The 72,089-nt window shown below is 37.8% G+C and overlaps 1 protein-coding gene and 2 pseudogenes across 1 annotated transcript; 1 reads left to right on the top strand and 2 right to left on the bottom strand.

Moving 5' to 3' along the window:
- Positions 1-28,551: 28,551 nt before the first annotated feature.
- On the bottom strand, positions 28,552-28,728 carry LOC125776972 (small nucleolar RNA U3; annotated as a pseudogene).
- Positions 28,729-29,550: 822 nt separating this feature from the next.
- Positions 29,551-29,679, bottom strand: LOC125776981 (small nucleolar RNA U3; annotated as a pseudogene).
- Positions 29,680-32,740: 3,061 nt separating this feature from the next.
- LOC125776763 (putative nuclease HARBI1) lies at positions 32,741-34,847 on the top strand. The gene is made up of 3 exons (XM_049450330.1): positions 32,741-34,178; positions 34,236-34,380; positions 34,428-34,847. Exons 1-3 carry the CDS (start codon positions 34,060-34,062, stop codon positions 34,488-34,490), a joined length of 327 nt encoding a protein of 108 aa, XP_049306287.1. The 5' UTR covers positions 32,741-34,059; the 3' UTR covers positions 34,491-34,847.
- The last annotated feature ends 37,242 nt before the right edge of the window (positions 34,848-72,089 follow it).

The raw sequence follows: 72,089 nt of genomic DNA, 5'->3' as shown, positions 1-72,089 counted from the left end.
AGCATACGCATCTGATGAGTAATAAGATGAAGGACCGGTTCGATCAAGCGGCAAATTCAAAAGGTTTCGAAGAAGGTGATCTGGTCCTGTTGTACAATCCACTTCGAAAGAAAGGTTTGTCCCCGAAACTGCAGACAGCCTGGGAAGGACCCTATATGGTGATGAAACAACTTAATGACGTGGTATACCGCATACAAAGAAATGGGAAAGCACGATGTAAAATGAAAGTAGTACATTTGGAGAGGCTCGCCCCATTTGGTTCAAGAGGATTTGTGCCTAATCGGGACGATTAGGCTTTAGTGGAGGGCAGTGTTACAAAAAGTAGTATTAAGTTGTATTTGTATTACTATATGCATCCCTGATTATGAACAATAGCTGTGGGTATATGGAATAGCATTTGTCTTGTTGTAGACATCTGGCGCCACGGCTGTCTGCTTGTCGAAACAATAGACATCTGGCGCCGCACTGTCTGCTTGTCTAGTTAAACAATTGCTGAGTCTGGCGCCGCGACTGTCTGCTTGCGTCTGGCGCCGTATAGCCGTATGTTCTGGTAATTTCCAGACGCGATATTCTAGAAGGACACGTCGGCATCAGCGAGAAGTGCGTGGCTATATAAGCCGTGGCAGCGCCAACGTAATCAATCAGTGCTAAGAGTAAACTGCTATAGTGTAGACGAGTTGTGAAATAAAGAGTTGTTGAATTAAATTAAACAGTGTTGATTTTATTTGTCAATCCAGAGATACGAACCTAACAAAGTAAACTAGCAAGAGTAAATTCGTAACAATATGTATATGTATACTCACAATTTAATTTTTTCTTGTAAATTTTTATTTTATTATTATTATTTTTTTCACTTAACTTTAAGATTTTGTCACCTTATATAATTGTAAATTATATATGTATATACATATATAAAAAAAAATATATATATATATATTTTTTTAATCCACTTCACTTGCACCGTTTTTTATATGACCAATGGTGCCGTTCGGGACGTCTCGGAGGACCACGTAATAATTGTAGGGTTTCGCGGCTCTCACCTTGTACTGATACTTTAAAGTTAAAAAAAATGTCTCAAAAAAATAAGTGCGGTTGAATGCTCGCGATTCGATCTTCCCGAGTGTGTTTCGATATTAAAAAAGAGGCTGGTGCTTTGTCCGTCGGTCTCTCTTGTTCTTTTTTGTATGGAGTCTTCATGTATGTTGAGTTCGCTAAGTGGAGGTATTTGTGTGCGCGTGATGTGGAATGTAATGATGAAGATGGTGTATAATGAAGATGTAGTGTGGAATGAAGATTTGGTGTGGAATAATGATGTGGTGAATGTAATGTGGGTGGTGTGGGAGTGTAATATTGTGAGGGGGGTCTGAGACTCAGTTAGCCAGCCAGTGATATGTTCAATATCTATTAGTTTGTCATAAATATGTAACATCACACTTACGACCCATATGGCCCGTTTTACTGTAAACGAAATAGCTAGATTAATAGCTACAGTAACAACAAATTGAAGAACTGAGATAGCTCAGTTGAGTAACAAAATCAAAACCAGTTGTCAGTTTCTCTAGATCAGCTCTCTCCTTTTCATACCGTCGGCAGAAAAAGAAGATGTGCAGCGCATTTTCTCCGCTGCTGTCACAGAAGGAACAATTCGTCCCGTCGTCATGTCCATATTTATAGAGATATTCTCTAAAACACCCGTGTCCCGTCAAAAACTGCGTCAGGTAGAAATCTGTTTCTCCGTGTTTCCTTTCTACCCATTCTTGTACCTTTCTAATTAGCGTATGTGTCCATCTCCCCGTCGTAGCTGAATCCCATCGTTTTTGCCACTCATTGAGGCTTGTTTGCCTCTCATCCTTCCGTTCTTCAGCCGTTAGTTGCCTGCCAAGTCTCGTAGATCTTTCGTATACTCGTTTGAGTTCCATGACCATTAACTCTGGTGGCATGATGCCCGCTAATATTCAAACCGCTTCGTAGGATACCGTACGAAATGCACATGTCACTCTAATGGCACTAAGCCGCATTGCTACTTTCGCTTTCTTAGCATACGTTTTTTGCTGTAATGCTGGTCCCCATATGGGCGCCGCGTACATCAGAATTGATTGGCTCACCTTGGCCAATAGCGCACGCCTATTTTGGCTTGGTCCACCAATGTTGGCCATTATTCTCGCTAGTGCGGCCGTGGCACGTGCTGCTTTCTCACATGCCTTTTCAATGTGCGTCTTGTAGTTGAGTCTATTGTATATCAGCGACTTCTGTGTCATGATACTATGACCGTCTATGTTTAGTTTGATGTCTTCGGGTTTTTTTCTACTTGTGATCAGCACAGCTTCGGTTTTTTGTCCAGCGAGTTGGAGGTTTGTTGCCGTGAGCCAGTCTTTAATCGTCATCGCCGCATGATTGCAGAGGTTTTCAAGTTGGTCAAGTTCTTTTGCCACTACGGTAATAGCAATATCATCCGCATACCCGATGATCTGCACCTGTTTCGGCAGAGGGAGACGCAACACCCCGTCATACAGTACGTTCTACAACAATGGGCCAATCACAGAACCTTGCGGAACTCCGCCCGTTACCACATACTTCTTTTGCCCGTCATCCGTATCGTACAGCAACAGCCGGTCCGACAGGTAGCTGGATACAATCTTAATCAAATATGCCGGTGTTTCGCAACGTTCTAGTGCTCTGATAATATGGGGCCAGTATGCCGAGTTAAACGCGTTTTTGACGTCAAAGGTGACTACTGCGCAGTATTCCTTTGTGCCATCTGGTACCCTCTATTGCCTTGTTGGCTATGTCCGTAAGCTTCTCGATCGCATCAGTGGTTGATCTCTGCTTGCGGAATCCATACTGGTTGTCGGACAAACTTTTCTTATCTTGTTTTTCTAAATGCAGCTCTATTCGTGCACAGATTATCCTCTCCAGAATCTTGCCAGTCGTATCCAGCATGCAGAGTGGTCGATATGAGCTGGGCTCTCCGGCTGGTTTATTAGGCTTCTGCAACAAGACCAGCCTCTGCTTTTTCCAAGATTTTGGGAATACTCCTTTTTGTAAACACTGCGTGAACAGTTCCGTGATAGGTCTCGTATTGTGCTTAATGGCAATCTTTAGGGCTTTATTTGGAATGTGGTATTTTCTGTTTCAGCAGGTTCCTGTATGTTAACCGTTCGGTTCTCCAGGGGCTGCGCGGGGAATAGAGTCTCCACAACTAGTTTCAGTAGCGCTGGGCACGTTGGTGCTTGCCCTTTGCCACCTCTTATTTTTACCATTACCAGCTTGTACGCATCACCCCATGGGTTTTCGTCGATTTTTGCGCAGAGTTCATTTTCATGCTTTACTAATGTGCCTCATTAGGATCTCCGCTTGCAGATCTATGTTTTCCTGAAATGTTAGGTTACCGTCTAACAGGAGCTTAAAAATTTCTACGTCAAGAGTTTCTATTTTCCACCCTTTCTTTTTTACCGTCTTATCGGGCATACTCCTTCGGTTTATCGCTGAGTGTTCAATTTCGAACATAATTGCATAATGGTCACTATGTGTGTAAAGGTCGCACACCTGCCAATTTGTTGTCCGCGCCAGTGAGCTGCTAGCGAAGGTTATATCAATAACGGAGCCCCGGCCGTTTTTCTCGAAGGTGTTCTGATTTCCGGTGTTCAGTAACATAATGTCAAGCGACGAGAATGCCTTTAGTAGGGCATCTCCACGCCTATTTGTACAGATGCTACCTCACTCCATCGCCCAAGCATTGAAATCGCCTGCGACCACATTCCTCGTAGTTGATGAAATTTCTGTAACCAGCTCGTCCAGGATTTTATCAAAATCACTCTGCGATATGCTTGGTGGTACGTAACAACTGTAAAAATTTATCCCAGAGATTTTCGCTCGAGTGTAGAAGGATTTCTCCAATAGCGGTTCGTCTTGAAACATTTTGCCTCCACATGTCCATATGGCAGCTTTGTTCGTATTGTCAGATATCCATGAAGCGTCGCTTATATTTTTATATTGTTCACTTAGTATAGCTATATCGACCTTTTCCTCATAAACCGTCTGCTTGAGAAGCTCTTGTGCAGCCTCACAGTGATTGAGGTTGAGTTGCATGGCTCTCATTTTTTGGTGGTTTTACATGCTTCTTGATATAACGGACACTTTTTACTACCAATTTGGTGATCGGTGTTTTCCCTGCCCTTTTTCTTACATGCACTACACGACGGGTTCTTATCGCATGACTTCGCAAAGTGTCCAGTTTCTCCACACTTGACACAGCACTGGCTCCTATCATCTGGATTGTGGCATGTTTTCGCCAGATGGCCGTACTCAAGACATCTAAAACACCTCCTGAGATTTTGCTTCGCTCTTATTATGCATACTACCCAGCCTATTTTGATTTTGTGTGCGTCCTGAAGTATTCTTGCTTCCAACGCGGGTAGGCTTACCACTGCAGTTTGGCTTCCTAAGTACGCTGGCCTGATGCTTTTAATCGAGTTTCCATCAAAATTACTCAATTCCTTTATTTGTAGTCGTATAGCCTCGGCAATGTCCTCTTTAGTCGTGATTTCATAACGTATTTCTCACATGACCTCGTGAGTTAAAGCTTTTATCTGCGCCTTTTCTCCTAGTACTCTGCTTATTTCGGTCTTGAAGGTACCTCTGCTTTTCATTTGTGCCTCTTTCAACTCGAGCAGGTTTTGTCCTTTAGCCGTCTTTCTGATCTTTGTTACATTTTCCGCTAGTTTCTGCAGGGTATCATTTTTCCTCACAGTCCTTAGAATGTCGCTATATGACATGTCACCTGTTTTTTCAATGATTATTGCATCAGGTCGAGGAGGCGGCTTATGTGGTGCCTTCTTCGGATACGAAATTGATATTGAAATCTCCTGCTAAGATTAGTGGCAACGTATGATAGTTTCTCCTAGTTCTTCAGAACCTACGCGACCATAAATCATAAGTCTTCTGTATATAAACTTTATGATATTATTAACTGTGTTATTGGGCGAAATGTAAACAACTACCATTATGATGTTGTTTCCATCGTCCAAAACACAGTGAGCAGCACATATATCAACAATTGATGACTGACCAATATCAACTTCACGAATATGTCGTAATAGAATGTCCATGTTCGAAGTTACTATATTCGAGGTATCATTCGATTTCTGATAAATTGCCACTCCTGCTGATCTAACATTTTTACGCTTGAATTTCGCAATACAATCAAAATTCGGGATGTCAATATTTTCATCGTCATTTGACCAGGTTTCTGATAAAAACAGGATATTGCTTGAATCAATTGCGGGATCGCTCAAGTCCGATACGTGTTTTCTGAGACTTTGGCAATTAAAAGTAACCATAGACAACTTTTTTCTGTCATTCATAAAATCGAGAATTTTTCTACCTATTGTTGACAATGTGTTCAACGATAATCGGCGAAATTCATCTTGTAAAGATATGATAGATGTATCATTTTTTCGCCCATGATAAAATCTATTATCATTGTCTTTTGGTACTATGTAGAGTCCGTCAATACTGGTAACTCGTGATAGAGCAACATTTTCACTTTCGCTCAGTGATTGGACTTAAATAGAAACTTTTGCGTATGAGCTGATTCAAGGAAAAAGTGAGTTTTGCAGTTCCTGGTATGTATCAGAGAACTTCAAAACTCACTTTTTCCTTGAATCAGCTCATACGCAAAAGTTTCTACATTTCGTGAAGTGAGCAAACGTGAGCAAAGCATTTCGGACCGAAGGCTCACATTGTACGCGAACGCTGTGTTTCGCTCAGTGATTGGAATTGAATAGAACATTTCGTGAAGTGAGCAAACGTGAGCAAAGCATTTCGGACGTTCGCCTCGCCTGATCACACTTTTCGTTACGCGTTCGTCAGCTTACTCCCCAAGCCAAGCGCTTCAGCTAAAATCAGCTAAAGAGAAAGAAAGAAAAATGTGCGCGCGCACTGCTGACGCTTGCCTATATCCCCCACCAATTACCGTTCGCCTCGCCTGATCACACTTTTCGTTACGCGTTCGTCAGCTTACTCCCCAAGCCAAGCGCGCGAGTTACGTTTTCTGCGACGGCACAGAAAATGTTTTATTTTGAATAAAAAACCTTTCACCGTACTGTGCGGTTTACCGTCAGGTTCTTTATTAAATTATTATTTCATTCTTAAACTATGCTTAGCGTAATTTACTTAGGGCCGTTGTGCTGATTCGACATTTCATTATTACTGTCAACGACCCGGCATAACTTAAGTAATCAATTTAGAAGCTAGCCAGTCAAAAACGCTACTCCCTTCCTTCCTTTTCCTTCCTTATCGGCAAAATGTGTGCACAGTCAAAAACGTGGTAAAAACGCAGAAATCAGCCATCTTTGCTTTGTTTTCATTTGAACATTGTTGCCATTGCTTAATGCGCATATATAACGGGTGATTTTTTTGAGGTTAGGATTTTCATGCATTAGTATTTGACAGATCACGTGGGATTTTAGACATGGTGTCAAAGAGAAAGATGCTCAGTATGCTTTGACATTTCATCATGAATAGACTTACTAACGAGCAACGCTTGCAAATCATTGAATTTTATTACCAAAATCAGTGTTCGGTTCGAAATGTGTTTATCGACAAATTTTGTTCAGCGATGAGGCTCATTTCTGGTTGAATGGCTACGTAAATAAGCAAAATTGCCGCATTTGGGGTGAAGAGCAACCAGAAGCCGTTCAAGAACTGCCCATGCATCCCGAAAAATGCACTGTTTGGTGTGGTTTGTACGCTGGTGGAATCATTGGACCGTATTTTTTCAAAGATGCTGTTGGACGCAACGTTACGGTGAATGGCGATCGCTATCGTTCGATGCTAACAAACTTTTTGTTGCCAAAAATGGAAGAACTGAACTTGGTTGACATGTGGTTTCAACAAGATGGCGCTACATGCCACACAGCTCGCGATTCTATGGCCATTTTGAGGGAAAACTTCGGACAACAATTCATCTCAAGAAATGGACCCGTAAGTTGGCCACCAAGATCATGCGATTTAACGCCTTTAGACTATTTTTTGTGGGGCTACGTCAAGTCTAAAGTCTACAGAAATAAGCCAGCAACTATTCCAGCTTTGGAAGACAACATTTCCGAAGAAATTTGGGCTATTCCGGCCGAAATGCTCGAAAAAGTTGCCCAAAATTGGACTTTCCGAATGGACCACCTAAGACGCAGCCGCGGTCAACATTTAAATGAAATTATCTTCAAAAAGTAAATGTCATGAACCAATCTAACGTTTCAAATAAAGAACCGATGAGATTTTGCAAATTTTATGCGTTTTTTTTTTTTAAAAAAGTTATCAAGCTCTTAAAAAATCACCCTTTAGTTTTGAGCACATCTTCATTTTCAATTACAATTTTTTACAATATAAAATATCAAAAATGAAAACAAACTATTAAAAATAGTTTATATATTTATAAATAATAGCATTCGACTCTGATTTTGAGTTATTTTAAGAAAATTTCAAACATATTGAACAAATTGAATTATAAAAGTTGATAATTACTGCAGTATATCGATATTGGCAACCCTGCGTTGTGAGAGAGCAATCAGCTGAGACGTTTGCGACGGCAAAAATCCAAATGTCGCAGATTCTCACGTCAACGTCACGTCAGAGAGAAGGGAGTAGCGTTTTTCACTGTTCAGTTACATTGCGCGCCCATAAGATAGGTCGTCCCAGCTGACACGACCCACGATTCTGCGTTGTTCACTAACCAGCCTATTAATACTTAGGTAATACGATACCAAGAATGTTTATTCGTTTATACATATAAATGTGTGTTTGTATATACACGATCATGGTACCGTATTTGGTTATGCTATTTTGCAACTTTTGTATATATGATTTATAGTTGCAAAATAGACATATTTGCAATTATTATTATTCTTATTTCTTTTTTTTTAAATATGCTTCTTCTTATATTAGGCAATATTTTGGGAGTGGTGGAGTCATCTGATGACGTAATTCGCGTGAAGAAGTTTCACTTCAATAAAGTATTTGCCAGAGTTCTGTGGTAAATCTAATGCCAACTAGAGAGAGCTGCAAAAAATTCGATGAGCCTATATATTGAAGGAAGTAGGAGGTATTTCGGTGCACTAACTATCTTCCGAAATAATATTGTAGGTAATGGCAATGATATTTAAACTAATCATGGCACAGTTTTGTATTTAGAAGCAAATTTTGCAAGGTTAGATTTTGCTTACGACGACAGACGACCAATTCACGTAATTGATCAAGAGATGAGTATTGTGAGACTAGGATCGACATCCTTAATTGATTATTATGATGAAGTCAATCAGAAATTGACATAACCAATAAATAAACTATAATGACGCACGGCAACAATTCAGATATTACAAAACAATTAAATATTAAGGAGCGAGAAAGCGTTTTAAGAACTTTTATAACTGGTTTAAATTACCTCCTAAACCAAATACTATTTATGTGAACACCTACCGATTTGCCAAATGCTCTTGCTAAAGCACAACAACTTCATTCAAATCAAATGCGATAACAATTTACTTTGCAAGAAAACCAAATAAGTATATCCCAATTTTCAGAATAACTTGCGGTACCCCCAATCAAATAATAATTCATACCAAATGTATTTCAATCTTCTAGAACCCATGGAAGTGGATCAATCGATCCAATTAATAAATAAACACAGCCCTGTGCAAAGAAATCAACTACATATTCGTATAATATTAGGAGTAACAGGTATAATTGGCAGACCAATTATCAACCAACAAATATACCAAAAAGGTCAATTGAAGTGCTGGGTTTGGGACCCGCTACGTAAAAAATCATACTAATGAAAAGGAACAACATACCTCGGACGAGTGACCCCCCTTTGATGACGACCATGGCAAACAAAATAAGGACTACGAATTGAGGGCATGCCCCTTAATTGGGAAGACGCCACTGCCCAGCTGGTTGATGTCCTCGTGAAAATAAGGGCTGACATCACCGCCGTCCAAGAAATGTGATGGACGGGACAAGCACGGAGACGAGTAGGTCCTTGTGGCATTTACTACAGTGGCCATATAAAGGAGCGCAAGTTTGGTGTGGAATTCGTGTTGGGAAAGAGACTCCGACGCCGAGTACTCTCATTCACTCCTGTGAATGAACATCTAGCCACAATCCGCATCAAAGCGAGGTTCTTCAACATATCGCTGATTTGCGCCCACGCCCCGACGGAAAAGAAGGACGATGTGACCAAAGATGCCTTCTATGAGCGCTTGGAGTGCACTTATGAGAGCTGCGCTCGCCACGATGTCAAAATCGTCCATGCCGACTTTAATGGTTATGTTGGTCTAGTATTACACTAGATTCCAACACAAGAAAATGCATCAAGCTTCCTGGCTGTCTCCAGATTGAAAAGCTACTAACCAGATCGATCATGTTGTGATAGACGGAAGACACGTCTCCAGTTTCTAGACGTGCGTACACTCCGACGTCCTATCATCGACTCGGACCATCCTCTTGTTGCAGCCAAGATTCGCACACGCAACGCACGCAAACGCAAGGAAAGTTCGACGTCGAGAAGCTGCAATCACAACAGACAGCCGAACGATTTTCTACTCGGCTTGCACTCCTGCTCTCTGAGAGCACTCGTCAACATCTTCGTATAAGGGAAATGTGGGACGACATTTTAAACTCCTTACGTACAGCTGCAACCGAAACCATTGGTTTGCTGAAAATTCAAAAGAATAGCTGGTATGACGTGGAGTGCCGTGTCGCAGCGGAGAGAAAACAGGCTGCCTACCTCGCAATGTTACGATCGACCACAACACGTGCGGGATGGGATAGACACCGAGAGTTGAAGAGGGAAGCGAGACGCATTTGCAGACAAAAAAGAAGGAGGCCGAAATGCGGCGGCTTACAGGAGGTTTCAAACGTGATCTAGTCACCGATGCCCAGAGCATATTTAAATTATGGAGGGAACACTTCTCCAGCCTGCTGAATGGCAGTGAACGCACAACGCCAGGTGAAGGCGAACCCGATTCTCCAAACGATGACGATGGAGCAGTCGTTCCATTGCCCAACCATGAAAAAGTTCGAATAGCAATTAACCGCCTGGAAAACAACAAAGAGGCGGGAGCCGATGAATTGCCGGCCGAACTATTCAAACACGGCGGCGAAGTACTGATAAGGACCATGCATCATATGGTCGGACGAAAACATGCCCAACGATTGGAATTTAAGTATGCTCTGCCCAATCCACTAAAAGGGAGTCCCCACTATCTGCGCCAACTACCGTGGAATAAGCCTACTAAACATTGCGTATAAGGTTTTATCGAGCGTATTGTGTGAAAGATTAAAGCCCACTGTCAACAAACTGATTAGACCTTATAAGTGTGCTTTCGGCAACATGAAAAGGAGCTGCCTTTATGCCGCGATGACTGAATTCGCAAAACTAATACGGCCGTGTAAACTCACGTTGAGCAACACCAAAAGCTCCTTCCAGATCGGGAAGGACCTCTCCGAGCCGTTCGATACTAAACGAGGTTTCAGGCAAGCCGACTCCATATCGCGCGACTTCTTCAACCTGCTGCTGGAGAAAATAATTCGATCTGCAGAACTTAATCGAGCAGGTACAATCTGCTGTCGTATGCCGATGATATTGATATGCTCGGCCTCTACGCCCGCGTCGATAGTTCTGCTTTCTCCAGACTGGACAAGGAAGCAACGCAAATGGATCTGGCAGTGAACGAGGGCAAGACGAAATGTCTCCTGTCATCAAACAAACAGTCGTCGCACTCGCGACTTGGCTCTCACGTCGCTGTTGACAGTCATAACGTTTAAGTCGTAGATAATTTTGTCCATTTAGGAACCAGTATTAACACCACCAATAATGTTAGCATTGAAATCTAACGCAGGATAACTCTTTCCAACAGGTGCTACTTCGGACTGAGTAGGCAACTGAGAAGCAAAGTACTCTTTCCCCCCCTTTAAAAAACGCGCGTTGAAAAAATTGGTCAGTTGCATAAAATAAGTACTGCTTTATTTATTAGTTTTTTTAATTAAATACTGAAATCCTGCTTAATTATTTTATACAGGTGGTATATAGATGGTAAGGGGGCTCTATCGTAGCCGGTGTGAAAATTGGACAATGGCCGTGGCACCGCCCACTTTCTGGTGAAATCCCATATCTCGGGACCCGACTGACCGATTTCGACAAAATTTGAAACGTAACATTATTTTCATTTTCCTCTGTCACTCTGTGAAAACGAGCAATATCGGACTACAGCCACGCCTACTTCCCATCTAACACAATTTAAAATTCCATTTAATTCTTTCACTTTCCAGTACACAAATAAAGAATTAATTAATATAACGGAATACAATTTTGCGGTAATAATTTCCTTAAAGTAAGCTACCTTTTGACTAATAATTGTCAATAATTATTAATAATTGTACATAATTGAAATTGAAATTCACACAGAATCCTTTTCTGATAATAGTATTTCTTTGTGTCAAAAATGGATTGAATCGGGTAAATACTTTCCTAAGCCCCCATATACCTAATATAAAGATTTTAGAACTTCTAGCTCACTTTATGTTGGATATATCCGCCAATATTTGAGTCAGTCTCAATGAAAATTGCAGAACATATTTTATTCATAACAGTGCATCTTTGCGCCTAAAATAGATACAATTGACCCCTCCAACACAACCCCCCACCTATATAACTATTACCATGATTTTCGGATATCCACTTGATCTTGCTCCATATGATTGCTGATTGTTTGTAAGGTACCTAAATGAAACCGTGGGAATAGTTTTTTGAGTAGTGGCATATTAGTAGTATGTGGGATGAGCAAAAACAAATCAAATCTGGTCGGCACTACCCCCTTCTCAAATGTATTCAATATAAAATGTTCGGTTGTACACTTCCTTACTTGTTTTATTTTAATATATTGCATGCATTTTTATGCATTTTCACTCATAAAATTACTTTAAATAATTTTATCCGGTTTTTGAGACCAAATGCTCCTATGTGCGCTGGTGGGGGAAAGTAAAAACCTTATTGAGCTGGAAATATTTCATTCATTGAGTGCATGCGTATATATAAGTACTTGTATATGTATACGTGTCTCAAATAAACATATGTGCGTTGCAATATGTATACAAGTATATTCATGTTCAATTTATTCGAATATAGATAAATAAATAGTTAGTTATTAATTACTCAATATCGCATAAATAGCATCTAACTATTTAAGACTACATGTTCAACAAATTAATTTTCTCATTTCGGATTTTCACCGTTATTTTGAATGTTTCGCAACTTGGATTATAAGTATATGGCCGAAAGACATCTAATTTGGTGGAAGTTTATGGTGAGCATGCACCATTGTATAAACCTACAAGTAACAAATCCTATCATTTTCACCCATACATACACAGGCGAAAGCTTGTAGAATGAAAGAAATTACATTAAGAATGCAATAGAACGAGGGAAGACTCAGGGCAAAAGCCCAGGCCGTTCGTTTGGACTTCCTAAATATTCTACTTCTAAAACGGCCAAATGTCTTAGAAAAGGAACGAGTGTGTTGCCGTGTTATGGTATCCAATTTATTATTTTAATTACATTATAGTTAAATTTTCAAATACATTTCGATTACTAAAATTCATAAAGATTAAATTTACCTAGTTTTTACTAAAATTGTATTTATTGTATCAAAATATTGGTAAATCTTTTCTATTTTATTAAAAATATTTGAAGAATCTATCTATTTTTGTTTAAATTATTACAAATAGTTTTGTTTAGTATTGTATATTTTATATGTGACCTCTTGGGGAACCTAACACCCAAAAAAATATTGCTAACGCGCCTATACTGCAACCTCTTTACTATTTTTAAGTCCTTTTATTTATATCTCTGTGCCGAAAAATCAACTATTTAGATCAAGTGATCTCAGCTGTTGACTACCATATGATTCCTTTGTTACTTGTATGTTCCTACAATGGCATGCACCACCTGAGCTTGCGGGAGTTATGTTACTCAACGTTCTTCCGTTAAATAAAAACACCTTATCGCTTTGAAGGTTACACCAATAATGATTTTTATTTCTAAACCAATTTTACACGAAGTCGAACAAGTAAAAGAAATTTGATGAGTCAAAAAAAAAAAAAAATACAGTAAAAATTAAAACAATAATAATTGTACAAAAGTTGGTAAACAGGAAGTAAGTATTAATTACAATTGTTGCAATGTTTTAAATAAGAAAATAAATTTAATGATTTGTTGTTATTATTTATTGGTGTCTTCTGGGATTTGGTGGGGGTTGATGTGACGATATAACTCCTCCCCCCTTAGAGTAGAGCGATGACTACAACGAAGTTGGTGGAGACAGAGCGGCTTCAGTGGGCTTCGGATAATACCGAATTCTGGGGTTTTTCCATAACAGAGTTACACTAGTGATAGTTAAGGTGATGAGTATCAATGTTGTTACCGTTATTATGTTTCTTCTTTGAATTGCATCCTTTCTTATATCGGTATTCTGCTTGAGACGATTGTCTCATGTTTCTAATTGACACAATCGTAATTAAGTGATTCTGTTAGTCAGGAGTCTCATTTTGGTATTCTGGCAGATACAATATAGTACTATACAGTACACTACTATACTTTATCTGCCAGAATACCAGAATGAGACTCCTGACTAACAAAATCACTAAATTATAATTGTGACAATTAGAGACATGAGACAATCGTCTCAAGCAGAATACCGATATTAATCTCATAATATCATTTTTGTTGATGAAACTGTAATCTTTGATCTTCTCTAGGCTTAAAGTCTCTGTTAGTGTTGTTATTTGCACTTTCTCTAGATTTGGTGGTGGTACGAAGATTGTGTCCCAATGGACTGAAGGGTTGTCTTTATATATTGTTCCCGCTATCGTGACGGAACAATTCGTGTAGTGGAGAAGGGAGGTTCCTTCAATTGTGAAGTTTTGCCCACAATCAGAGGTTATCGGTAATCCCTTTACGCTGATAACCATTATATAATTATCTTCCGGTTGAAATATATTCGATGTGGGCCCCACATCGTTCACAGGACATATTGGTGTTTTATTATTCAAGATTCTACCGATACAAGTTGAATTATTGGTGCTTTCGAAGTCATTTGACCTCTTGCAGTAATATACGTTCTCAATTTTTGGGCAAATCTCTGTTAAGTATTGGAGCTCGTGATTATTGTAACTTACGTATGGTTTTGTTTTAATTACTTTCGTATTATTCATAAGAAGAGGAATGAGATGGAAAAGCGAATTCGTACTTTTAGCCAAATTTGGAAGTTTTATATTAAAAATTAGGTTGCTATTATTATAATATGCTTGGAGTTCCAGAAGTTCGTAAAGGTGTCCGTCCGAAACTAAGTCAATATTCTGGGACTTAAAATGGTGTCTTATTTCATTCAATTCATCTGGATGAAAAATACTCTTTGATACTATACCAAATTTTGCGAGCATTACAGCTTGTGTTATGTCAGAGATATGGTTCAATAATAAATCTATACGAGTATTATAATCAAGCTGATTCATGTATTGGATTTCTATTTAATAGCGCATTGTCTTCTTTTAGAATATGATTAGTTGTTTTTGCTGAGAGTTTTTCTAAAAATTTTGTAATGCTTTCCTGATTGTTATTCTTATGCTCTGTCAAATTTTTAAATCTCTGTATCATTTGTATATTCAAACTTTTTTGATTTTCCTCTATTATTTTTGAATTTAATGTTGTGTCCTGGAGTTCTTGTATTTGTTTATTTATAGTCATAGCGTCATTTGCGTCCATATTCCCAGTTACATATTTTATTACAGAGCCTAAGCCGTTGAATAGTTCTCGTTTTGTACGTTTATATGGATTTAATGTCTGTAGTTTGTTTTCGAGTCCCTTAAGTTTCAGCTTACAAATTTTAGCAGCATCTTTTAGAAGGCTATTTTTTTCAAATTTGTTTACGATAGTAATTAATTTTGAAGTTTGCGAATTATAATTGTCCAAGTCTATTATATGAATGAAATTGAAATAACTTTCGATTGTTCTCACGTGTCCAATCTTCAGGGCTATCATATTCTGGTCTTCGTAAAAATTTTGTATTTCCAAGACTTGTCCATAAGCAAAGGCTATGCTAAAGGTAAATAATTGTTTATTATTTTCGTGGTCTCAGTTTAATTTTTGATTTGTGTAATTTTTTGTCTTTAGTAGTTTGTAAACTAACGTCATTATCTTTTAATACTTTATGTTTTGAGAATCGTGCAGTTATTTTGTTTCTCCTACATTCTTTTCTATATATATCCTCTTCTTTGTTCCTACACTCTGGAGGTTTCCTAGATTTATTAAGACGAGTAATATTTTTTAATTTAGCTTTCCTAACTTTTTCTTTAACAATGGGGTATAGTTTTTCTTTAAATTCATTTAGCTTAACTAAAAATTCGTGTTTGTTGTCGTATTTTATGTCTCTTGAGAAGTTATACGGCCTTCCAAAGAATAACTCATATGGTGTAAATTTTGTAGATGAATGGATTGAATTATTGTAAGTTATAAACGTCTCATCTAATATCTCTTCGTGATCTAATTCCATTTTCTTGGATTTTCTGGTTGTCATTATAATTCTGTTAGGGTTGAATGGAGTCTTTCTACTGGAAAGTTGCTACTGGATTGTTGAAATGATGTGTAGTGAAGTATAATTTCATATTGTTTACAAAAATCTTTAAAAATGTTAGATGTAAATTCGGTACCCTGATCACAAATAATTTTCTTAGGTATTCCCACAAGGTTCATAAATGTTGCACACAAACGCTTGTTCTTGATGGTAATGTATAGCCTGTCGCATATTTAGAAAATTTGTCGATGATGGTCAAAATACATTTACTATTTACAGTATATATGTCAATGTGCAGAATTTGAAGAGATTCGTTTGGTGTTTCTGTAACTTGGAATTCTAATTTTGGTGGGTGTCTGTCGTATTTGAGTGTATTGCAAATTTTACAATTATTTAAAGTTTTATTTAATATAGATTGCATAAGGGGAAAATAATATTGTCTCTTTAAGTATTCATAAATTTCGGTAATTCCTCTATGGTTCTTATTTTCATGACAGGTACGAATTAGTTCAACTTGCTTATCATTGTCAGTTACATCTGATAGGATTTTAGTGCATCGGACAATACGAAATTGTTTTCCATTTGAAAAGTATTTTGAGTATATCAGTTGAATAGTTCTGAAGGTTGGTTCATCGGAGAAAATGGCAGTTAGTTTACCTGAGGGTATACATTTTTTGAAAATCTGAACTATTGTGTCTTGAGAAAATTCTTTTTCTCTTATAGTTCTAAGTTGTTTGTTTCTTAAGATGGTTTCAACAGTCATACTGGGCTTTTTGTCAGATCTTTCTAATAAAAGTTGCAAGTTGAATTCATTTAAAGGTTTTTCTGAAATTGATATGCCATCATTCACATTTTCTTTACATGAATGTATTGTAGACAGTTCTTCCGAATCACACAAATTTATATCAGCGGTTTTACCCTGCTCAATGCATCTGCGTTACTGTTCAATTTTCCTTTTTTGTATACGATCTCATACTCTTCCAACTTCAGGCGCCATCTCACCAATTTCGAATTGGGCTCCTTGAGACTCATTAGCCATGTAGGTGGTCTGTGGTCAGTAATTATTTTAAATTTACGACCAAAGAGATATGGGCGGAAATATTTGGTTGCCCACACTATGGCTATGTGACCTTGAGAAAGGACTGCTCCAAGCGCAATGTTACTTGCGTCTGTTGTGAGTAAATATGGCTTTGTGAAATCAGGGTATTGCAGTATTTGATCGTTCATTAAAATGTTCTTGCATGTTTCGAAAGCTTCTAGATATCTGGCGTTTAGTGTTATGCTTCTGCCCTTTTTAAGCATTCTGTCATTGGTTTTGCAAGTCTTGCCAGGTTCGGGATAAACTTCCTATAATAACTAAGTAGGCCAATGAACGATTTTATTTCACGATTAGTTCGTGGTATTGGAAATTTCTGGATGGCTTCTATTTTTGTCGGATCCGGTTTTATGCCTTCCGTCGTGACTACGTGTCCTAAAAAAGCAATTTCTTTTCGCATAAACTCTGATTTGTCCATCTGGACCTTAAAATTTGAACATCTTAACTTTAGAAAAACTTTTTCTAGACTCTCAATATGTTCCTGGAGGGACGTCGAAAAGATAATAATGTCATCTAAATACACTACACAGATTTTTCCAACTAAATCATTTAGGACATTATTCATAACCCTCTGGAAAGTTGAGGGTGCGTTTTTTAAGCCAAAAGGCATTCTTACATATTCGAAGTGACCCCCTTCCACAGTAAAGGCTGTTTTTGATATGTCCCGTGGATCCATTTCAATTTGATGGAAGCCACTAAGTCCAAAGCCGAAAAGTAAAGGCATTTGCCCAGTTTATCCAAGATCTCAGATATGTTCGGGAGTGGGCACCTGTCCGAGACGGTTTTCTCGTTCAACTTCCTATAGTCAATGACCAGTCTCCATTTCGTCTTCCCCGATGCGTCCTTCTTTTCTGAAACAATCGTCGTCCTAATTCTGTGTTTTATTTCATTTGCAAACGTCAACTTTTCATCCTCTCTATAAAAGATATCACTATATTTAGTACATAGTTTCAAAAGTTTATGGTTTTCTTCGCCATTCAGATGTTCCATTCGGAGTAAGTCAGATAAATTTGCAATTCTTTCACTGTTTGATTTGCATTGCATATTAAAGTTATTAAGTTCGACGAAGTTTTCTGAATCATACGGACTTGTTTTCAGGGGTTGCTCTAGGAAAATTGTTTGGTCATTCCCAGTGGGATTAACTATTTCTATTGTACTAAACCAGTCTTTCGCAAAGTATATGCCTGGAGAAATAATTAAGCCGTTGTCCAAAGTTATTGTATTTATCATAATATCTCCTTCCTTAGACTCAACTGGCAGTTTTACGATTTGTTTCGAATTTGCCTCTATTGTGAATTTATCAGAGGAAAAATTTGGTTTCATTTTAAGAGGTATTGTAATATTATTTGTAGTTAGTATTTTATTTTCAAGATCAATTTTAGCTTTAATTTTTGTCAGAAAATCTAAGCCTAATAGTCCGTCAAAATAATCATGGAATTTAAAAACTAAGAATGTAAGAGTTCCTGTTTTCCTAATTTCTCGGAAAATAGGTAATGTCACTTGCTTGTCAATTATATATTTATGTAAGATGGTAGATATAGTTATTGGAATACATTTCTTGATATCTAAGGGATTTATAAATTCCGGGTTTATAAATGAAGAAGAAGCTCCGGTATCTATTAGGAATTTTAATTGTCTGCCAAATGGAGAGCTTATACTGATATAGGGTAAAATACTACCATGTTTATTGCAGTCTATATATCCTGTTTGTTTCTTGAGGCTAGCTGTAAAAAATTCTGATTATCATCAATATTGTAATTTTCATATTGGTCCAGGTTTATCTTGTTAGCGTGGTCAAGACATGGGACAGAGCTTTCATTTCGAAGACTTCTAAATTCGTTAATATTATTCATTTCATTCCTATTTATTATCCTACTAAATTGAGTGCTTGGGCTAGTTTTAAATTTGTTTGTGCCCTTTTCAAATTTTGAAAATCCACTACCGGTATCCATAGGTTCTGGTGGGGGCTGTGATTGCCTCCAATTTGTTTGTCTCGAAAAATTATCGAAGCGTTGGCTGGGTTTAAAATGTGAAAAATTCTCGCGGTGTACTTGGAAATTTTGGGGTAACAAATTACGGTTCTGATTGTTTGAATTTGGCTCAAAATTATTGTTATTAACATAGGGAGGATGGAGTCATGTGTAGAAGTTCACGCAAGTGAGGAAAGTTCTCTGATTGTCATTCACTTGGGAGTGGCCAGAAACGATTCTTTTACATGTGACTCAAGCAGCTCACGACTTCCGGTCTTTGACCAAGTATCCTCTGGGTAACCTAAGAACATCCGAGCTAACGTGAGAAGGCGAAACATCCCCTGCATAGGGTTGTGCGCTGGGTTTGGGACCCGCCACGTAAAAAAACACCCCCAATGAAAATCAACTATAAGCCTCGGATGCGAAACCCCCGTTTCGATGACGACCATGGCAAACGAAATAAGGACTACGATTTGAGGGCATGCACCTGGAATGTCCGGTCCCTTAATTGGGAAGGTGCCGCTGCCCAGCTGGTTGATGTCCTCGTGAAAATAAAGGCTGACATCACCGCCGTCCAAGAAATGCGATGGACGGGACAAGGACAGAGACAAGTAGGTCCTTGTGACATCTACTACAGTGGCCATATAAAGGAGCGCAAGTTTGGTGTTGGATTCGTGGTGGGAGAGAGACTCCGTCGCCGAGTACTACCATTCACTCCGGAGAATGAACGTCTAGCCACAATCCGCATCAAAGCGAGGTTCTTCAACATATCGCTGATTTGCGCCCACGCCCCGACGGAAGAGAAGGACGATGTGACCAAAGATGCCTTTTATGAGTGCTTGGAGCGCACTTATGAGAGATGCCCCCGCCACGATGTCAAAATCGTGCTTGGCGACTTCAACGCCAGGGTGGGCAAAGAAGGTAACTTTGGCACTACGGTCGGTAAATTCAGCCTCCACGAGGAAACATCCCCAAATGGGTTGAGGCTGATCGACTTCGCCGGGGCCCGAAATATGGTTATCTGTAGTACTAGATTCCAGTATAAGAAGATACATCAAGCTACCTGGCTGTCTCCGGATCGAAAAACTACCAACCAGATCGATCATGTTGTGATAGACGGAAGACACGTTTCCAGTGTTTTAGATGTGCGTGCGCTCCGAGGTCCTAACATCGACTCGGACCACTATATTGTTGCAGCCAAAATTCGCACCCGCCTCTGTGCAGCAAAAAACGCACGCCAACAAACACAAGGAAGGTTCGACGTCGAGAAGCTGCAATCACAACAGACAGCCGAACGATTTTCTACTCGGCTTGCACTCCTGCTCTATGAGAGCACTCGTCAACAACTCGGTATAAGGGAACTGTGGGACGGCATTCCAAACTCCTTACGTACAGCTGCAACCGAAACCATTGGTTTTCGGAAAGTGCAAAAGAACAGCTGGTACGACGAGGAGTGCCGTGTCGCAGCGGAGAGAAAACAGGCTGCTTAACTCGCAACGTTACGATCGACCACAACACGTGCGGGATGGGATAGATACCGAGAGTTGAAGAGGGAAGCGAGACGCATTTGCAGACAGAAGAAGAAAGAGGCCGAAATGCGTGAGTACGAACAGCTCGATAAGCTGGCCGACAGGGGTAATGCTCGAAAATTCTACGAAAAGGTGCGGCGGCTTACAGAAGGTTTCAAGACCGGAGCATACTCCTGTAGAACCCCCCAAGGTGATCTAGTTACCGATGCCCAGAGCATACTTAAATTATGGAGGGAACACTTCTCCAACCTGCTGTATGGCAGTGATAGCACAACACCGGGAGAAGCCGAACCCGATACCCCAATCGATGACGATGGAGCAGACGTTCCATTGCCCGACCATGAAGAATTTCGAATAGCAATTGCCCGACTGAAAAACAACAAAGCGGCAGGGGCCGATGGATTGCCGGCCGAGCTATTCAAATACGGCGGCGAAGAGCTGATAAGGTGCATGCATCAGCTTCTTTGCAAAATATGGTCGGACGAAAGTATGCCCAACGATTGGAATTTAAGTGTGCTATGCCCAATCCATAAAAAAGGAGACCCCACAATCTGCGCCAACTACCGTGGGATTAGCCTCCTCAACATCGCATATAAGGTTCTGTCGAGCGTATTGTGTGAAAGATTAAAGCCCACCGTCAACAAACTGATTGGACCTTATCAGTGTGGCTTCAGACCTGGTAAATCAACAACCGACCAGATATTCACCATGCGCCAAATCTTGGAAAAGACCCGTGAAAGGAGAATCGACACTCACCACCTATTCGTCGATTTCAAAGCTGCTTTCGACAGCACGAAAAGGAGCTGCCTTTATGCCGCGATGTCTGAATTTGGTATCCCCGCAAAATTAATACGGCTGTGTAAACTGACGTTGAGCAACACGAAAAGCTCCGTCAGGATCGGGAAGGACCTCTCCGAGCCGTTCGATACCAAACGAGGTTTCAGACAAGGCGACTCCCTATCGTACGACTTCTTCAATCTGCTGCTGGAGAAAATTATTCGAGCTGCAGAACTTAATCGAACAGGTACAATCTTTTATAAGAGTGTACAGCTGCTGGCGTATGCCGATGATATTGATATCATCGGTCTCAACACCCGCGCCGTTAGTTCTGCTTTCTCCAGACTGAACAAGGAAGCAACGCAAATGGGTCTGGCAGTGAACGAGGGCAAGACGAAATATCTCCTGTCATCAAACAAACAGTCGTCGCACTCGCGACTTGGCACTCACGTCACTGTTGACAGTCATAACTTTGAAGTTGTAGATAATTTCGTCTATTTAGGAACCAGTATTAATACCACCAACAGTGTCAGCCTGGAAATCCAACGCAGGATTACTCTTGCCAACAGGTGCTACTTCGGACTGAGTAGGCAATTGAAAAGTAAAGTCCTCTCTCGACGAACAAAAGCCAAACTCTACAAGTCGCTCATAATTCCCGTCCTGCTATATGGTGCAGAGGCTTGGACGATGACAACAACCGATGAGTCGACGTTGCGAGTTTTCGAGAGAAAAGTTCTGCGAAAGATTTATGGTCCTTTGCGCGTTGGCCACGGCGAATATCGCATTCGATGGAACGATGAGCTGTACGAGATATACGACGACATTAACATAGTTCAGCGAATTAAGAGACAGCGGCTACGCTGGCTAGGTCATGTTGTCCGGATGGATGAAAACACTCCGGCTCTGAAAGTATTCGACGCAGTACCCGCCGCGGGAAGCAGAGGAAGAGGAAGACCTCCACTCCGTTGGAAGGACCAAGTGGAAAAGGACCTGGCTTCGCTTGGAATATCCAATTGGCGCCACGTAGCGAAGAGAAGAAACGACTGGCGCGCTATTGTTGACTCGGCTATCATCGCGTAAGCGGTGTCTACGCCAGTAAAGAAGAAGAAGAAGAACATAGTAAGGTCTGGTTGAAAAATTATAATATCTTTTAGGTTGGTAATAATTTTCTTGTCTTGGTGCATTATTTTCAAAATTTGCAAAAAATACAAATTTTGTGGATATTTAGGATATGGATTATATTGGTAACTTGGTCTAAATTGAGGATATTTTGGTTTATTCAAATTGGACGTAATATAATGAATATTCTGTATAATATAATGAATATTCTGTATATCGAAACTTACAGCGCTACAGGATGGAATTTTATATTCACCGACGGGTCTAGGACATCAGACTATACTTCCTTGGCTGTAACAAACAAAGATGGGGATGCAATATGTCAGTGGCTTCTTTATCCCATGTGCACAATTTTTACTGCTGAAGCTTTAGCAATTGAGTTGGCGGTGGAGTACGCGAAAAAGAATAAAGGAAAATATATGATTTGCTCGGACTGCAAATCATGCATCACTGCAATCAAATCCCCTTCTGACACGAATAAAATAATTTCCTTCTTTAGAACTCATTAATCACAGCACCAAACAAAATTAAGCTAATGTGGATCCCTGGTCATGTCGGACTCCCAGGAATCGAACGAGCTGCCACCGCTGCCAAAAATGTGTTAAAGTCTCCTGCACTAACTCTTAACCGTCTGACCAAATCCGATCTGCACAACGCAATAAAAAACGAAAGACTTAAACTCGATTTAACTGATTGGGCAATCCAAGGTCATCACTACTGCAAACTAAACCCAAAGAGAGTTACACCTTCTTATCCAGCAAGTTTGCCAGCAAATGTTCTGAAACCATACATTCGTCTTAGGCTGGGGCATACAATATTTACTCATTCTTATCTTTTAACTAGAGGTAATCCATCCTGCTGCCCTCTGTGTGGTGGGAGCAACACAGTACAACACATGATTGCCCAATGTCCGAACATCACGGAGTCCAACCGCAACATTAACTTAACAAGAGCGTTATCTACACCTAGCCATGACAACATTATGCACGTATATAACTTCTTAAAACGCAATAATATTCTTAATCAAATTTAGCTTATTTAGGCATCCTCCTTAGAACAGTATAGCATAACAGTATATATCTAATGTAATTAAAATTTTTGTTTTCCGATATTACCGAGCTAAAAGTTAACATTTTAGAACTAAAAGGACGACTGAAAGCCCAGTAGCTAGTGTCGCTTTTTAATTTATGCTGTAATTTATTATTGTATAAATTGTTATAAATAAATGAAAAAAATAAATAAATAAATTTTCAATCGGTTTGCCGTATTGTTTTAAACAATGAAGAACTCTAATTAGGGATGTTTCTGTCCTTTTATCTGAATAATGGGATATCAAGTTTCCTCTGATCTCATCCCAATTGAGGGATGTCCCATACATGTTTAAGACTTCGTTGGCTTGACCATCTATTTTATTTCTTATGGCCCTCAAAAGGATTAGTCCATGAGGAGTGTTATCTGCTCCACTAATGTGAAGGAGTATTTCTTCCACATTACTAATGAATTTGTGGAGCAATCTTGGATTACCATCAAATTTGGGTAGGTCCTTGATTGCATCTGGAATTCTAAGTGAGTTAAAAATGTCGATATTATTCATGTTGTTACTATTAGTTGTCGTTTGAGTCCCTGATATACTTGGAACTTCTGTATTTGAAAGCATATTAAACTTTAGTGTACTGTTTTCGGATATAACGGGTAGGCTTCTTGACTTATAAATCTTAAAACTTTTAGGATATGGAAAATATCTAGATTTACTACTCATCGAAAATAATACTTTGTTTTATTTACGTAAGATAATTTGGTTCCGATTGATAGGTATTTGGAATCAAATAATGCCTACACAAAAATAATATTGTTACAAAAGTAGTATTAAGTTGTATTTGTATTGCTATATGCATCCCTTATTATGAACAATAGCTGTAGGTATATGGAATAGCATTTGTCTTGTTGTAGACATCTGGCGCCGCGACTGTCTGCTTGTCGAAACAATAGACATCTGGCGCCGCAGCCGTCTGCTTATCTACTTAAACAATTGCTGAGTCTGGCGCCATGGTTGTCTGCTTGTCTAAGCAATAGCTGTATTTGGCGCCGTATAGCATTATGTTCTGGTAATTTCCAGACGCAATATTCTAGAAGGACACGTCGGCATCAGCGAGAAGTGCGTGGCTATATAAGCCGTGGCAGCGCCAACGTAATCAACCAGTGCTAAGAGTAAACTGATATAGTGTAGACGAGTTGTAAAATAAAGAGATTTTATTGAAGTGAATTAAACGGATTTTAGTTTTATTTGTCAATCCAGAGATACGAACCCAGTAAAGTAAAACTAGCAAGGAGTAAATTCGCAACAATATATAATTAATTTTTATTTAACTTTTCCACTTTCCTTCTTTCTTTCTTTTTCCTTTTTAATTTTATTGATTTTGGCAATGTATCTTATATTTTCTTTTAAATTGTAAAGATTATATCGTCACCTGAAATGCAAAATAACGTAACAACATTTTCGGAAATTTACAGAGGTATGAATGAAACACGAAATAAAATGGAACATGAGTGAAATAAAATTTTAATATTGGTTAAAACTGGTTTATATCTGAGCGCAGAACCTGAAAATTTTGAACATATTTAAAATTATGTATGTAATTTGAAGTAGTGAAGCGTAATCAATAAGGCACTCAATTTCGATTTTTTTGATGATACGTTATTTTGCATTTCAGGTGACGGTATATTTTTTTTTAATGATCTTTCCAATCTTTCTTTTGAATTAATATATTTTTATTTAAAATTTTTCACATTTCATCTACTTTCGCAATATATTTATGTACATATGTTAACTTTTCTTCAACTTTTTTTTTTATATATATATGTAATTCAATAACCGCTCATTTACTTACAGAGCGCCTATGAGAATTCTATGCATGAGGGGTTTAGGTCCTTTTTCCAACGGTTCACTTATCTCCTTGTAGCCTTATACCAATATGCTCTTGGTATTTGTTTTCCGTCCGATATTCCTTCGGATTTTTAAACAGGCGGCCCCTTATGTGGTCCAAGGATTAACAAAGTTTTATTTTGTTAGCACTTTTAGTTTCGACCCGAACCGTTGGCTTTTCGACTGCGCCAGTTATGTTACTCAATGTTCTTCCGTTAAATAAAAACACCTTATCTCATTGAAGGTTACAGTTTGTTACTCAACGTTCTTCCGTTAAATAAAAACACCTTATCGCTTTGAAGGTTACACCAATAATGATTTTTATTTCTTAACCAATTTTACACGAAGTCAAACAAGTAAAAGAAATTTGATGAGTCAAGAAAAATACAGTAAAAATTAAAACAATAATAATCGTACAAAAGTTGGTAAACAGGAAGTAAGTATTAATTACAATTGTTGCAATGTTTTAAAGAGGAAAATAAATTTAATGAGTTGTTGTTATTATTTATTGGTGTCTTCTGGGTTTTGGTGGGGGTTGATGTGACGATATAACTCGGGCTAAAAGTGGTGTTCACGATTTTGAAGTTGTGAAGTTGAATTAATAGATTAAGAACGTCCTGGGTGGCCTTACTCGAAAAAATGACTACAAACCTAAAAAACCCTCACAGAATCTCTGAGCGTCGCCCAAGCAGCCATATGAAAATGCTTAAATGCTGTTTGAACGCAATATAAATAACAGAGTTTTGCGTGTTTGTGACTTGTGATGAAGCAGGAATAAAGGGATGTCCAACTTATTCCAGTGTGAGAGCAAAATAAGCGTTTTTTATATAATTTTCCATTGATCGGGCAAAATAATGATTTTTAGGCATTTAAATTAAAATACCCAACATTTATTACAATTAAAAATTATTTTATATTGGACTTCTAATATACGGCGAAACTATTTAAATCTTTTTTTATAATATATTATAATAACTGACTTTTGAACTTTTCAGTACTTAATAAGGTGAATTAAGCCTACATTTTTTTACGTGTTTTTAATCATTGGTAATTGAAAATTAATATTACTATGTATCACATTGCAAAACGTTTCATGAAATATATTTCAATTTCGCATTTTCTTTAGTTTTCTCTGTTTTACATTTTTTATTAGCGGTATTAAACGGTGGCAACAAATCCCTCTGTTCACATATATTTTTGTAGCACATGAAAATTTTAATTAGCTCTACTCTCATATCGCTCCCAATTTTTTGCTACCGCTACGCCAGAGCAAAGCTCTTCTTTTTTGGCTATTGCTACAGCTATAGTTTTTTACCTAACAAGACACCGAGCAGAGCAGCACATACATTTACATTGAGAGAGCAGTAGCAATGGCAAAATGAAATACCACGAGAGTATCAGCTTTTCAAACGCTGAACAAATACTTTTGTTAGGAAAAAGGTTACTTATGTGCAACCTATAACATATTTATTTTTTAACGAATAGGTTAGCAGTAATAAGCATATCTGTTACCTTGACTTCCTCAATATATTTGCTTATTTGTTACAGATTTGTTGCTTCTAACAAATTCCAATTCTTTCAAATAAAACTAATTGTTAAAATTAATGAAAACCATAGACGTATACATACAAGTGTACATAACTTGCAAAAAATAATCAATTTTGTAAATACGAGTTGTTAATACAGACTGTTATTAACTGTCTTGTCGTTTTTAGCTCAGATATACATACATATATTATATAAACAGAAAAAAACGAAGTACCTATACCTGATACAATAACAATTTTAAATTTCTTTTCAAAACTTTTGGTCCTTGCTACTACTGTGTGTTCGTTGTTCTGTAACACTTTTCCTACTTTTCTTGTTTCACACACATCCAAAAATCACCGCAATCCTTTGCCATCTCAGCCAAAATAACTTCGCCGATGAAGACCATATCTTTTCGATGTAGGGAATCTTCAAGATTAATTTTAAATTTCTGCAAATTAGAATATTTTTTCCTCTGTTACATTTTTTCATTACTTACCCTTAATTTACCACATCATTCTTGAGCACACATATCACTAGATGCCTAGTGATGTTTTGTCCTTAAACGTTTGTTAATTGCAGTTAGACTAGCGCATCAAAACCTTTATCACACAAACATCGGGTAACTGTAGCAAAGGAAAAAATATTATATTTGTAAAATTCGTTAGTTGAAAACAATTGGTGATAAGCACTGTTGTTTCCAATACTACTCGCTGTTCCATCTCGATGTCATAGGCAATACAGCAAAGTTTGTCTTTCATCATGCATAATTTCAAAGGCAGCGGTATGATTAAACGTATAACCACCAAACAGCTGCAACTGTAAAAAAACTAATTTCATTTAGTCACAAGCTTTGTTTTATGTCTTATGTCATATTTTAATATTCTTAAAAAATAAGACACTTGTGAGCACCCTTAACTGTTGTATGTCATATTTTGTCATATTTCTTCACTTAATCAGCTGATTGCATATTGCATACTTTTGGGCGCACTACTTTCCATCCTACCGTCAGCTGCGTGTCTTCGATGAAACGACCATAAAAGCTTTGAGCCGTTGGTTTCTTAAAAAAAAAAGGTGCGTGGAGTCCCGACGCGCGGATGAAGTTATACTTCTTAGTGATATTCAGAAATGCATATCATTTTGTATGAAAGAAAACTAGAAAACTTAAATTCACATTTTATAAATTTATTATGCACATAAAATGAAGAATAAAGCAAAGTCTAAATGAAGGAATTTTGACTCAGAAAGTAGTTCCGTCTCTTCGTTGCGGAAGAGAATATGCAGCGTAATCATCTCTCTTTTGTTCTTCGCCAATTTGGCTGCCGGATTGACTTGTGAAGATCAATTTTTTGTTGGTGACATATTCATATGTGTACGCATATGTATGTTTGTATGCTTGTGATTTATTTGTTCGGCAATGTATGCAAATATATGTACATATAAGTATATATGAATGTATGAACATGCAAGTCAATGCGCGCACATGCGTATACATACACTCATATGAGCATGTGCAGAAACACAAGATAGGATAGAAGATGTATGCCTTTTAACATCGTATACTATACAAATAAATATTTTTCTTACTAATAGAAATTAAAATAAAGAAAAATATTTATTTTTATAGTATACGATGTTAAAAGCAAAAAATTAAAAATTTATTCTGTCGGGACTCGAACCTGTGGCACTCGTAGCATCTTGACTTTCCAAGCGCTTACCACCAACACCACCATTGACACTTAGGTTGCGCTGACTTAAATATGATTTGGTTATGCATGTAAGAAACATACGATGGTTCTAATAATTTTGTTTAAGTATAGAAATATGCTTTTGTAAAACATTTGCTTTCGCAAACATACAGACAAATGTGCAAACGACATAATATATGTATGTATAATTGTTTCGCATTTTGCTTCTGAATATCACCCAGAAGTATAACTTCTTCCGCGCGTAGGGACTCCACACGCACCTTTTTTTCATTAAAATCACCACTCAGAAGTCGTTTTATCCCTTGTAATCGAGCGATTTTCGAAGAAACATTTCGAATATGCCAAAAGACAAAATTAGAAATGAATTTCTTAAATCTCACGCTCCCAGATAAAACGATAACCTCGTCCTCGTGGGTCGATTTCAAAAACCACAGAAATGATTCTGTGTGATTCTGAAAGACCAACGCAGAGTATTTCAAACAAAAGTCACACAAAATAGTTGAGAATTCGCAGAAATGAAAGACAAACGAAAGAAAAAGGAGTATAACTTCAATAATGCACAGCATACAAACATACATATGCGCACACATGTGAATAGTCACCTCGTCATCGCGTAGAAAATGAAGAGACAGAAACATATGTATTTACGGCAGCGTTGTCCACTGCCTATGCGTACAATAGCGCACGGACAGTACCAGACACCTCACACCAACATGTCGCGACAAGTGTCTGTGAAAACACGATTGTGCTACTGTATTCAAACTAAAAATAAATTCTGTTGAGATTCGATCGTATGTTTCTTGCATGCATAACCAAATCATACTTAAGTCAGCGCAACCTAGGTGTCAATGGTGGTGTTGGTGGTAAGCGCTTGGAAAGTCAAGATGCTAACACAGGTCACAGGTTCGAATCTCAACATAATTTATTTTTAATTTTTTGCTTTTTAACATCGTATACTGTACTAATAAATATTTTTCTTACTAATAGAAAATAAATGTATCACAGTAATATACATATACATAATATGTATATACATATGCATAATATGTATATACAAATACATAACATTGCTGTGATGCCCTGAGAAGTATAGTCTTAATAAATTTATTTTTAATTTTTTGCTTACTAATAGAAATTAAATTTATCACAGCAATATTATGTATATGTTTATGTATATTGCTGTGATAAATTTATTTTCTATTAGTAAGAAAAAAATATTTATTAGTATAGATTTCCAAAAGTACAGAAATGATTCTGTGAATTTATTCATTAAAATCGCCACTCAGAAGTCGTTTTATCCCTGTAAGCGAGCGATTTTCTTAAATCTCACGCTCCCAGATAAAACGATATACCTCGTCCTCGTGGGTCAATTTCAAAAACCACAGAAATGATTCTGTGTGATTCTGAAAGGCCAACGCAGAGTATTTCAATTAAAAGTCACACAAAATAGTTGAGAATTCGCAGAAAGGCAAACGAAAGAAAAAGAACTATAACTTCAATAATGCACAAGCATACAAACATACATATGCGCACACATGTGAATATGTCACCAACCAAAAATTGAAACATTGTTCTACAAAAACAACAACAGCATAAGCATGGCAACATTGTGTTGTGTTGTTGTGTCGGCCGAGCTGTGCCGAAAGAAACGAACAAACGATCGCCGATTGTCAGCGCTTCGCTTGCTGCTCGCACATCTTCGCAGACAAGGTTGCGTTACATTCATATGGATGGAGCGAGGTTGCGCAACTTTGCGTTACTTTTATATGGAAGGTTGCGCAACCAGAATCTATCGCAACCTTTTCCGGCGTCGTATAAGAAGTATAACTTCAAAAAAAAAAATTATGTGACTTTTTTTTGTTTTTTTAAATTTTTAAATAAAATCAATTGCAACCACATTAACTTCAAAATATTTTCATATTTCACTTATATTCAACTTAATTTACCTGAATATCGTGGTTTCCTTCCATATTAATAACGAAATTTATTAAATTTAATAATTTCCAACACTTAAACGCCAATAATAAGAAAGTAAACAAATACAGCTGATAGAATAGCGAACTTAAGAAACATACCAACGTGAAGATACCACGCAGTGTTGTATCAGTCATATTTTAATTTTGCATGTGAAACAACAACAGTGTTGTTATGACAGTCACAAAAAAATATGACAATATGACGATATGACACCTTGTGAATACCCTAATTATTTCATTAATCTTAAACAACGGGTGATACAACGGCCAGCAATGTCCAGTCGTTTTTAATAAACATACTTCAATAATTTTTTCTCGATGTTCTGTTATCAGTATTTTGGTGGTATTTCGTAAACGAAGCATACCAAACAAAATTACAATTCATAGAACGGAAATTAGTCGCGAACCAATGACCGATAAAAATCAATTTCTTATATAGAAAACTTGTTTACCTAACAGTGATATCTGCATAAAATCTATCACGATTTATATTGTTGTTGTTGTTGTTGTGGCCGGATAATAATCCGGGGAATATACGGTGCGGTATATTCGCAGACAAAGGTGCAATCTCCAAAGAAATTATCAGTGTACACAGTTTTATTTAAAAAACGTTCGGCTTTTTTCTATCATAGGTTCATTTAAAAAATTATTCGTAATTAAAACATTTATCAAACAAAAGCTTACCAGTTGAAACGTCAAAATTAAGCACAAAGTTGCGCTTTTTGCTGCTTCTGTTATGGATTCTTCTTTTTGAAAAATTGTGTATCGACTTTTCTCCTTTATAGCGTGATCAGCGAAAAACGCTACTCCCTTCCTCAGTTGCGTTCCTTAATGAGCATAATGTGTCAAAATTTGAGCCCGTGGTAAAAACACAGAAATCTGTCATCTTGTTTTGTTTTCATTTGAACAATGTTGCCATTGCTCAATACACATATACAGTTTTGTACACATCTAAGTTTTCAATTACAATTTTTCATAATATAAAATATCAAAACTGAAAACAAACTATTAAAAATAGTTTATATCTTTATAAATAATAGCTTTCGACTCTGATTTTGAGTTAGTTTAACCTTTATCTGCTCTTCGCGTCGAAAACGACGCAAAAGCAATACATTTTTTTAATTTCTATGAAAAGGGGCGGCAAGAAGTCAACTGAATTTCTCGACTTTGTTAATAACATTAATTTGCTTTGTTTAAACTGTTTTTCGTTCCACAAGTTTTTTTTTGTGGATTGTGTTAAAAAAATTACGTTGGCTACCCTCCTGCGTCGTTTTCGACGCATATGAGAAAACATCTGTTTTTTGGCGGGAAACTAATTTGTCATTGTTCGTTTCGCGAGTTATTGGGTTTTTTGCAAGTGATGAAGTTATTTGTGATTAATTTATACATAAAAGAGATATAAAAGAAAAAATTTAATATGTGCCAACCAAATTATTTGTCAAGTGAAGAAATAGGAGTTTTTCTAAATGAAAGTGAAGCAGAAGATAATTGCAGTTTTTCTGATGCTAGTGATGAAGTGTACGTGCTAGAAGGGTCACAAGCTAATGAAAGTGATAACTCTTCAAGTGATAGTGATTCTGGTGGTGAGGATTATATTCCAACAACTGATGCTAACGATAGTCATGGTTACACTGCAAATACCGATCCGTTGTACGTATCAAAGGATGGTACAATATGGCAGCCAGAACCATTTCAGCCGCAAAGTGGTAGATTTAGGAATGAGAATGTTATCAGTCTTTCGCCTGGCGTCACTCGATTTGCAAAAGCCCGTGTCAACGACATAAAAGATGCTTTTCTCCTATTTTTGCCTCCACATCTAGAAAACATAATTCTAAAGCATACAAATGCATTTGCCAAAGCTAAGTATGGCGATTAATTCATGCGAATTGATTCCAGTCTGTTGCAAGCTTATATCGGTATATTGATTTAGGTAAAATAGCGCTGCGTATTTAGGAACCCATTATACAAAAATTTTATGTATATTTTTAGATCAAAAAACGAGTCAACGGTTGATTTGTTCGATGCAGGGTATGGTCGTCCCATATTTAGGGCTGTTATGCCGAAAAAGACGTTTGAATATATCAATCAAGTAATTCGATTTGATGATACCATCAGCCGGAGGCAAAAAATATGTGACGATAAATTTGCACCGATCCGAGATGTTTTTGAAAAATGGTCGAATTCATTAGCTGATTATTACAACCCTCATGAATGTGTTACCGTAGATGAACAGCTGCTGGGTTTTAGGGGTCGATGCAAATTTCGTCAATTTATGCCTTCGAAACCAGAGAAATATGGAATAAAGTTTTGGCTGTGCGTCTGTTCTGAGGCTTGCTATATTTGGAAAATTCAGCCCTACTTGGGTAAACCAGTCGGTGCAAGCTCATGTGAAAAAATCGGGGTCAACGTGTTGTTTTGGATTTGGTTCGTGGGTTGAAGGGGCACAACGTGACAATGGATAATTTTTTTTCTTCATACGGTCTCTGCCAGGAATTGCTAACAAAAGGTGTCACGATGGTGGGAACTATGAGGAAAAATAAGAGATCTATTCCGACAAATCTTCTGAAATGCAAAAAACTTGGTTGAAAAAATAAGTGTACAATTTTACAAAGCACTTTGCATAACTCTAAAGAAATCAAGCCCGGAGTTAAAAAGCTACCAATAATTATAAATTATTATAACAAAACTAAAGGTTTGTTATAGATGAGTTCCGATTTACTTGTTTATATTCGTCTATTTGCTTGTTTCATTCAAAATAGGCGGTGTCGATACGGTTGATAAGATGCTTTCCTGCTACAGTTGCAAGAGGAAAACTAATAGATGGCCGATGGCTGTGTTTGCTTATATAATTGACATATCGGCTTTGAATGCGTTAATAATTTTCAAGGAAATTAATCCTAATTGGCAGACTACACAAAAAAACACAATAAGAAAGAACTTTCTACGGGAGCTAGGATTATCACTTGCTAGACCATTTATGACATGTAGAACTGGAAAGCCGAGGTCAAGTTCATCCGCGAATTTGCTCGATATGGCATTTTCACCAAATGCATCGAAAGAATCAAAAAGCGTTCCTCCACAAACTAAAGGAAAGCAAAGATGTGCGATGTGTCTGGAAAGTAATTTTGCTTCAAAAAATAACATGCATACTACAATTTCTTGCTTTTGTTCAAAAGGTACATGCAAAAACATACACAACCGAAACGTATGCGTCAACTGCATAGAAAATAAGTTAATTTAAGTTTGGAAAAAAATTAAAACAGCATTTTTTCGGTTAAGCAAATAAAAACGACAAAATTAATGTTGGTTTTCGCCGTCCATGTTTTCAATTTTCTACTAAAAACAATGGGAAGTACATATGCGTCGAAAACGACGCATGAGGGTAGACAATGTAAGTTATTTTTAGGAGCAGATGAAGGTTAAGAAAATTACAAACAATTAAAGACAGTTTTTATAATTATTATTTATAATTTTGCAATAATGGATAATAAAGTGCATATCTTTTAGCTACATTCGCAGGCGCAGTCTGACTATTTTGCGAAACAAAAAAGATCCGTTTTCATACGAAGAGAACACATTCAGGAAGTTCTTTCGATTTCCCAAATCTTTGTGCTGTGATCTCATTAATCAACTCAAGCCGTATGACCAACAGCAAACATCGATTCCATTTGAACTTCGGGCGAGTTACATTTTAACCTTAAAGAAACATAATGTTTTCATGCAATCAAATTTCTCTAGTTTATTTCAGTTTTATATTTTTTATGCAATGGCTCATATCAGTGTTGCCTGGGAAATGCATATTTCGCGGTGATGAGCCAACCAACCATTTCTCGATGTATCGAATATATTTGTAAATTGGTGGTGGAGCGTAAACACGGCGAAGTGCGTTTTCCTAATTCTGTTGAAGAATACAATAGAATTAAGACTGGGTAAGTTGTATTCCAATTTAAAAGAAAATAAATCGCTATACAACAATTTTATTCCAGATTTTATTCGAAATTTGGAATAAAAGGTGTAATTGGAGCAATTGATTGCACTCATGTTGGCATAATTGCACCTGCCTTGTCAAACACAGTTGTACCGCATGATTATATGAACAGAAAAGGTTATTATAGCATTAATGTTGAAGCGGTAAGTATTACATTCAATAACTAATAAATAACTAATTTTCCCAATAGGTTTGTGACGATGAACTAATTTTCCGGCACGTGAATTGCGAAATTTCCCGGCTCATGTCATGACTCCGGTATATGGACTACTTCGCCAGCAAGGATAAAGCTAATAAGAGAACACTCTGATGTAGCTTTTAAATGGCTTTTGGGTGATTCGGGATATCCATTGGAGCCATGGCTTCTTACACCGGTGGCAAACCCTGAAACACCAAATGAACAAAATTTCAATACTAGGCACATAAGAGCAAGAAACATGATTGAAAGAGCATTTGGAGTTTTAAAATCACGCTTTCGTAGCATTTCAAGAGAACGTACATTGCGGTACAAACATTCCAAAGCTGCATTATTTATTTATACTTGTACAATACGAGTATTTCACAATATTTTACAAAAACAAGGAACAATCTCTGAAATCCATTCGGGGGAGTATTACACTCGAGGCAGAGCAGCACGTCAAAGGTGCGTTAACACATTAGATAATTAAAATTCTACCAATATATAATTCAATTCAAAATTCATTTATTTCATTTTTAAATTAAATAAACAAACAAAAAAAAATATATATATATATAAAGGAACATACATATACTTATAAAGGGTGATTTTTTTGAGGTTAGGATTTTCATGCATTAGTATTTGACAGATCACGTGGGATTTCAGACATGGTGTCAAAGAGAAAGATGCTCAGTATGCTTTGACATTTCATCATGAATAGACTTACTAACGAGCAACGCTTGCAAATCATTGAATTTTATTACCAAAATCAGTGTTCGGTTCGAAATGTGTTATTATCGACAAATTTTGTTCAGCGATGAGGCTCATTTCTGGTTGAATGGCTACGTAAATAAGCAAAATTGCCGCATTTGGGGTGAAGAGCAACCAGAAGCCGTTCAAGAACTGCCCATGCATCCCGAAAAATGCACTGTTTGGTGTGGTTTGTACGCTGGTGGAATCATTGGACCGTATTTTTTCAAAGATGCTGTTGGACGCAACGTTACGGTGAATGGCGATCGCTATCGTTCGATGCTAACAAACTTTTTGTTGCCAAAAATGGAAGAACTGAACTTGGTTGACATGTGGTTTCAACAAGATGGCGCTACATGCCACACAGCTCGCGATTCTATGGCCATTTTGAGGGAAAACTTCGGACAACAATTCATCTCAAGAAATGGACCCGTAAGTTGGCCACCAAGATCATGCGATTTAACGCCTTTAGACTATTTTTTGTGGGGCTACGTCAAGTCTAAAGTCTACAGAAATAAGCCAGCAACTATTCCAGCTTTGGAAGACAACATTTCCGAAGAAATTCGGGCTATTCCGGCCGAAATGCTCGAAAAAGTTGCCCAAAATTGGACTTTCCGAATGGACCACCTAAGACGCAGCCGCGGTCAACATTTAAATGAAATTATCTTCAAAAAGTAAATGTCATGAACCAATCTAACGTTTCAAATAAAGAACCGATGAGATTTTGCAAATTTTATGCGTTTTTTTTTTTTTAAAGTTATCAAGCTCTTAAAAAATCACCCTATATATAAAAATTAAGTTACATAAAAAGGAACATTTTTCTTTTTTACTTTTTGTACAAAAAACACAGCAATAAATAATGCAAACAATGTACACATTTTTCACTTTTTCTCTTCTGTTTTTTTCACAATAGTTTGAGCAAGTGACACCATCGCTGCCGCTAAATTATTGATAGATTCCGTGTGTTTATTAATTGAATCTAACGTTTAATACGGAAATCTCTTTCCTCCTCGGCTTTCCCTTTCATCAGATCCATATAATTGCGGAACATTTCGTCCGTCATCATTTTTTTTCTGCGAGACGATGACGGAGTGCCGTCATTGGACGCATCCGAAGTCGTATTCAGGGGCGATGGTGCAGCTGTGAATACTACTTCTTCTTAAATTAGAAAAAGAAAAAACAATTATATATTCTGCACACTCGTATTGGTCTTTCTTGTTATTCTTACCTCTGTGCCAATGGCTGGTACATCAGTCAACCCATCAACAGCGACTGACCCCAACGTATCCAACGCTCTCTGCTCCGTTTCAGAGAGCTCAATTGTTGAGCTGGGACCGCCACCTGTCACCAGCTTGTGCGCCTTGGCTTTCCTTGCGCGTGACCTTACTTGGTTTTTCCAATGGGTCAGATTCTGTAAAATAAAGGACATAAATACATGCATATGCCAATATCTTCTTCTTTACTGGCGTAGACACCGCTTACGCGATTATAGCCGAGTCAACAACAGCGCGCCAGTCGTTTCTTCTCTTCGCTACGTGGCGCCAATTGGATATACCAAGCGAAGCAAGGTCCTTCTCCACTTGGTCCTTCCAACGGAGTGGAGGTCTTCCTCTTCCTCTGCTTCCCCCGGCGGGTACAGCGTCGAATACTTTCAGAGCTGGAGTGTTTTCGTCCATTCGGACAACATGACCTAGCCAGCGTAGCCGCTGTCTTTTAATTCGCTGAACTATGTCAATGTCGCCGTATATCTCGTACAGCTCATCGTTCCATCGAATGCGATATTCGCCGTGGCCAACGCGCAAAGGACCATAAATCTTTCGCAGAACTTTTCTCTCGAAAACTCGCAACGTCGACTCATCCGCTGTTGACATCGTCCAGGCCTCTGCACCATATAGCAGGACGGGAATTATGAGTGACTTATAGAGTTTGGTTTTTGTCTGTCGAGAGAGGACTTTGCTTCTCAATTGCCTACTCAGTCCGAAGTAGCACCTGTTGGCAAGAGTAATCCTGCGTTGGATTTCCAGGCTGACACTGTTGGTGGTATTAATACTGGTTCCAAGATAGACGAAATTATCTACAACTTCAAAGTTATGACTGTCAACAGTGACGTGAGTGCCAAGTCGCGAGTGCGACGACTGTTTGTTTGATGACAGGAGATATTTCGTCTTGCCCTCGTTCACTGCCAGACCCATTTGCGTTGCTTCCTTGTTCAGTCTGGAGAAAGCAGAACTAACGGCGCGGGTGTTGAGACCGATGATATCAATATCATCGGCATACGCCAGCAGCTGTACACTCTTATAAAAGATTGTACCTGCTCGATTAAGTTCTGCAGCTCGAACTATTTTCTCCAGCAGCAGATTGAAGAAATCGCACGATAGGGAGTCGCCTTGTCTGAAACCTCGTTTGGTATCGAACGGCTCGGAGAGGTCCTTCCCGATCCTGACGGAGCTTTTGGTCCCGCTCAGTGTCAGTTTACACAGCCGTATTAGTTTTGCGGGGATACCAAATTCAGACATTGCGGCATAAAGGCAGCTCCTTTTCGTACTGTCGAAAGCAGCTTTAAAATCGACGAAGAGGTGATGTGTGTCGATTCTCCTTTCACGGGTCTTTTCCAAGATTTGGCGCATGGTGAATATCTGGTCGGTTGTTGATTTACCAGGTCTGAAGCCACACTGATAAGGTCCAATCAGTTTGTTGACGGTGGGCTTTAATCTTTCACACAATACGCTCGATAGAACCTTATACGCGATATTAAGGAGGCTAATCCCACGGTAGTTGGCGCAGATTGTGGGGTCTCCTTTTTTATGGATTGGGCATAGCACACTTAAATTCCAATCGTTGGGCATGCTTTCGTCCGACCATATTTTACGAAGAAGCTGATGCATGCTCCTTATCAGTTCTTCCCCGCCGTGTTTGAATAGCTCGGCTGGCAATCCATCCGCCCCCGCCGCTTTGTTGTTCTTCAGGCGGGTAATTGCTATTCGAACTTCTTCTTGGTCGGGAAATGGAACGTCTTTTCCATCGTCATCGATTGGGGAATCGGGTTCGTCTTCTCCTGGCGTTGTGTGTTCACTGCCATTCAGCAGGCTGGAGAAGTGTTCCCTCCATAATTTAAGTATGCTCTGGGCATCGGTGACTAGATCACCTTGGGGGGTTCTACATGAGTATGCTCCGGTCTTGAAACCTTCTGTAAGCCGCCGCATCTTTTGGTAGAATTTTCGAGCATTGCCCCTGTCGGCCAGCTTATCAAGCTCTTCGTACTCACGCATTTCGGCCTCTTTCTTTTTCTGTCTACAAATGCGTCTCGCTTCCCTCTTCAACTCTCGGTATCTATCCCATCCCGCACGTGTTGTGGTCGATCGTAACGTTGCGAGGTAGGCAGCCTGTTTTCTCTCCGCTGCGACACGGCACTCCTCGTCGTACCAGCTGTTCTTTTGCACCTTCCGAAAACCAATGGTTTCGGTTGCAGCTGTACGTAAGGAGTTTGAAATGCCGTCCCACAGTTCCCTTATACCGAGTTGTTGACGAGTGCTCTCAGAGAGCAGGAGTGCAAGCCGAGTAGAAAATCGCTCGGCTGTCTGTTGTGATTGCAGCTTCTCGACGTCGAACCTTCCTTGTGTTTGTTGGCGTGCGTTTTTTGCTGCACAGAGGCGGGTGCGAATCTTAGCTGCAACAAGATAGTGGTCCGAGTCGATGTTAGGACCTCGGAGCGCACGCACATCTAAAACACTGGAGACGTGTCTTCCGTCTATCACAACATGATCGATCTGGTTGGTAGTTTTTCGATCCGGAGACAGCCAGGTAGCTTGATGAATCTTCTTATGCTGGAATCTAGTACTACAGATAACCATATTTCGGGCCCCGGCGAAGTCGATCAGCCTCAACCCATTTGGGGATGTTTCCTCGTGGAGGCTGAATTTACCGACCGTAGTGCCAAAGATACCTTCTTTGCCCACCCTGGCGTTGAAGTCGCCAAGCACGATTTTGACATAGTGGCGGGGGCAGCTCTCATAAGCGAGCTCCAAGCGCTCATAAAAGTCATCTTTGGTCACATCGTCCTTCTCTTCCGTCGGGGCGTGGGCGCAAATCAGCGATATGTTGAAGAACCTCGCTTTGATGCGGATTGTGGCTAGACGTTCATTCACCGGAGTGAATGATAGTACTCGGCGACGGAGTCTCTCTCCCACCACGAATCCAACACCAAACTTGCGCTCCTTTATATGGCCACTGTAGTAAATGCCACAAGGACCTACTCGTCTTTGTCCTTGTCCCGTCCATCGCATTTCTTGGACGGCGGTGATGTCAGCCTTTATTTTCACGAGGACATCAACCAGCTGGGCAGCGGCACCTTCCCAATTAAGGGACCGGACATTCCAGGTGCATGCCCTCAATTCGTAGTCCTTATTTCGTTTTCCATGGTCGTCATCAAAAGGGGGGTCTCTCATCCGAGGCTGGTTGTTGCTATTCGCTGGGGTTGTTTTTTTACGTGGCGGGTCCCAAACCCAGCGCACAACCCTATGTAGGGGATATTTCGCCTTCTCACGTTAGCTCGCCTTCAAACGGATGTTCTTAGGCTACCCAGAGGATACTTGGTCAAAGACCGGAAGTCGTGAGCTGCTTGAGTCATATGTAAAAGAATCGTTTCTGGCCACTCCCAAGTGAATGGCGATCAGAGAACTTTCCTCACTTGCGTGAACTTCTACATATGACTCCATCCTCCCAATGCCAATATATATGGTTAAAAATTACCTCTCTCCATTTGATGGGGTTCCGGGTGGGCCCTTTTAGGGCATTTAATTGCGCGGAGAGTTCCGCCCAAAGCTCCTCCATTCTTTTCGGCCGCGAAGGATCGTTTTTGTGCAACTTTATTTCCGGGTGAACCCGCACAAAGTTAAGGTAGCACTCTATTTGCTCCTTCGAGGTGCGCGACACTTTATTATGATCTGTAAAAAAGATATATTATACATATATTATAATAATCATAAAATAATGAAATTTATATTGTTTACAATTACTTACCTTACTTTTCCATTGTTATCAAATATAAGGATGAACACATGTGTTAATCGATAACTGTGTTGTTAAATTTTTTCATATTTACTTAACAATTGATTCAGATAAAATGCATATGTTAAGCATTTATTATAAACTATTTCAGTATTAGTTTTCAATAATTGTACTGTGCAATTATTAAGAAGAAGTTTTACTGCTGAAATCTTATGAAAAAAAAACTAATTGCATGCAATCGTTTCATACATTACGATTGTGCACTTGCACTCATCTCTAATCAGCTAAACTAAACAGCTGATTGCTGCCCTTCTTTTCACCATTCTATTTGGTGAATATTTTTGAGACTGTATCTGCCAGAATACCAAATTGAGACATCCTGACTAACAGAGTCACTAAATTACGATTGTCTCAATTAGAGACATGAGACAACTGTGACAAGCAGAAGACCGGCATAATTCCCATTAATAGCGGGATTCTGTAACCTGTCTCTAGTCTCTATTTGAGACATTTTGAGGTACAGTCTCAATTTGTGATTAGTTACTATTCACTAAACAGTCGTTAGTCTCAAAACATTGCCTCAAATTTGAGACCTGATAGTTAGTAGGTCACAAAACTAAAAAGGACTCTTGTCTGCCGTTTTGAATATACTGAATAGAGATCATCATAGATAATAATGGATTGCCGTTTTTTTTATACATACATATGTTGTAAGCAACTCAAACACGAAAAGATGAAAAATAAATCAATTTTACATAAATTTCGTATACATTATGAAACAAAGTCAACATATATTTTTATTTTTATTGATAATTATGTGTTTCGACTATGTTAAAGAAAATTTAATATTTGTTATCGACATAATTATTTTCATTCAAGTGGAAAAACATCTCTGAATGATGAAATGTTATAGATTTTGTGACTGTCACTTACAGAATAGCAAAATCGTCTCAACTCCTTAAAATTGTCTCTAACTTAAAATCTCAAATTTAGAGACTTGAGACAGTATCACAGTACAGAATCGCACGGTTAATTGTAAATTGCAGAAAATGAACAACCATTTTCTTATTGTATGAATAATAGCGGGATTCTGTAACCAGTCTCTAGTCTCTATTTGTGACTAGTTACTTTTCACTAAACAGTCTCAAGCGTTAGTCTGAAAATATTGCCCCAAATTTAAGACCTGATAGTTAGCTGGTCACAAAATTAAAAAGAACTCTTGTCTGCCATTTTGAATATCTATATATATATAAGAAAGTTGGTAGTTACACCATTTATAACTCAAGAACGGCTGAACCGTTTTGGCTGAAAATTGGTGGAGATGTAGCTTAGGTAAGGATAGGATACCATTTATCTCTTTATGTTTAAATTTAATACAACTCATAAATACAAAAATTATATTTCAAATCATAAGCATTTGTTCAAAATTCATGTTTGTAGGGATATTTGAATATTTCATTTCAATTTTTGTTACCTGAGACGATTTTGCAATTCTGTAAGTGTAAGTCTCAAAAATCTATTACATTTCATTATTTAGAGGTGTAATTACACTTGAATCAAAATATATATGTCGACAACAAATATTAAATTTTCTATGTATAACATAGTCAAAAAAAAAACATAATTACAAATAAAAATTAAAATATTTGTTGAATTTGTTTCATAATATTTACGAAATTTATACAAAATTGATTTATTTTTAACTTTTCCACGTTTGAGTTGCTTACAAAATATAAAAAAACGACAATCGTTCAAAAATTCGAACATTTCAACAAGCTATTTTACTACATTTAGCACACTTAATGCACATTTTTCACTTCAAATTTACACTTTTTGTAGGTTTTATAATCAAAAAATCTAAAAATCTATATTTTAAAAATCACTTTTTACACTTTTATGTGCTAACAATTATGAAGAAATGGAGAGCTGGGCTCGATTCCGATTACTTTGGCGGAGAGGTAATAAAACCGTATTTCCGTATAAGTGGGGTATGTGAGAATAGGCGTAGCTTCTCCAGAAAAGAAATATTCGAAAATAATGCAAAAATGACTTGTATTTTTTTAAATATTCACGATTAAAAATCAAGATTTTGCACTAGTAACACATGAGGATTATTCTGTTGCCCTTGCAAAACTCTTGCATGGTGCACGAATTGCAGACATTTCAGCATGGTGCAGCTGCACAACAACAAACACACACAAAAAATTATTTGCAATGGCTGTGAAATATGTCAGACCAAAACTCACGTTTATTCTCGTGATATTTTACGTTAAATTAATGAGGAAGGAAAATTTTAAATAGATTTTATAATTTCTATTTAAATTATACAGATTTTTCACATTTTTTTTTTGTTAAAAATGAATTCACAATAGCCATGCACAATAGTCATTTACAATGAATTGACCGAATCAGCCGATCATATATCAAAAAATTCTGCAATGGGTAATCTCGTGCCCTTGTATATTTCGGTATAGGATTTTTGCAACCTGCAATCTTACAAGAGCAAGAGAATCCCACAATGGTATTTCTCTATGTTTCACTATCACTACGAGTATTAAATGTAATTTTTAAAATAAAGATCTCTTAGGTAAACAACCTGCTAAAAGTGTAAAATGTGGGCTTATTTAAAATTTAATCGTTTAATTCAATTAATTTGAAGTAAAAATTTGAGTAAATTGTGTTTAATGTGGTAAAATAGCTTCTTTAAATGTTCGAATTTTGGAATTTTTGAAATTTAATGTCGAATATCTCTTAAACTAAGCTTTTGCGGAACCGGAATTGTGCCGAGCACTGCCATGCGATAGTAAGCCCATATGTATGAGCAATCCGCTGAATTTCTCTATTTCGATATAATTCCTCTTTCTTTATTTAGCAATCTTAGTTCTAATAATACCATGTGTGTCTATAAATTATATTTCATATTAAAATGTGTAGACACCGCTTACGCGATTCTTCTTCTTCTTAATTGGCGTCGAAACCACTAACGCAATTATGGCCTAGTTAACAACAGCGCGCCAGTCGTGTCTTCATTCCGCTACGTGGCGCCATGTGGATATTCCAAGCGAAGCCAGGTCCTTATCCACCTGGTCCCGAAGTGTAGATCTTCCTCTTCCTTTGCTTCCCCCGGCGGATACTGCGACGAATACTTTCAGAGCTGGAGTGTTCTCGTCCATTCGGACAACACGATCATAAATCTTTCGCAAACCCTTTCTCTCTAAAGTTCGCGACTTCAATTCATCAGTTTTTCTCATCGTCCAAGCCTCTGCACCATATAGCAGGACGGGAATAATGAGTGACTTATAGAGTTTTGTTTTTGTTCGTCGAAAGAGGACTTTACTTCTCAATTACTTACTCAGTCCGAAGTTGCACCTGTTGGCAAGAGTTATCCTGCGTTGGATATCCACGCTGACATTGTTGGTGGTGTTTACTTTGGATTGTACCTGCTCGATTAAGTTCTGCAGATCGAATTATTTTCTCCAGCAGCAGGTTGAAGAATTCGCCTTGTCTTAAACCTCGCTTGGTATCGAACGGCTTGGAGAGGTTCTTCCCGATCTTGAAGGAGCTTTTGGTGTTGCTCTACGTCAGTTTACACGGCCGTATTAGTTTTGCGAATTCAGTCATCGCGGCATAAAGGCAGCTCCTTTTCGTGCTGTCGAAAGCAGCTTTGAAATCGACGAATAGGTGGTGTGTGTCGATTCTCCTTTCACGGATATTTTCCAAGATTTGGCGCATGGTGAATATCTGGTCGGTTGTTGATTTTCCAGGTCTAAAGCCACACTTATAAGGTCCAATCAGTTTGTTGACAGTGGGCTTTAATCTTTCACACAATACGCTCGATAAATCCTTATACGCAATGTTGAGGAGGCTAATCCCACGGTAGTTGGCGCAGATTGTGGGGACTCCCTTTTAGTGGATTGGGCAGAGCATACTTAAATTCCAATGGGCATGTTTTCGTCCGACCATATTTTACAAAGAAGCTGATGCATGGTCATTATCAGTTCTTCGCAGCCGTGTTTGAATAGTTCGGCCGGCAATTCATCGGCTCCCGCCGCTTTGTTGTTCTCCAGGCGGTTAATTGCTATTCGAACTTTTTCATGGTCGGGCAATGGAACGACTGCTCCATCGTCATCGATTGGGGAATCGGGTTCGCCTTCTCCTGGCGTTGTGCGTTCACTGCCATTCAGCAGGCTGGACAAGTGTTCGCTCCATAATTTAAGTAGGCAACACTGCTAAAAATGGCCGATTTTTGTTATTTTTTGACAGATGTCGCTTGAAGTCTGCTGCCTCTTTTGTGTTTAAAGCATCAGAGGTAAGCAGTTTTATATTGCTAATTAAATTATGTGCAAGTATATTAACAAAAACAAATTTTAATATTTGTAGATGGCAGAAAATAAACAACGCACAGGTGTTATCCATTATTAGCTTTTTCGAACAGTTTAAAAGAAAAGTTTAAATTGTAAACTTGGAGAAGGTTTATATTTTTGAGTATTTTTTCGTCTATTTTTTCTGCTGTTTCATAATGGTAAGTTAGAAAGTCTTTCATTTGCTGCCACTTTGGGTATTTTTGATTTGGCCCCACAAAAGCAATGATTCTTGTGGTAATATGGTAATGTAATGTAAAAGTGGATTGAAATCTAATATATGCAACATTCTGCTGATACACAAGTTCGTTGCCCAGCCACTGCGTCCAGCAGCGGTAACCTGACACTTACCTATGTCGCAAGCGACTGGGTTGGTTGTAAGTTCAGTACAATTTTTTTTTTTTCAAATCATACCAAAATTGTAACTAAACCGATGTGAATAAATTAAGATACCAAATTTATGTAGAGCACACGCTCTTAAATAAAAATAAATTTTGATTTTATTTTCACAATATAAATTATAAAGTGTTGGAAATTTATTTGTAAAAAAGTCAACAAGCGGGGCGGCCAGAATCCAAAGCCGAAGATGATTTTCCGGTGCTGTCGATCGAGTTTCCACGTATCGAAATCACAACGTAGAATCCCGGGAGAGTCATAAGCAAGAGGTAGCGTAAAATCGAATTTGTATCAGCGATGCGTATATGGCGAAAGGTGTTGACGCGGCGCAGTGTGTAAACGAATGTGTCTCCTCTCCTGTTGTCTATCCTTTTTGTTTAGTGGGTGGTAAGTTGCGTTGAAGTGTCATCAGCTGTGGTGAATTGCGCGGTCGTATTATAGTGCGCCAGTTTTTCCCAGGTTGAGTGAGGGTGGAGGTTTAACTCATTTAAACATCCTGGGCCCCCTAGGCGAATATTTTGCCTAGTATTCCAAACATATGTTGTTGTACGTATTTAGCCGTACTGCTAATGGAGTAGCATGGATTTGACAGCAAAAGTATTTAATATTGGCGTTGTAATATTGTCATATTTACATATTTGAATGTACATGTACGTATTTGAATTTTAAAATACAAATAAATGCTTAAGAGAAGCAACTTTATTTTGGGGGTTATTTATTATTTGGCTTTTCTGTGTTATTGTTGTAATTTTTTATGATATTTAATTTATGATCGGCAAATGAAGGATAGTAACTCCACGCCTGGCTCAGATATGGCCAGAATGGGTACTCCTTAGCCCTGGAGTTAGGGCTGTGACAATAGAGGGATCTTGCGAGAGAGTGGCCGGTAATTGCTAACGGCTTCATTACAATTATAATTTTTTAATTGGGATGTTCATGCTTTACAACAGATTATCACCAACTACCCTTATGAGGAGCGCTTAAAAAGATGCAATAAGAGCGAGCTTAGCTATTTGTAAATGTAGATGTGTCAATGTATCGCATTGGGAGTATGGTGATCCCTTAACTTGCTTTTGCGATTCTATTTATTTGAAAATTTAAGCCTCTGGAGGCACTTTTGTTATACATATTTTATGTTTGTATATATGCACTATTTTTCCGTTTAGTAGCCCGCCACCGCTCTAGGATCTGTTCAGAATTGTTTTTTTTTTTTCATTATTGGCGAAAGCCATCCTGCGGGGCCGAAAGATGGTAAGCGCTTTTAATATAGGAGGAAGTATCCCTATATCTCAAAATTTCCTTAATTGTGAATTAAGGTTCACATTATCCTCAACTTGAGTTGGTATGGTGGTAACTGGTTCTGAAACTAGTCCACTTAGAATCCAACCGAATATAGTGTTTTGCGCTAGAAGGGTGGTTGATATTTTTTCAACACCTTTAAGTAATATTTGCGGTATAAGGTCGCTGCTTAATGTAATATCTATTTGAGATGGTTTGTTGCAGTCGGGATCTGCTAGTTTTATGTGTGTGATCTTCTGCCAATGTCTGCTATCTATATGATAGCTTGGAAGCATATTTGTTAATTGCGGTAGGACTATAGCTTCTGCTTTAATTCGCTTATCCGCTTGGGGGGAAATCAGGGTAATGGGACAGATTTTATCTGAGTTTTGGATTACTCTTCCGCCCATTCCCGTAATTTCAAAATTTGATTGTTTGGTTGACAATTTTAGTTTATGTTGTGCCTTAGACGCTATGAATGATCGTTGTGATCCTTGGTCTATTAAGGCTCTGAGTTTGAACAGTTTTCCTCCGTGTTCGATGGAGACGACTGCTGTGGGTAGTAGTACCCAGTTTTTATTTCCGCTGTGTAGCGTTTGCGATTTTAATGCCTTTGAGCAGCATGGTGCTTCTTGGCAATTTTCGGGATTTGCTTTTGCAAGTAAGACTGTGGTTCTTTTTGTGCTATTACGTGCGCTCTTTTGAGGTGAGCTAGGAAATGTGCTGTGGTGAAGCATCGAGTGGTGTCTTTTGCGACAATGTAAGCAATTAAATTTGCTTTTGCAATTTGTATATGTATGCGCATGTGACAGACAATTTGTGCAAAGGCCCTTTGACCTGACAAATTTATTTCGTTCCTTTACTTTTAAGTTTTTAAACCTCTCGCAAGATGTAAGTTTATGTCCTCTTTTACATAGTTCGCATGACGTTTGTGTTTTGTAAAAGCTTTTGCTTAAATTTTTCGTGATGAGAGCGATTGCTCCCATAGAAGTAGCGACCTTTCTGGTAATGCGGCGGTGCAAATGTTTACCAGAATTGGGTCCCAGCTGCCTGTGGGAATATTTAGTTTCGATAGAACCGACAAACAATTTGAAACAGTGGATTGTAGTGTTACAAATTCTTCACTTGTTTCTTTCTTGATTTTAGGCAAGTTTAATAGTGTCGTTACTTGCTTATCGACCAAAATTCTTTCGTTTTCATAACGTGCTTTAAGAGCTTCCCAAGCAAAATTGAAATTTTCGTCATTGAGAGCGAACTGTTTGACTATTACGCCTGCTTGACCTTTCGTTTTGTATCTGAGGTGATACAATTTTTGCGCTAGTGATAAGTGAGGATGGTTTATGTACACGGCCGTGAACATGTCCCGGAAGGACGGCCATTCTTCATAACCTCCGTAAAAGGTTTCTGTGTCACATGCGGGCAACTCGAGTTGAATGCCTGAACTTGCCTTCTGACTGTATTCTTGTGGCAGCTCTACTCTACTGTGGGGAATAGGTGCGATTGCTTTAATGAGCTTTAATTGATCGGAGATCATAGCTTTCGTTTCTTCATATTGGTCCAAGCAGTTTTCGTAAATATCGTAAGCCGATGATTTAAAATTATGTGTATCTGAATCGTTAGAATCTAGAATGGCGTCATGAGCCACTTGGAGCCGAGTCCAAAAGTTTTCAAGATTTTGAATTTTGATTTCTAATAACGATTCAGAGTTTTCATGAATCGGCAAAGAGGCAAATCTAGTGCAGTATCTTAATAAACTGTCACTATGTGAAATGAATTTAACAACCTGTTTTGAGCGTGTAGCTCCTGCAGGTGTATTTTGATTATTGTTGTTGTTAACCATTTTTCAAAATAATATTATTTATTTATATTTTAGTTCGAAAATATATTTGAATTGTTAATTGCTATTAAAAACCGTACTTTTTATTAATTAAAATATTTTATGTCCGAATATTTTGTATTTAGGTACACCCTAATACTTGGACTTATATGTGTGTTTGTATGTGCGTATGAAGTTGCTGATGTTTTGTGCAATTGAGAGCTCGTCGGAGAGATCAATATGCTTTGTACATAAGTATACATGAATTGTTTGTGAGAATGCAAGTTAATACCACCAGTTCATATTAGATGAACATATTCTTTATCTGTCATAAATATGTAACATGACACTTATGACCCATATGGTCCGTATTTAAACATTATATGTACTTTGCTAATACTGTCCGCCTTAAGTGGTCCCAAAATATAATTCATAGATTGTAAGATGAATCTTTCCACTTGTAGCATATGTCCTATCTCAAGTGGATTGTAGATATACTTCCTAGAATGTAAGATTAATATTTGTATCTAGGCTTAAGCAAAATATTGTATTTAAGAAAAAGATAATAAAGAAAACGGCAGTTGCCCGTGGTTGCCCACGAAACTCAAACCAAACTATTAATTGGCGATCCTGCCAGGAGACACGTAAACTTCTGTTGGACCAAAAACAAAATAAAAAACAAGAAAAAAAAAAACACAAAAAAAAGCGCAAAGCAATTAACGGCAAAATAAAAATCACCAAGAGACATAAGAAAAAATCTCAGCGCCACAATTGAAAGAAAATTCGAGTGTTTGCCAACTGCCTATCGAACGCGCCACATCTATACGGATTACGAGCGAAAAACAAGCTAACGTACGCGTTACAGCAATTGAAAAAAAAAATAAAATAAAATTGAGAAACAAAAAACTACAAAAATACAAAGTGATTTCAAAATCTGAATTTAAAAAACCAAAAACTGAAAGTGAAAATTTTTGAAAATTACAAACAAAGAAAATTAAGTGCGTGAATCTATAAACTATCCACATAGAAAAACCTTTCATAAAAACAAATAAATAAAAAACGCGCCACGTCTATACGGATTACGAGCGAAAAACAAGCTAACGTACGCGTTACAGCAATTTAAAAAAATAAAATAAAATTGAGAAACAAAAAACTACAAAAATACAAAGTGATTTCAAAATCTGAATTTAAAAACCAAAAACTGAACGTGAAAATTTGAAAATTACAAACAAAGAAAATTAAGTGCGTGGATCTATAAACTATCCACATAGAAAAACCTTTCATAAAAACAAATAAATAAAAAAAATTTCTGTAAATCAGAAATTTCACAAAAAAAAAAAAAACTTCTTTAATCTAAACCTCGCACACGGCCGCCAACGACGACCATTGCACAACCAACCGCCCAAATTCGAGTTAAAAAGCAACAGCAGCAGCAAAGTCAACAATAGCCGCAACAGTAGTAACAGCAGCAACAGCAGCAATAGCAACAGTAACAACAGCAGCAGTAGAAGCAGCAACATAAAATTAGTTGTAAGTAAGGCTTATACATATGTATTTATTAATTAAATTAAGTACAAAAATTGTTTATTGTGAGTATTAATTTGCTTCATGAAACTCACAAATACATATAGTATATAAAAAAGGGCAAACCCGAAAAATAACGATCATAAAAGAGAGGCGATAGGAATAAAGAATTTTTAAGAGATCAAGATAATTTTATAATTTTTCAAAATGGCAGTGAATAATTTTACTGTAGATGATATAGCTAGATTAATAGCTACACAAACCGCAAACTTAAGAACTGAGATAGCTCAGTTGAGTAATAGAATTAAAATTCTAACAGATGCGTCACATGTAACTGAGTATGAAACTCAAAGAATTAACGATTCCATAACATGTGACGAAAATTTAGACATAATAAAGTCTTTGCCAGAATTTTCCGGTAAATCTTATGTCAGCTGGAGAGAAGCTGCAAAGAATTCGATGAGCCTATATATTGAAGGTAGTAGAAGGTATTTTGGAGCATTAACTATCCTCCGAAATAAGATTGTAGGTAATGCCAATGATATGTTAACTAATCATGGCACAGTTTTGAATTTAGAAGCAATATTTGCAAGATTAGATTTCGCTTACGCCGACAGACGACCAATTCACGTAATTGATCAAGAAATGAGCGTTATGAGACAAGGATCGACATCCTTAATTGATTATTATAATGAAGTTAATCAGAAATTGACATTACTAATAAATAAAACTATAATGACGCACGGCACCAATTCCGATATTACAAAACAATTAAATATCAAGAATCGAGAAACCGCGTTAAGAACTTTTATAACTGGTTTAAATTACCCTCTAAACCAAATATTATTTACATTAACACCTACCAATTTGCCAAATGCTCTTGCTAAAGCACAAGAACTTCATTCAAATCAAATACGATCGCAATTTGCTTTGCAATTTTCTAAAAACAATCATGAAATTGGTTTACGAAACCAGCCTCAAGCTTACCGAAGATATTCGAATTTTCAGAATAACTTAAGGTACCCCCAAACAAATAATAATTCATACCAAATGTATGCCAATCACCCAGAACCTATGGAAGTGGATCAATCAATCCAATTAACAAATAAACCCAATCAAAGAAACCAACCACATGTGAGGAGTAACAGAAATAATTGGCATACAAATTATCAGCCAACAAATATACCAAAAAGGTCATTTGAAAGTGCACAAATAAGCACACAACCTCAACCAAAAATTGAAAGAATCAATAATATTGGTGAGAACCATTTTTTAAGGGTAAATTCCGATTTGCCGTATGTTATTAAAACCGATACAAAAACTGGGCAAATCTTTAGAATTCTCATAGATACGGGAGCAACCAGCTCATATATACGGGCCGGAATTTATAATAATAAAAACCTTTTAGTAATTAAGAAGAAGGTTAGAACCATTCATGGTTCGACCATAATAAAATATTTTCATAATATCAATCTGTTTGGTATACAGGAACGTTTTTATGAAATTAACAATTTAGAGAGCGATCTTTTAATTGGAATTAATTTCCTAAATAAAATCGGAGCGACAATTGATATTCCGAATAGAAAATTGATATATGGGAATAATAAAACAGAGAAAATAAATTTTCCCAATGATTCAATTATACTAAACCCCTTGGGACAAAAAAGTCCGGAGGCACCCGTCAATGATAATATTAGCAAAAATGATACTAAGGATAGAAAAATTAATGAAGCAAATGCTCACAACACTTTAAAAATAAATAATGTGGAAATTTCTAATGAAGTTGCTGACGCATTGTCAAGACAAGTATTAAATAATTTAACTAGTTCATGTGAGTCGAGTGACTCAAGTGATTCACTAATAGAAACCCAACATTCTGCAGAAAGTAGCGATGAGTACCAAATTTATGAAACAAAAAAACCTTTGAATCATTTTAAGCAACAGATAGTAATCGATAATGGAGCAAGAATTACTGTCTTAGAGACTATTTCTTCTTTTAATAAAAAAATGTTTTTTAATTGAATATGACAGACCAGAAAATATAATTGGTATTTTAAAAGAATATATGAATCCAAAAGTAGTTACAGGAATATTTTGCACACCTGAAGTGCTATATGCAATAAAAAACATTTTGAAGGAGACATTTCCCACGATAAAATTCCTATATACTAAACTATTCCCTAATGATATATGCAATAAAGAAGATCAAGGATCGATAATCGAGCAAACACATAATAGAGCACATAGAAATTATAGGAAAAATTTTGCACAAATTAGGCAGCAATATTATTGGCCTTTAATGATAAAACAATTTAAACAGTACGCAAAAAATTGTAGCATATGTAATAGTAATAAATATGAAAGACATCCGAAACTAATTCCAATGGGAGAAGCACCAATACCAAACAAAGAGGGAGAACAGCTCCATATAGATATTTTTTTCGCACAAAAGCTTAAATTTCTTACATGTATAGATTCATATTCCAAATTTCTGATCGTAAAATATATAGAAGACAAATCAAATTTAGAAGAAAAAGTTTTGGAACTGTTACAAACATTTCCAAATGTTAAAAGTATAGTTATTGATAATGAACCAGGCTTAAGTACGATACAGTTCAAGTCTTTAATGGAAAGGATTAATGTGCAAATTTATTATTGCACTCCACGCCACAGCACAAGTAATGGCCAAATAGAAAGAGTTCATTCAACACTGATTGAAATCTCCAGATGTTTAAAGCAAGAACACAACTTAATTAGTAATTCTGAATCAATTATGAGAGCAGTTCAACAGTATAATACAACAATTCATTCTGTAACAGGTAAACAACCTTGCAACATTTTATTTAATAAAGAGCCTCATGATAATATGAAAAATGTGTTACAAAATGCTCAAGAGAAAATGCTAGAGCATCATAACAAGAAAAGGCTTCAGAAAAGTTATAAAAAAGGAGATATTATTTATGAAAAAATTTATGGGGAAAGAAATAAATTGAACCCCAAGTACAAAAGACAAGTAGTATTAGAAGATTTAGGAAATACAATTAAAATACAAAACAGAAACAGAATAATACATAAAGATAATATCAAATCTTAAATTAATATGCAAGAAAAATAAATTTTTGTCTAAAAGTTGCCACATTTAAAAAGACTTCAATCAAAAAAATAATTATAAGTCAAAGATAATATAAAATGTATCTAGGAGTCAAATTTAAATAAATTGTACATATAAATTAAGATTTTAAAATGGAACTGTTTAAATTGATAAAATAGTCAATAGTCTCACGTACTATATCCCTTTGAATCGGGACGCTTCAATTTAGAGGTGGGGGAGTTAATACCACCAGTTCATATTAGATGAACATATTCTTTATCTGTCATAAATATGTAACATGACACTTATGACCCATATGGTCCGTATTTAAACATTATATGTACTTTGCTAATACTGTCCGCCTTAAGTGGTCCCAAAATATAATTCATAGATTGTAAGATGAATCTTTCCACTTGTAGCATATGTCCTATCTCAAGTGGATTGTAGATATACTTCCTAGAATGTAAGATTAATATTTGTATCTAGGCTTAAGCAAAATATTGTATTTAAGAAAAAGATAATAAAGAAAACGGCAGTTGCCCGTGGTTGCCCACGAAACTCAAACCAAACTATTAATTTGCATGTGGGCAAAGAATATGCCGTAATGTTTTTTTCTTTGTTTTTCTTCCAATCCTGCTTGTTTTTGTTTGACGCAGAACAAGTGGTATTGCAGAATAGATGATAATATGGACTTTAAAAAGATGTGTATGTTTAAATGCACATCTGTATATGTACGTATGCTAGAATGTATTTTGTTCAAATTTATATATTTATATTATATTTATTTATATTTATAATTTTGGATTCGTTCCAATAAATGTATCTTGTGAAAGTCAATTTTACTTTGCTTTACTGTTTAGTTTTTTACGGAAAATTCAGTTAACCTTTTTTTTTTTGGAAAGTTAATTAAAATTTAAAATTTTAATAATTAAGCATTGGTACCCAATGTAGGGTATAAAATTGCAGGCAGATTCTATGCCGTATGATTATATGAATATATGTATATATAAGGTCACACGGGGAAGAGAGCGCGAAAGCGAAATGAGTAATGGGCAGATATGCACCCGTATGCACTTTGTATATATGTATGTTTGTCAATTTGAACATATACTAGTTGAAATTCTGTATAAAGAGGAAATAAATTTGTATGTATGTATGTTTTTTTCTCTTTTTGTCTTATGTTTATGCCTTGCCTTACTAAGTTTATGCAATCCTGCTTATTGTTTTGTTTAAACATAAGGGGTATTGGCGGTAAATATTGCAAGTAAATCTTGAATTTTTGTTTGTTTGTGTGTTTGAATACACGAAGGTAAGTTAGTACATAGGCAATAAACTAATATTATTTATTACTGATATACATATGGTTATACCAAACTGTGTTCGGATTTTTCCGGAAAATAAACTCGAAACTGTGACAGTTTGGTACCCGTTTTTCGCGGTAAAACGGATTTTAAAATACGCTTTTTATATTAGTATATAAAACTTATTTTTTACATACATATATACAATATTTAGAATAAATGAAATAAATACGCTCACTTTGTTTTTCCATAAGAGACGTTTTGGGTGTATGTATGTATTTATGTACGTGTTTTGTCGCCAATCCTCTTTCTCCTCTTCCAGTTGCTTATGGGCTTTTCGAGTTTAGTCCCTCTTTCTGCGCTCCAGCTACCTCCTTGCACTGTTGTTTTGTTTGGAGTATATTTGTTTTAATTGTTCGCGCCCGTTTGTTCCGTTTTTGTTTAGGTGCTTTTACATCGCGCCCGATTTATGATTTGTTTTTGATTTATGCTTTGTTTTGTTTTTTGACACGTACTTCTAACTTATGGGTAAACATACATATGTATGTTTGAAATGATTTGTTTTTATTTTTTCTTTTATTATTATTTATGTTTAAATGTATTTATATGTACTTGTATATAGATATGTTCGTATGTATGTATTTATATATCTATTTCTGGCTCTGTATCACTGCACTGCACTCTCTTTTGATTTTTTAGTACTGTCACTGCACTTTGTTTTTTGTTTTTTTTTTGATTTTTGTTTTGGTTGGATCACTGCCTCTTTTTTTTTTTGTTTTTCACTGCACACTGTTTTGGTTGTTTTTTGTTTGTTTTTGTTCGCCACTGCACTGATTTTATAGAGGTTTGTATCGTTTTTTTTATATTTTAGTTTGTCACCATGATTTTAAAGTCTTTTTTGTTTTTATTGGACGGAACCAATAGTGCCACTCGGAATAGCTCGAAGGACCATGAATAAATTAAGATACCAAATTTATGTAGAGCACACGCTCTTAAATAAAAATAAATTTTGATTTTATTTTTACAATATAAATTATAAAGTGTTGGAAATTTATTTGTAAAAAAGTCAACAAGCGGGGCGGCCAGAATCCAAAGCCGAAGATGATTTTCCGGTGCTGTCGATCGAGTTTCCACGTATCGAAATCACAACGTAGAATCCCGGGAGAGTCATAAGCAAGAGGTAGCGTAAAATCGAATTTGTATCAGCGATGCGTATATGGCGAAAGGTGTTGACGCGGCGTAGTGTGTAAACGAATGTGTCTTCTCTCCTGTTGTCTATCCTTTTTGTTTAGTGGGTGGTAAGTTGCGTTGAAGTGTCATCAGCTGTGGTGAATTGCGCGGTCGTATTAGGGTGCGCCAGTTTTTCCCAGGTTGAGTGAGGGGGGAGGCTTAACTCATTTTAACACGATGCTTGATATGTTTATATCGAGTTATTCTAAATAAAAGAATATACGTGCTTCATACTTATGAAGTTCATATCCATTTAACGGCAGCAGCACGCATTACCAAACGATAACAATCATCAGAAATCAAGTGAATAGATAGGAAGTTGGCCATAGCTACAAACCAGATTGCGTTTTAAGTGTCAGTATGTTTGTCTTATCGCTACAAAAATGAGCTTCGAACAAAGAGCCAACATTAAATTTTTTTTTTTTTAAATCGGTGAAACTTTTCCCGAAACGTTTCAACTGATGAAACAAGTTTATGACAATGATTGCCTATCCCGTGGCAGAGTGCACATAAATGATTGGTCTTGAGGACATAAATGACGATCAACCCGTAGGCCAATCAAAATCAGTGATCACCGGAAATTCCATCAAAACTGTGCGTGAATTCATCAGAAATCAGCCAAAAACATCATGAAGTTCATGGAAATGGAATTGAACATCTCCAAAAAATCTACTTATCTCATCTTAAGCAAACATTTTGGCGTACGAAAGGTGTGTGTGATTTCTTCCTTTTCGGAAAAATGCATTTTCCCATGAAAGGAAAGCGTTATGCGGACGTAGAAACCATTCAGAAGGCCTGCACCGGCTTACTCGCGGCCATACCGGCCAACGAGCTAAAACACGCTTCTTACAAGTATAAATTGCTTAGGTATACTCTCCGTGTCCAGGGTTCGTTACAATAAATTTGTAAACATTGGGGCTCGTCTACGAATCGTACTTTAATTTACATATATTCTAATTAAAGTTACAAAATTGTCCCCCGCGTGGTAATGTCGTCGCCCGAAGGAAGTGCTGTCAGGGTAACGGTTCAGTGTGGTCAGTTAGGGCAATACCGTTTGCCGCTCTGCTGCGCTCCTTGGTGCTAGACGACTTGCTGCTCTGTACCACGACGATCACGCTCGGCTACTTCTGCCGGCGCTCGCGTTGGCTTGGCTGACAATATCCTTCGGCGTGCGTTGACGCTCCCGTGATACGACGACCACGCTCGACTATTTCTGCCGGCGCTCGTGTAGGCTTCAATAAGGGTGTCCTGGCATACACCTTGACACTCCTCTGTTACGACGACTGCGCCAGGATATTTCTGCCAGCGCTCCTGTAAACTTCGATGACGATGTCCTGATGTACACGTTGACGCTCGCGTGCTTCTACGACTACGCTCGGCTACTTCTGCCGGGGCTCGTGTAGGCTTCAATGACGCTGTCCTGATGTACACGTTGACACTCGCGTGCTACGACGACTACGTTCGGCAACTTCTGCCGACGCTCGTGTAGGCCTCAATAACGCTGTCCTGGTATACACGTTTTCGCTCCTCTGCTACGCTGGAGAGGTCCTTTTTGCCGCGTAAAGATCCCGGACCACGCAAGACTGCGTTAGCGACCACGTTGTTAAAGGTTGAGTTGGTCAGAGGATAAACTCACTACCAAGCTCACCCTTAACAGACGGCGTTCACAAGTCAGGGTACCAAGACTAGCCAGAGGATAAACTCATTGCGTCGTCTGATTCTGAACGTGCGTACGCTGTCACAGTCCCGTGCTGACTCCCTGATCATCGGCCATCTAACTCCCCACCAAGCCTGTGCTGCGTGCTAACACATTCGCAACATGTTGCGTTGGAATCTCCGTCTCCGTGGTTATCCCGTTGAATTGTTTGCGTGGCGTGTTTTTACCGCTGCGTATGCATTCCTGTTGTCATTTCATCTGCATGTCTGGTTTCTCAATCTTCTTGTGTTCGTAGAAGTGGCGTGGTTTTCCCGTTCCCGAACAATAGGGTGTGCCTTTATGGGTTGTGCGGACTAAATTCTGTATAGATATTTAGTTCTCAACACATTGTATGTTTTGGCAGGCCACCACTCCTCCAACGCACAAAACTAATGGCAACAGGACCAACGCGGCAGCGATTGAACAATGTTGTTCAGAGCGCCCCAGATTCCGAAGAATATCAAAAGTCCGCGGAAGCCGCTGTAATCGAAATCGAGTTGCATTTTTTAGAGAACGCTCCGGGCTGCCATATATCAAGCGACAGCTGTGGTGGGAAAAAGTAAAAATATAAGTTGGCACAAAGGCGACAAAAAGTCACATTAAGCCCATAAATGAGCTACAAGAACTAATTTTCCATGGTAATATATTGATACGGTCTTAAAATGCTTGGCCGATGCAAACATGAAATAGCACAAGAAAAAACTAAGTTCTTTATAAGAGAGCTACATCTTGCTACATTTTCGAATTCCTGAGCTTTCTAGTGACCCAAAACGGTGCAAAACAAACTCCTTACAAAACGAGATACAATCAGACGCTGCAACAATTCACACCGAAAATTCGTTGATCTACACGAACGAAACGATAAAAAACCCTTTAAACTGTTTTAAAAACCTGATCGTTTCTATGAAAGCAAAATTCCCATTTAAACGAGTATCATACCCTTTGTCCAAAAGATACGTCACCTTACAAATTTCACAGACAAAAACACCCTATTCGAAACGCACGTAGTAAACACAATGGTCGACATTACAGATTAAAATGAACAAATGAAAATTGTCACAACCGAACATAACCGTACGCACAGATCCACCCTGCAAAATACTACACAAATCCCAAAAAACAAATGCTTGGAGAGACACCTATTCCATAATACGCTGGAGAAATACTCTACATTGACATCTTTTCAACTGTCACTGTCGTTTCGCACAATAACGGATGTAAAACTGCCAATTATTATGCTGTTGAATTTATTCTCACAGACCAAGACAATTCACTACAATAAAGAAGCTTCTTTTAATTCAGAAACTGTCAGGGCCCTGTTGAAAAACGGGTACGACGCCGACATTGTGAACGCATCTCCACTACATAGTTATTAAAATGGCAAAGTGGAACGCTTTCACAGTACACTCGCAGACATAGCTACTCGCCTACAAAAAATGTCTCACGATACAGCCAAGTTGATACTAAGGGCAACAATCGCGTACATTGATCTGTATCTTCGGCCACAGACCAAACACTCATCGACCTAATACATGCAACGTCCAGCGAGCATAGGCAGGCCATCAAAAATAAAATTGAAAAAGCTCAGCACAATACATTGAAAGATTCAACTCAAATAGACAAAAAGGTTATTTGAGGTAGGCGAAACAAATTTCTTAAAAAAAACCGAAGATTGGGAAATAAGTTAACAAGTTTGCACAGAAGAAACAATTAAAGCAGACTTTCCAATCGGTTGGTATTACAGTTTGGGTTTGATATGCCGTTGCTGCTTTACGCCAAATGTTTGTGGGACGCTTTCGAACAGGTAGAATTTGTATTCTTCAGAAAACAGGACTCTTCTCCAAAAAGATTCATCCATATCCTTGTATTTTCTTGCAAATTCAAGTCGAAGTTGTTTATTTTTCTCAGATATGAAAAGTTTTTTCGTGGAACTCTACTTTAGTAGCTATTTTCTCATAAGGCTACTTGCTACATTTTGGTGGTGTACATTTTTATCCGATGCTGCAGCGATAAAAGCGGTTATCTTTGGAGCACTTATTTAGGGATGTTTTGTCACTTCCTTGATAATTAAACTAACATCTCGCCGAGAAAGCTTCTCACGCCCAGATCCTATTTTGATGGATTTGTGCGTTTTATACTTTCGTAAAATATTTTGCACACTCGCACAAGATAGAGTAAGTATTTTCCTTATATCTCGATAAGATTTTCCATCTTGAAAACGAATATTAAATATTTAACACCCCTCTCTATTTGTTTTTCTTTGTCCATTCTTATTATTTTACGTCCACTCTTAGAGAAGAAATTGCTTCTAATACCAAATAAAAATTTGTATGTTGCTAAATCATCGAATATAACGGCACTTTTTTTCTAAAGAATTTACAAAACACATGCAATTCGTATTTTCTGGTGGTTGTATTCAAACTATGGTGCAGCGTGACAAAGTTTTTGATGAATTTTATTAATATATATTATATTGTATATTATTATATATGTATATTACTCTTGTATTGTTAACTACGCTACATTGAATATTTTTCTAAGTTTCAGTGTTAGTAAATTATTGATTATAAATAAACTACAACTATTTTTTGTGTTCTTTTTTATGATTATAGTTTTCATGTTAATTAACTGAAATTTTTACATATAAATGTACATAAATGCTTCATGAAAAAGTAAACGATATGACACAATTTATCCATTATCAAGGGTTTTTTTAGGAGGATAATATATGTACATATGTGCGTGTGTCTGCGGGCCTTTGATGACAATTCGTTCTCGTCCGCTTCCAGTTGGTTGGACCTGGTTTTAGTGTGTTCGTTGTTTTTTTTTTGTTTATTCTAGTTTGTTTTAAATTCGAGCACGTTCAATTTGTTTTTGTTTTCTTTTAAGGTGCTTTAGTTTTTCGCGCCTGATTTGTGTTTTGTTTTGGTGTCATTACACTTTTCACCGAACTTAGTTTTGTTTTTTGTCACCACAATTGGTTCAGAAGAAATATAAGTGAAATTTAAGAGAGGGAGCTTTTGAGGGGAATTCGGAGAGGGTTAATAAAAAATGTAGTGGAGGAAGAGGAGGACTGGTCTGTGGGAGATATTCCATCGCGGTAGCATTCCAGAAGATGATGTTTTAGTAATGATAGACCAAGATTCGTTCTAATTTCTAGAGGGGCAGGGCCCACTCCTTTTCCGAACACAGGTCCTTTGACTTCAAAGTCGAAAGCTTAGAGCAATATATGTGCAGGAAAAAATCCAAAACAAACTGAGACAAATATGTGACCGAACTGCGTCGTACAAGGTCACAGTAGCGATATGTGCCACTTGCAGGTCACTAAAACCCCCCCTGTAAGGAACCGTCGTCCACCATGGGACCGCATTTGCATTACTGTAGGGTGGCGTTCCATTTTTCTCACTGAAAGATTTACATTTGCGCACCTGCGTCAACGTCCCGCTTTTTGCTGCGAAGCAAGATTGCTACGAATTTCTGGAAAATCTCCCAGTTAGCTTTACTCTGCAACATGACGCTGACTAAATTGTCCGCGTTTATTGGGTCAACCAGGTTTTCTACGACGGTGCGTTCTCCGTGCCAGCGCTCAGAATGTGTGTTCAGCGTCGTTTTCTGTCACGTCATTGTATAGGATAACGGTTCTTCGACTTTTCCCTGTCGCTGTAGAAGAACTTTTTGAAGTATCCGTGGCCGGATAACAGCTGGGTTGTGTAAAAATCGACTTCTCCCAATTTACGGCATGTTCATAAGTCTAGATCTTTTATTAGCCGTCCATCTGCCGCCACTTTCATTCTCCCCGCTCTGTTCCCATGTTGTTATTGTTATATTTCCTTCTTTATTGTATTGCGCTCTTGTTATTATCGGACGATTTCTTTAGCTCCCACATCTTTTTCTTTTCTAGCATAGAAGGTCAATTAGGACATTACCGGTTATAACTAATATTGCATGATCGGTAGGCTGATGCAACTCTGAGGGCTGCGGTGCGGTGCACTCTGGCTACTACCTTACGCCAGTTTTCATTTTTTAGCGCGTATGTCTAGATCTCGGCTCCGTATAATAAGACGCTGACTGAAAGTCGACATTAGGAGCTTTCTCTTTTCTTGGCTGTGGCCTCCTATGGTGGCAATTAATCGGCTAAGTTGAGCGGTGATCTTCCCTGCCTTTCTTGCGGCGTGCTGGATTTGTACCCAGAAGGTTAGTTTGGGGTTCAGTTTTTCGCCTAAGTAGTTTACTGCTTTCTGTGTACTAAGAATATCCGTAGTTGTGTGCATGCTTATCTCGAGAGGTAAGTGCTTGTTTGTTAGCAGTAGTAGTTCTGTTTTCTCCGTAGCGAGCTGGAGGCTGTGTGAGTCGGGCCATGCTTTCGTCCGGATCATGACCTGGTTCAGTTTTCTTCGCGCTTCTTCTGTATCTCTTGCTGTGATTACTGTCGCAATGCCGTCCGCGTAGCCAATTAAATATGATATGCCTGTCATAGCTAATGTTCCATAAGTCTGGGCCTAGAATGGATCCTTGCGCTGCTCCAGAAGTAACCGCTATCTGTCGTGGTCCCTCTCTAGTTTCATACAACATTTTTTTTTGCTAAGGTGGCTCCGCACAACAGCCCTTAGGTAGTCGGCTATCTTGAAGCTTTTTTCGAGAGCGTTGATCATATCCCCATCTAGCGCTGTTGAAGGCGTTTCGGACATCTAGAGTCGTCAGTAACACTAATCGTTTATATTTATGCCATCTACGCTGTGCTTTCAATGACGCATTTCATAGCTCCTGTAGTTGATCTGGCGGGTCTAAATCCATGTTGTCTAGGAGACAGTCCTCCAGCTTCATTGATAACCGCTTCGAGTCTGGGTTTAAGTAGGCTTTCATATAGCTTTCCCTCTATATCAAGCAAGCATAGTGGACGGTATGCTGATAGCGAATTGGGGTCTTCTTTTCCCTTACTGATTAGCACCAGCCGTTGCTTTTTCCATGGTTCAGGTAATATTCCGTTTCCAAGGCAAGCGTTGTTTATGTTCACTAGTACTGCCGGGCGCTTTGCAGCGATTATTTTGAGGATTTATTCTGGGATCCCGACCGGGCTGGGTGATTTGTTGGCCTTGAACTTGCCAGTGGCTAGCTGTAGCTCTTCAAGGGTGAACTGGGGGATTTGCGCAGATCTTAGTTCACGATGTGATCCGTTTTAACAGCGGTTAAGTTAGGTGGCTTTGCTCGCGCGCCGAGTTTCTTCATCACGAGTGCCCAGGAGTTTCTGTTTATATCCTCGCGTGGGCCCTCCCATTTTTTCTTTCTGCTGTCGTCGATGGCGTGCTTCAGCTCCTTTTTTGCTGCTTTGTATTCCTCGGCTTCTTGGGATGCGGCTCCTCTGCGCCTGGATCTCGTGTGGGATCTGCGAAAGCAGAGGCACGTGCGTCTGAGTTGGGCGATATTTTCAGTCCATCAGTAAACTACTGCTTGGCATTGATTTTTGACAGGCTCTTGTTATAAAGGGTGATTTTTTAAGAGCTTGATAACTTTTTTTTAAAAAAAAACGCATAAAATTTGCAAAATCTCATCGGTTCTTTATTTGAAACGTTAGATTGGTTCATGACATTTACTTTTTGAAGATAATTTCATTTAAATGTTGACCGCGGCTGCGTCTTAGGTGGTCCATTCGGAAAGTCCAATTTTGGGCAACTTTTTCGAGCATTTCGGCCGGAATAGCCCGAATTTCTTCGGAAATGTTGTCTTCCAAAGCTGGAATAGTTGCTGGCTTATTTCTGTAGACTTTAGACTTGACGTAGCCCCACAAAAAATAGTCTAAAGGCGTTAAATCGCATGATCTTGGTGGCCAACTTACGGGTCCATTTCTTGAGATGAATTGTTGTCCGAAGTTTTCCCTCAAAATGGCCATAGAATCGCGAGCTGTGTGGCATGTAGCGCCATCTTGTTGAAACCACATGTCAACCAAGTTCAGTTCTTCCATTTTTGGCAACAAAAAGTTTGTTAGCATCTTTGAAAAAATACGGTCCAATGATTCCACCAGCGTACAAACCACACCAAACAGTGCATTTTTCGGGATGCATGGGCAGTTCTTGAACGGCTTCTGGTTGCTCTTCACCCCAAATGCGGCAATTTTGCTTATTTACGTAGCCATTCAACCAGAAATGAGCCTCATCGCTGAACAAAATTTGTCGATAAACACATTTCGAACCGAACACTGATTTTGGTAATAAAATTCAATGATTTGCAAGCGTTGCTCGTTAGTAAGTCTATTCATGATGAAATGTCAAAGCATACTGAGCATCTTTCTCTTTGACACCATGTCTGAAATCCCACGTGATCTGTCAAATACTAATGCATGAAAATCCTAACCTCAAAAAAATCACCCGTTATTAAGCATTGTGTGCTCGACAATTTCTTTTCCATTTTTTTGGGAGCTGCTAGATTGGTTTTGGTCGTCTATTGCGGAGATCAATTTCGAAGTATTTAGCTTCGAAATGATCCATTTTCGTGTTGCAGTGTTTTTTCTGTACTGGTTGGCGTTTGTGCCCGTATCGATCGTGAAGGAAATGTACTGGTGATCGCTGCCAGTGTAATCTTCCAGGACTTTCCATTTCTTTATTGAGCCTGCCATGTGTTCTGATAATAGGGTAATGTCTGGTGTTTCCTCGCATCCCGGTCTTCTAAACGTGGTTGCATTGCACGTGTTGAGCACTATTAGTCTTAGTCGCACAGTTTTTAGAATGCGCTTTCTCTCGAGTCCGTGTTTGGCATACCCCACCCTACGGCTTTGGAATTTAATTGATAATTAATTTACTTTCTATAGACCTGGATGTGTCCTCAATATTGTCGAGCATTATATCGCTTGGCGTCAAGTGGCAGCTAATTAGTGTAAAAAGGTTGCATTTGGCCCAGACCAAACCGTTGCCGTTCCCTTTGTTTACAGTGATGGTGTTACTCCCTGGTGGTAGCCATATAGCGGCGGTCGAGTTGCTATCTTCTAGCCAGGTACCTCTCTCGTTCTTTTTATATTGCTCGCTTATTATAATTAACTCTTAGGCGTTCTCCATCACTATTTTCGAGACTAGTGCGTCAACAGTCTCGCATCTATGCACATTGACCTATAGGATATTCATTTGTTTTGGTATTTCCTATATAACATACATTTTGCGGAGCCCGGTGTTGAAATCATCGCACATCATACTTCGCTATACACTCCCGGGCAGATATTTTCAATTCGTTTACGGGCCTAAGTTCAACACGGCCTCATAAGTTTATACAATTTTCTCGCTACAACGTCAATTGAATTAAGTTTGGCATTTATTGTATCCGGAATTAGTGTTAAAAAAATTAGTATAAAGTATTTCCTACTAGCTAAAAGAATGCGTTTTGATTATGAACATCATAAAAACTTAAATACAGGTGTGTGCTTCCCAATTAGTTGGCCACCCATTTATTTATGGTCCTTTGAGCCAAAGTGACAGGCACTATGGATTTAAAAATAAAAAACTAAAAGCAGTGGAAAAATAAATATACATATAAACAAACAAACTTCCATAAAAGTGTGCAGTGACACAAAACAAAAAGACTAAAATACGTATGTACATATGTATATAACAAACAAAAAAAATAACCAAATCAAAAGACCGCAGCACAACAAGAAGGAAATTAACTTAGTTTCAGTCGCGAAACTTCCAAACTAAAAATAAAAAACATAAAACAAAAATTAAAAATCCACACAATCGGGCGCGTTATAAAAAAAAAATTAAAAGAAATAAATAAAACGGGCGCGAAACTAAAACTATATAAAATAAAAACAACAATTTAAAACGAGAGCAACACAACACATCTGGACATCGCAGAGACCTGCATACACCAACGACATGGATAATATGATACGAAACTCTTTGATTCGAGAGAGAGTTGTCAAAACTCGCATTTTTTATAACATTTGCCAATGATGCCACTGCTGAAAAATATTAGATTGGATATTTAATAAATTATACAAAACGCTAAATTAAACATTTTTAAAATTCATACATATATAACTGTTAAAATGCAAAATCATTAATTAATTTACTTAAACATTTATTTTGCCAAAATATGTTCGCACAGTTCAATGAAATTTCATTTCACACTAATTTCGTCAAGTAATTAAAGCGGTTTACTTCTGGCATCTCGCCTTTTCTGAAATCAGCTGATCGAAATTCCCTGATCTCTTTCGCTGTCAAATAATCAGGGAACACGTTTGAGGAAAAAATGAGAGCCAATGCGAGAGTCTCGTATCATATTATCCATGACCCAGTCAAACAAGTATACGGAAAAACCCCAATACCCGAAGGTATAGGCACATCTATACAAATGGATGTATTTCATATCAACAACACAACATACCTGACTACTCGCATTTTTTATAACATTTGCCAATGATGCCACTGGTGAAAAATATTGGATTGGATATGTAATAAATTAAACAAAACGCTAATTTAAACACTTTTAAAATGCATACATATATACATAAATGTTAAAATGCAAAATCATTATTAATTTACATAAACATTTATTTTTCCAAAATATGTTCGCACAGTTCAATGAAATTTCATTTCACACTAATTTCGTAAAGTAATTAAAGCGGTTTACTTCTGGCATCCCGCCTTTTCTGAAATCAGCTGATCGAAATTCCCTGATCTACTTCGCTGTCAAATAATCAGGGAACGCATTTGAGGAAAAAATGAGAGCCAATGCGAGAGTCTCGTATCATATTATCCATGCCAACGAGGGGCAATTGCACGAAAAAAAACAACAAGGAGGTAGCTGGAGCAGAGAAAGAGAGACAGCGCAGAGGCAGACATACACCCTACAAAATACTTATACCATACAGAGTAACCAAGTGAGCGTATTTAGTCCATTTTTCTATACTTAATAATATCCATATATGTATGTATACAAAAAGACTATATGTTGAGCTTACCTATTTAACAAAAACAGAAAGAAGCCAAAATTCAAGTACTTGCAATATTTTCCGGCAATACCTCTTATGTTTAACAAAGCAATAAGCAGGATTGCATAAATTAAGTAAGCAAAGGCACAAACTAAATCAATATTATAACATAAAAAAAAACAAAGCAAGAGTTGCAAAAAATACAAATATACATATAAGCATATTTAAATGATAATATGTATACAATTTATTATACCTACATATAGAGCAAAACATACATATTTACATATAAACGTGCACATCTTTTTTTCAATTCCGTTTTCGCACTCTCTATTCGTTCAAACCTATGGATGTATGTAAAAAAAAAGCATTAATCTCTTCAACGAGCTCTCAATCGCACAAAAACATACCTACTTCCGCATGTACATACAAGTACACGTACTAGGGTATGCCTAATTACACAACATTAGGACATAACAAATATAAATTAATTAAAGCAAAAAAATAATAATAATTATATTGCAAGTTAATTCCATTTCGCTCTCCTTCATATGGCAACGAATCTGTATGTGACACTAAATAAAATTTCAACATATTGCATATTAGTACAAAGACATATTCAAAGTCCACGTTTGCAATAATCCAGCAAAAGCAAGCAGGATTACATGCAAAAAAGCAAATTGATCTCTCTGACGAGCTCTCAATTGCTTAAGAATATAGGAATATAAGAATAATCATAAACACACAAACAATTCGTGTATACTTATGCAAATAGCGCATTGATCTCTTCAACGAGCTCTCAATCGCACAAAACATGACTACATACATACCCATGTAAATACAAGTCCAAGTATTAGGGTGTACCTAAATACTAACATAAGGACGTAAAAGGTGGTAATAAAGTAAAAGTGCGGATATTTTCAAACTTAAAGCTAAAATAAAATAAAAATATTATTTCGCAAAAATGGTTAGTAACGACACTAATCAAAATACACCTGCAGGAGCTACACGCCCAAAACAGGTTGCTAAATTTATGTGACAGTTTTTTAAGATACTGCACTAGATTTGCATCTTCACCGATTTACGAAAACTAGAAATAAAAAATTAAAATCTAAAAAATTTTTGGACTCGCCTCCAAGCGGCTCATGACGCCATGGTAGATTCTGACGATTCAGATCTACCACAAAATTTTAAATTATCTGCTTACGATGTTTACGAAAACTGCTTGGACCAATATGAAGAAACGAAAGCTATGATCTCCGATCAATTTAAGCTCATTAAAGCAATTGCACCTACTCCCCACATTAGAGTAGAGCTGCCACAAATAGACAATCAGGAGGCAAGTTCAGGCATCCAACTCGAGGTGCCTGCATGTGATACAGAAACCTTTTACGGAGGTTATGAAGAATGGCTGTCCTTCCGGGACATGTTCATATCCGTTTACATAAACCATCCACAACTATCAAAGGCACAAAAACTGTATCACCTCCGATACAAAACAAAAGGTCAAGCAGGCGAAGTAGTTAAAACGTTCGCATTAAATGACGACAATTTCAATTTGGCTTGGGAAGCTCTAAAAGCTAGATTTGAAAACGAAAGAGTCCTGGTCGATAAACAAGTAACGACACTAATGAACTTGCCAAAAGTTAAAAAAGAACAAGTGTAGATTTCATCAAACTAGAATCCACTGTTTCAAATTGTTTGTCGATTCTATCGACACTAAATATTCCCACAGACAGCTGGGATCCTATTCTGGTGAACATTTACACCGCCGCATTACCAGAAAAGTCGTTACTTCTATGGGAGCAATCGCTCTCATCACGAAAAAAGTGCCCAACGTGGCAATAATGAATGAATGAATGATTTTCTCACCACCCAATAAGAAATTGCGGAAAGGTTAGAAGAAAAAATAATCAGAACTAAGAACACTAAACACGACCAAAATAAAGAAACTTCAATAGACTCCAAGTTAGTAAAAAAAACAATTTAAACAAAAACTTTCACAAAACGCAATAGTTCACATCTGAACAACGTAAACATACGTCATGCGAACTATGCACAAGAGGGCATAAGCTTAAAACCTGCGAGAAATTCAAAAATTAAACATTAACGAAAGGAACAACTTTGTCAGATCAAAAAGACTCTGTACAAACTGCTTGTCCCACTCACACAATCTTAATAATTGCAAAAGCAAATTTAATTGCTTATATTGTCAGAAAAGACAATTCAATGCTTCATTACAGCAGATATCCCATCAAACCCCAAAGAAGCGCTCATACAAAAAGAATTACGGGCTTAATTGCAAAAGCAAATCCCGAAAAGCAAAATTCTATAAATTGCCAGGTGACACCATGTTGCTCAAAAGTACAAAAAGCTCAAACTCTGCACAGCCAAACACAAAGTGCACTAGTTACAGAACTGGTTACCACCACACCAACTCAAGTTGAGAAAAAATTAAATTCACAATTAAGGAAATTTCAAGAGATAGGGAAACTTCCCCAAATATTAAACAAAACCAAAGAAGATCAGTATTGTGAGGACTTTTCTAAAGCCACAACTACTCGATCAAATAATGGCCGGTACGTCGTACGACAACCACTAGAGCCACAACTTTGCAATACCCCACATAAAGGTAGAAAAAGCAAGGTCAGATTCCCTCTGACAATCTCATATAAAAACACAAATATATGTTCGTAACCTTTCGACCCCGCAGGATGGCTTTCGCCAATACTGAAAACAAAAATCCATTTCCAAACAAATCCTAGAGCGATGGCGGGCTACTACTTGTCAAATTAGTGCATACGCACTTAAATATTATTAATATTTATAACATTATAAAATTATCTACATCTACATAAGCGCTTATCACATTGGTGATAATGGGAATCAGCTACACAATGCATTAAATAATTATGAATAATTCTAATGAAGCCGTTCGCAATTACCGGCCACTCTCTCGCAAGATCCCTCTATTGTCACAGCCCTAACTCCAGGGCTAAGGAGTACCCATTCTGGCCGTATCTAAGCCAGGCGTGGAGTTACTATCCTTCATTAGCCGATCATAAATTAAATATCATAAAAAAATTGCAATAATTGCCAATAACACATAAAAGCCAAATAATAAAAATAATAAAGTTGCTTCTCTTAAGCAACTATTTGCATTTTAAAATTCAAATATGTATATGTGTATGTGATATATTTTAAACCAAAAGCTGTTTTCCACATACACGAATAATTATGACAATATTACAACGCCAATCTAAATACTATTACTGTCAAATCCATGCTACTCCATCAGCAGTACGGCGAAATACGTACAACAACATATGTTCGGAATACTAGGCAAAATATTCGCCTAGGGGGCCCAGGATGTTGAAATGAGTTAAGCCTCCCCCCTCTTTCAATATGGGGAAAACTGGCGCACTCTAATACGACCGCGCAATTCACCACTGCAACGCAACTCACCACACCTGTGTTCCTACCCACTAAACAAAAAGGATAGACAACGGGAGAGGAGACTTCTTTCGTCTGCACACTTCGCCGCGTCGACACCTTTCGCCAGCACTTCCAATCAATTCGTTACACAATCATCGCACATCATACTTCGCTATACACTCCCGGGCAGATATTTTCAATTCGTCTACGGGCCTAAGTTCCACACGGCCTCATAAGTTTATACAATTTTCTCGCTACAACGTCAATTAAATTAGCTTTGGGATTTATGGTATTATTAGTGTTAAAAATAAATTATAAAGTATTTCCTACTAGCTAAAAGAATGCGTTTTAATTATGAACATCATAAAAACTTAAATACAGGTGTGTGCTTGCCAATTAGTTGGCCACCCATTTATTCACCCGGGATATGGTCGACTATTTCGTGTTTAGCTACCACGCAGAGGCAGCATGAAGGGGGCTTTGTGCACTCTTTCACTTTGTGACCTCGTTGGCCGCATTTTATGCAAGCACCTTATCCTCTTCTATCGGGTCCTTTGCAGTCTCAGGTTAAGTACCCTGCTCCAAAGCAGCGAAAGCATCTTTTTGGGGTTTCTTTCAGTTGCAGCCTGCAGTTAAACCATCCAATTTTTAAGCGTACCTGTCGCATCAGTATGGCAACCTTATTCTCATCGAGCGTTATATATGCCCTGACCTGCTCTCTTGTGTTAGGTGCTGTTATACTTATCGTCAAGTCTTCGATAGAGTCCTGTAGCACTTTCTTTACAGCTTCTGCTCCTCTTTTTTTGTTAAAAGTGAGTCGGGGTTTTTAATCTCTATTGTGGCTTTTGATTTAAGGTCAGCCACAGTTGCGGATTCTTGGAGTATCGTCTTGCGTGCTTCGCAGAAACTGGCTTTTGTGGACTGGCCCTTCTCCAGTTCTAGTAGTAAAGCCCTGGTTCTTCTTTTGCGGATTCCTTTGATCTTCACCTCTGTTTATTTTAGATTTACCTTGCGACGGATATTCTTGAGAACCTTGGGGTAGCTATTTCCTTCTGCTAACTTAATCATTACGGCCTCCTATTTGCTCTCTGATTTGAAGCCATATTCCTCCCTTGTTGTCTCTCTTTTGGGTTTTTGTGTTACGTTCTTCGATTGCGGGGTCTTTCTTGCTTTTTTAGGCAAGTCTTTGCCACTGTCTGAAAAGAAATTTCTTGGTCGCACTGTTTCTCGAGGTGCACTGGGCTGGTCGCCCGCCGCCTCGAGGTTGTTGGCTCTGAAGCCGTGATGCCCCTGCTTAGAAGTCCTCATCTTTTCTCGCTTTCTGCGATGAACCAGTTTCTGCGGTAACTCTTGATTACGTCGAAGAGTCCATCCAGCTGTGATGCTCTGTGCTGACGTTCTTTTGTTTTTCCATCGCCGTCTTCATCATTTGCACGATACCTTTGCATTTTTTCAAAGATTCCGGTTCTGACCGTCTTATTTGAGTAATGTACTTCTGTTTCGGTGAGTTTTGCTAGTGGTGCTAGGATGGCAGGAGTTTCCTTTGAGGCTATTTTTTCTCCAGTTTTTTTGGATTGGTTGGGAGTGATGGTAACTAAGTGTAGGGGATCTAAGTATCTTACTACTTCCATGAAACGCGGTCACGTATTCCTCGTCTTGAGCATCTTTGTTTTGTTGTTCTTTATATTGTTCATTCCATTGGGGTTTTTGTTGTTGTTGTGGTGTATTTATTTTTGATCTAATGGGTTTACGCTTCAAGTCGCTATCTCTGTACGTTGTAACAGTTGCCTTTCATGAACCCTGTAGTTATCTATGCAAGCAGGGAAGCTACGAAAGGGTTGACACAAGTTCTTACGGGAGCTTATGTTCAGAGCCAGGTTCAGGCACGAATCAGGAGCTCGTCTCAACAGAACCTGTACGGCTAAAAAATTATGTCGACGTTTGGTTACTTTAAAAAAGTATCCCCCTATGAATATGGATGTGCATATCATACTGCATTTTGTGAATACACACACAAACTCAGAATAGCAAACCACAAGTCGTGGCGTTCATTTTGTGGTCAAGTATACAGTATAAGTAATACGGCAAAAAGGTAAAAAATGTGTAAAGAGTGCAGAGTACTTTACATAGAGAATTATGTAAAGATATTATTAGATGCTCATTTCGAATGGTTGGAAACATTTTCAACATTTCATATTACCCACTGATGATAAGGGTCTTATCTTCGGCCAAGAAATGCTTGTCGAAGTGCTTAATGGTTTAAAACCTTTTTAGGCGGCTGGTGCGGATAGTATATTTCCCACTCTACTACAGAATTGGCGTAGGCACTCCTCTTCCTTTGCTTCCCCCGGCGGATACTGCGTCGAGTCCTTTTAGAGCTGGAGTGTTTACGTCCATTCGGACAACATGACCTAGCCAGTGTAATCGCTGTCTTTTAATTCGCTGAACTACATATGTATGTCAATATCATCATATACTGAATCTCATACTGCTCATCGTTCCATCGAATGCGATATTCGCCGAGAACAACTCGCAAAGGACCATACATCTTTCCCAGAACTTTTCTCTCGAAAACTCGCAACGTCGACTCATCAGTTGTTGTCATCGTGCAAGCCTCTGCACCATATAGGAGGACCCGAATAATGAGTGCTGCTACTCAGTTCGAAGTAGCACCTGTTGCCAAGAGTTATCCTGCGTTGGATTTCCAGGCTGACATTGTTGGTGGTGTTTGCATTGGTTCCAAGACAGACGAAATTATCTACAACTTCAAAGTTATGACTGTCAACAGTAACGTGAGAGCCAAGTCGCGAGTGCGACGACTGTTTGTTTGATGACAGGAGATATTTCGTCTTGCCCTCGTTCACTGCCAGAC

The sequence above is a fragment of the Bactrocera dorsalis genome, chromosome 2 (assembly GCF_023373825.1).
Source record: "Bactrocera dorsalis isolate Fly_Bdor chromosome 2, ASM2337382v1, whole genome shotgun sequence".
In the NCBI taxonomy this organism is placed as follows: Eukaryota; Metazoa; Arthropoda; class Insecta; order Diptera; family Tephritidae; genus Bactrocera; species Bactrocera dorsalis.
The sequence above is the reverse complement of the archived record's forward strand: the minus strand, read 5'-3'. Positions and strand labels throughout refer to the sequence as shown.

What these genes read in the sequence shown, in the direction of transcription:
- LOC125776763 (XM_049450330.1), top strand. Translation starts at nt 34,060, where the DNA reads ATGAGCCAACCAACCATTTCTCGATGTATCGAATATATTTGTAAATTG. An exon ending in TACAATAGAATTAAGACTGG is followed by an intron (nt 34,179 to 34,235) that starts GTAAGTTGTATT and finishes ATTTTATTCCAG; the next exon opens with ATTTTATTCGAAATTTGGAA. An exon ending in ATAGCATTAATGTTGAAGCG is followed by an intron (nt 34,381 to 34,427) that starts GTAAGTATTACA and finishes TTTTCCCAATAG; the next exon opens with GTTTGTGACGATGAACTAAT.